This window comes from Mobula birostris, chromosome 18 (genome assembly GCF_030028105.1).
Source record: "Mobula birostris isolate sMobBir1 chromosome 18, sMobBir1.hap1, whole genome shotgun sequence".
Taxonomy (NCBI): domain Eukaryota; kingdom Metazoa; phylum Chordata; class Chondrichthyes; order Myliobatiformes; family Myliobatidae; genus Mobula; species Mobula birostris.
The window spans coordinates 38,273,144-38,345,139 of NC_092387.1; the positions used below are offsets into that span (position 1 = coordinate 38,273,144).

Consider the following 71,996-nt stretch of genomic DNA (forward strand, 5'->3'; position numbering starts at 1 on the left):
TTACCTCTGTACTCGACAAAGTCCTGAGCAAGGTGGTTGTCGAACTCTTCCATTCTCATTGACATTGCATTGAATCTTTCCAGCAGGCCTGTGTTAACAGCTAGCATTTTATTATGAGTACCCACCAGACTTCTTTCAAGTCCTCAGATCAGTCCTCGGCAGCAGACAGAGACTGTGTATGATATGATCCTCTGGAAAGCTGCCAACTGTGCATGTCTTACCCAGTGTCTCATTGCATGCAGGTCTCACATGGTGAGAAAAGTGTTTTCACTCACAGCCTGACCAGCTTTGATTTCTTGGCAATCTGAAAGATTAAAAGAAGAAGATAGGATTTTAATGAAGGAATGACTGGAACTGCAAGTTCACACCACCTGCAGCTTGTAATTTAGAGACATTGGAGGGTGGAGGGGGGTGGAGAACCGAGATGTGGGAAGAATTATTACGAGCATGTCAACAGTTTTGATAGACTGGTGTCTATCTCCGGCTGCAGACTCTCATGGCAATATTAGTTGTGCCAAGCACTCTCTGCATCATGGCTTAAAACAGCCTCATTTCTCCAGCCGGTTTGTTACTGCTTTTTCTGTTGCTGAACCTCCTGCTTCTCCAAGAGAAAGGGAATGGTGTTGGAGTGTTGCACAATATGTCTGGGTGTTGTCTCTCTCATGGTTGACCAACTAGCTTACCTTATTTATACAGGGATTTAGGGATACCACAACTGGAATAATGTGTGCAGTTTTGGTCAGCTCACCCAAACGTGAATATATGTACTCCGGAGTGAAGTTTCATCGCCAGGACAGGAGGAGTAACAGTTGATCAAGTTAGACCAGTGTCCTCTGAGCAGCAATGGCTCATCTTTTTGAAAACATGTACCCAAATTGGTGATAATCTTCTAAAGATTTCTCCCCTGTACCGTGATCATTTTGAACAGTAATTATCATTGCCTAGTGAATTAGTAACAATAATTATGGAAATTTTAAGGAAAAAGGATGTCCTGTTGCTTTTTTATATGACTTCCTTGTTTTACGATTAATGTGTAACAGATGGATTTTAATAAATAAAGCAGTTTAGAAGACCTCTTTAAAAAGTATTAATATCAATCTTATAAAAAGACAACTGATAAATAACATCATTTTCTAAATAGTATTGTGATTGTGACTGTGGACTATACAAATACTAACATGTACACAACAGCTCTGCAAGGATTTCAAAGCATATCATCCAATATCACATGTTCTCACAACTGACTAGTTAGCACCAAGCCAGTGCGAAAAGCTTCCTGTGAAAACATCTGACTACTCTTGGGTTGTAAAAATTGATTTGCTACTTCATTCAGCAGTAAAGGTAATAATTCTGAGTCTTTTTATAATGGATAGGGTTTAAGCAATCAAGGGCTGTCACTGCATGCCACACGGCAACAAAATGTTTGAGCATTACATCTGTGGCACACGTGCAAGACGTTCGCCACCCCTGCTCTAGGGTCTGCAGAATGAAAGATGGGATTCTTGAAATGTATGAAGTGAACCTTTGGTATTTTCTGCCATGCGGAGCTGTGGATGTTCAGTCATTAACTTCATTCAAAACTGAGACCAATAGATTTTTGGATATCAACAGAATCAAGAAATATTAGAAATTAACAGGAAAAGAGTGTTTATGTAGATCAGGTATGATATTCATATTAAGCCGTACAACACAGAAACAGACATTTGGCCCACCATGTCTAATGCTGAACGTTTTACACATCTACACTAATCCCATTGCTCACTTTAGTACTGTGTACTTCTGATGCCTTGCCTAAATTAATGTCTTTCTCAATGCCACTGAAACAGAGTAATTGTATTTGATTCCACTCTTCCTCTGGCAGGGCATTCCAATATCAACTATTCTCGGTGTAATAAGCCTACCCCTCAGATCTGTTTTAAAACTAATCTTCCACCTTAAAACTATCCCCACTTGGGTTTGATATTCCTACCATGGGAGAAAAGTTTTGATTATCTATCTTATCTGTGCATGTCACAATCTGAGATACTTCTATCATCCCTCAACCTCCTTTGCACCAGGGCGAACAAGTGTAACTGATCCAATCTCTCTCCATAACCAAAGCCCTCCAATCCAGGCAGCATCTCCTCTGCACTCTCTCCAGTACATTATTGAACAGTGGAGTAGGCTTCAGCCGCCTATTGGCCTACTCCTCTTATTTCTCATTTCCAAGTATGCACCAGCCATGAGATGTAGCAATTAGGTCTGGTATAGTGGAAGTCCCGATTGATCAAGATTGTTTGACAGGTGAGTAACGGAGCAATGTCTGACACAATTGGTGTCAGGGTTGGTGGAATATGCCTACAAGACCATAAAACATAGGAGCAGAACTAGGCTATTCGGCCCATTGAGACCGTGCAGCCACTCAGTTATGTCTGATATATTTTCCCTCTCAACCTCATTCTCTTGTCTTCTCCCTGTAAGCTTTGACACCCTTATAAAGAAGAACCTATCAGCTCCACTTTAAATGTACCCAATGATTTGATCTCCGCAGCCATCTGTGACAATGAATTCCACAGATTCACCGCCCACTGGCTAAAGGAATTCCTTCTGTTCTAAAGGGGCATCTTTCTAGTCTGAGGCTGTGCCCTTTAGTCCTAGACTCTCTCACAATAGGACACATCTTCTACACATCCACTCTAACCAAGCTTTTCAATATTAGGTAGGTCTCAAAGAGATTCCCCTTCATTCTTCAAAACTTCAGGTCCAGAGCCACCAAATGCTCCTCATAAGTTAACCCTTTTGTTCCCAGGATCATTCTTGTAAACCTCCTCTAGACCCCCTCCAGTGCCAGCACAATCCTTTCTTAGATATTGGGCCCAAAACTGCTGACGGTACTCTACATCTGATCTGACTAAGTCTCAGCACTATGTGCTTGCTTTTATATTCTAGTTTTCTCAAAATACATGCTAATTTGCATTTGCCTTCTTACCACTGATCAACCAGCAAGTTAATGGCATTGGGCAGTTAGTTTTTGTTGTGCTAAGACCATGGTCTTTCTTTGGAAGCTTTGCTGTTGCTTGCATGGTGGGTGGTGGGAATGCTGATGCTTTATGCTAGAATAAAGCACTAGTGAGGCCTCACTTGGAGTATTGTGAGCAGTTTTAGGCTCCTTATCTTAGAAATGATGTGCTGAAACTAGAAAAAGTTCAAAGGAGGTTCACAAGAATCATTCCAGGATTGAATTGGCTTGTCACATGAAGAGCTTTTGATGGTTCTGAGCCTGCATTTACTGGAATTCAGAAGAATGAGGGGTGACCTCATTGAAACCGAGCAAATGGTGAAAGGCCTTGATAGAGTTGATGTGGAGAGGATGTTTCCTATGGTGGAACAGTCCAAGACTCGAGGTCAGAGCTTCAGAAAAGAGGGACGTCCTTTTAGAACAGAGATGAGGAGGAATTTCTTTCACCAGAGAGTGGTGAATCTGTGGAGTTCTTTGCCACAGGCAGCTGTGGAGGCCAAATTTTTATGTATATTTAAGGCAGAGGTTGATAGATTCTTTACTGGCCAGGGCATGAAGGGATACAGAGAGAAAGCAGGAGATTGGGGCCGAGAGGAAAATTGGAGTAGGCACGGTGGAATGGCAGAGCAGACTCAATGAGCCAAATGGCCTAATCCTGCTCCTATATCTTATGCCCTTAAAAAGTGGAGGGGATGGGGGTGGGGGGGGAAGGTTGATGCTGCTTGCTGTTGTTTTTGTGTGAGGGGAGTGGGTAGGGGACTCTGGAGTTCTTACATTTTTTTCTGTCATTCATTCTTGGGGTTTTTCTTCTGTTTCAAGGATGCCTGTGGAGAGTGAGAATTCCAGGTTGTACATTGTATGCATTCTTTGATTTCTTTTTATTAATTTTTTTATGTGTTTCTACAATAGAACTACAGAAAAAAACCATCAACAAAATGGAGATTTATACAGTGCAAAACAAACAAGTCCAATGTATAATTTATAACAATAAAAAAAGCACCCAAAATAAAATCATGTAAGATTAGTAACCACCCCAACCTCCCACTGATAAAAAAAACCCAGGCCAACCATTTCTGTGGGTAAGAGAAAAAAATATTAATCGGAGCATTCAACCCCACAGAGCTGTAAATATATACTTTACTTTATACTTCATTGTCGCCAAACAATTGGTACTAGAACGTGCAATCATCACAGCAATATTTGATTCTACGCTTCCCACTCCCTGGATTACAAATATTAAATACTAAAAATAAAATAGTTAAAATTAGTAAATATTGAAAATTTAAATTATAAATCATAAATAGAAAATAGAAAAATGGGAAGTAAGGTAGTGCAAAAAAAAAAAAACCGAGAGGCAGGTCCGGATATTTGGAGGGTACGGCCCAGATCCGGGTCAGGAACCGTTCAGCAGCCTTATCACAGTTGGAAAGAAGCTGTTCCCAAATCTGGCCGTACGAGTCTTCAAGCTCCTGAGCCTTCTTCCGGAGGGAAGAGGGACGAAAAGTGTGTTGGCTGGGTGAGTCATGTCCTTGATTATCCTGGCAGCACTGCTCCGACAGCGTGCGGTGTAAAGTGAGTCCACAGATGGAAGATTGGTTTGTGTGATGTGCTGCGCCGTGTTCACGACGTATATATTAGATTAGACTAAATTAGGTTAGATTATAAGGACACTCAGTCCTCGTTTATTGTCATTTAGAAATGCATGCATTAAAAAATGATACAACGTTCCTCCAGAATGATATCACAAGAAACATAGGACAAATCAAGACTAAAACTGACAAAACCACATAATTATAACATATAGTTACACCAGTGGAAAACAATACCGTAATTTGATAAAGAGCAGACCATGGGCACGGTAAAAAAAAAGTCTCAAAGTCCCGATAGCCTCATCATCTCACGCAGGCGGCAGAAGGGAGAAACTCTCCCTGCCATGAACCTCCAAGTGCCACAAACTTATCGATGCAGCACCACTGGAAGCACCCGACCGCAGCGGACTCTGAGTCAGTCCGAAAACTTCGAGCCTCCGACACAGCCTCTCCGAGCACCATCCTCTGCGAGCACTTCGACCCCGCCCCAGCCACCGAGCGACAAGCAAAGCTAAGATCGCGTCGCCATCTTCTCCTCCCTCCCTTTATAAGAAAAAAGTATAATGCCGACTACCAAAACAATAATGTAATTCACAACAAAAAACCGTAATACAGAAAAAAAGCTGAAAGTAAGGGATTGTAGCATACAAAAAAAGGAAAAACTTAAACAGAAGTTATGAAAATATTCAAGAAAAGGTCCCCACACCTTATGAAACTTTATGTCCGAGATAAGAAGTGAATAACGAATCTTTTCAAGGTCTAGCCAGGACATAATATCTCTAAGCCATTGAGCGTGAGTGGGTGGGGCAGCATCTATCCACCTAAGAAGAACTAACTGTCTAGCCAAGAGAGAGGCAAAAGATAATGTTCGACATTTAGTCGAACTCAAGTGCATATCTACTTCACCCAAGGTGCCAAAAAATGCAACCAAAGGGTTAGGTTCTAAATGGCAATTAAGAATATGAGATAGGGTTGAAAAAACTTCTCTCCAGAATTTCTCTAGACTAGGGCAGGCCCAGTACATATGAATAAGGGAAGCCTCAGCCCCTTTACACTTATCACAGACAGGACTAATGTCAGGGTAAAATCGTGATAATTTAGTTTTAAACATATAAGCCCTGTGTACAACCTTGAACTGCAAAAGGCAGTGGCGAGCACATAAAGAGGTTGAGTTACCTGAGTTAAGAATTGAGTCCCAAACCGCATCAGATAAGGAGATATCTAGGCCATGTTCCCAGGCAGTTCTAATTTTATCGAAGTGGGCACGCCTCGATATCACTAACTTACCCTGAATAGCAGATATTAAACCTTTACCCAATGGATTGATACAAAGAAACAGATCCAGAACATTTTTCTCAGGCATCTCAGGAAAGTTTGATATTAAAGGGTTAATGAAAAGTCTAATTTGAAGATATCTGAAGAAATGAGTATTAGGTAGGTTAAACTTTACAGACAGTTGTTGAAAAGTTGCAAAATGATTACCTATGAAAAGAAAAGAACTCTTTCCAATTAATAGAGAAGCACAGGCTTTAGTATTCCATGACCTTCCTTTTAAAGTTGTTAACAATCAATTCACGTACCTTGGTATTACAGTAACAAGGAACTTTAAGAATCTTTTTCAAGAAAATTTTACCAGTCTTCTAAACTCTACAAAACAGAGTTTGACACAGTGGTCACCCTTGTCTATGTCTCTTGTAGGTCGAATTAATGTTATTAAAATGTATATCCTTCCTAATTTTTTGTATCTATTTCAGTCTTTACCAATTTTTATATCTAAAGCTTTTTTTCATGCATTAGATTCTATTATTTTGTCCTATCTATGGTAGACTACGCTCTAGACTTAATAAAGCTCACCTTCAAAAACCTAAAAAGGAAGGTGATATGGCCTTGCCTAATTTTCGTTTATATTATTGGGCAGCCAATACTCGTTGTCTTATTTTTTGGTCTTGTTTCCATATTCAGTCTGACTGCCCAAAATGGGTGGCAATGGAGTTGAACTCTACTAAGGATCTTTCCATTTCCGCACTTCTCGGATCCACACTTCCTTGTCATTTGCCTAGACTAATTGTTAATCCTCTTATTAGACATACTCTGAGAATATGGGCTCAGTTCAGAAAATGTAATGGTCTTCATGGTTTTTCTCTCTCTAGCCCTATTTTACACAATCACCTTTTCCTACCTTCCATGCGGGTTTCAACATTTTACGATTGGCATAGAAAGGGTATTAGGCACTTTGAAGATCTTTTCATAGATAATCGTTTTGCAACTTTTCAACAACTGTCTGATATTAAATGGAACAATTAAACCATTGAAGTAATTGCATTTTTGCAGAACTTCATCAGTACTGATTTGAAGATACATCTGTGCTTACATGTTCAAGCAGCAGGGAAGAGGCCATCCTCTCATTTTGCATCTTATGGATGGACCAATGTACTATCTGGCATTTCCAGACATTATCAAATTTCTTTTAAATCTACAGGAAGTCATTTGACCAGAGAGAAGCACTGCATACCTTCATCTCAATCTTCGCACAAAATTCCACTGCACCCAGACAGTCTGCTTTAGTTATCATTCCCCTTGTAATATATTCTGAGAGAATGGAGAGTGAGTACACATTGTGAAAATCTGTGAAGTAGCGGTAAGAATAAGTAAAGACCCCTTTGGCAAGAGATCAAAGCCAGGGAAAGAGAAATTGCCCTATGTATCTCAATGAGAACGAATGCATTGGGTGATCATCACTCAATAAAGGGATCCTAGAATAAACATAGCTTGTATGACAGCTGCTTAACAGGGTCAAAACCAGGATATCAGGATTATTATGATCACAGATGCTATCAGTTTTGCACTCCTGGCCCATTTTTAGGCTGGCAAAGAAGTGAAGCAAAATATTCCTGTTTCTAGTTGTAGAACAAAGAACAGGATAGCATAGTATGAGCCATTTGGCCCATGATACGCTGAACTCTACAAACCTACCCCATGATCAATCTAGTGCCTCACTCCTATACAGCCCATAAATCTCCATTTCTCTAACATCTATTTGCTTATCTAAGAGACTCTTTAATGTCCCTATTAGGTCAGCATCTACCACCACCCCTGGTAGTGCAGTCCAGATACCTATCACTCTGTGTAGAAAGAAAACTACTTCTGATATCTCCTCGAACCTTCCCTCCACTCACCTTAAAACATGTCTTCTGGTATTGGCCATTACTTCCCTGAGAAAAAGAGAGCTGGCTGCCGATTCTACCCATGATGCCTCTCATAATCTTATACATCTCTATCAAGTCTCCTCTCATCCTCCTTTGGTCCAAAGAGTAAAGTCCTGGCTCACTCAACTTCTTCTCATAAGACATTTTCTCTAATCCAAGATCAATATTAAATCCTGTTAAATCTCCTCTGCACACTCTCTAAAGCTTCCACAACTTTCCTATAAAGAGGCAACCAGTTCCAATTGTGGACTAATCCGTACTTTATAGAGTTGCAATGTTACCTCATAGCTCTTGAACTCAATCTTCCAACTAATGAAGGCCAACACACCATATGCCTTCTTAACCACCCTATTAACTTGAGTGGCAACTTTGAGGGATCTATGGATTTCAAACCCCAAGATCCTTCTGTTCCTCCATGCTGCTAAGAATTCTGCCATTAGCTTTGCACTCCACCTTCAAGTTCAATCTTCCAAAGTGGATCACTTCACACTCTCTCTCTCTCTCTCTCTCAATATTGCGAAAACAAAGGAACTGGTTGTGGGTTACAGGAGGAATGGAGACGGGCTAACCCCTATTGACATCAATGGATCTGAGGTTGAGAGGGTAAACAGTTTCAAGTTCCTCAGCATCCACATCACCGAGGACCTCACGTGGTCTGTACATACCAGCAGTGTGGTGGAAAAGGCACAATAGCACCTCTTTCACCTCGGGCGTTCGGTATGGGGCCCCCACATCCTAAGAACCTTCTACAGGGCCATCATTGAGAGCATCCCGACTGGCTGTATCACTGTCTAGTATGGGAATTGTACCTCCCTTAATCGCAGGACTCTGCAGAGAGTGGTGCGGACAGCCCAGCTAATCTGTAGTTGTGAACTTCCCATGATTCAGGACATTTACAAGGACAGGTGAGTAAAAAGGGCCCGTTGTATCATTGGTGACCCAAGCCATCCCAAATCCAATCTATTCCAGCTGTTACCATCCGGGAAGCAATACCGCAGCATAAAAGCGAGGACCAACAGGCTCCGGGACATGTTCTTCCACCAGGCTATCAGGCTGATGAATTCACGCTGATTTGAATGTACTCTATATTACACTGACTGTTCTATTTATTATAAATTACTATGATTGCACATTGCACATTTAGATGGAGATGTAACATAAAGAATTTTTCTCATGTATGTGAAGGACGTAAGAAATAAAGTCAGTTCAATTCAATTCCATCTGCCATTTTTTCAAAAAGCTCTGCATCCGGTCTATATCCCTTTTTAACCTAAAACACATTTCAACACTATCCACAGCACCAACCATCATGTCATCTGCAAACGCAAGAACCCACCCTTCCACTTCCTTATCCAAGTCATTTACAAAAAAAGTCACAAAGAGTTGAGATCTCAGAATAGATCCTTGAAATGATCCTAACACAATGAGTCACTCTCCTCCAGGCAAAATGTGCTCTATCGACTAGCACCCTCTGCTACTGTGGGCAAGCCAATTCTGAATCCGCACAGCCAAGTTTTCATAGCTCCCATTCCTCATGACTTTTTGGAACAGAACCTCGGCAAATGTCCATGCACACCACATGTACCAGTCCACCTTCATCAATTTGTTTTGTACTATACACAAGCTCTCTTACCAGTTTCAATAAAATAACTCCTAGTACGAAGGATTGTCCTGTGAACAGAGGTTGAATAAGAATGGCCTTCACTCATCCAATTTAGAATAAGAAAGGAGAGTTGTTGCTTTGCTGCTGCTTGTGGGGGGGGGGGTGAGGAGACTGGGGGCCTTTCGGTTTCTAATGTTTTAACTGTCACATACTTTGGGGCATTCTTCTGTTTTCATGGATCTCTGTGAAGAAAAAGAATTTCAGGATATATATTGTATACATTTCTCTGATATTAAGTGGAATGATTGAACTATTGAAATTTACAGGGTGTCTGCTACTTTTTCCTGAATGCAGAGGCTGGAACTGGATGTAATTGTCTCATGATAAGAGGGCTTTCCATTTTAAATGTAAATGAGGTGAAAAACCTTCATGCAGGAGTTTTTGGAGTTTTCCACTTCAGTGCTTTGAGTAGATTTCTGTCTGAGATGATAGGCTTTGCAAAGAATCCAAATATGAGGAAACAACAAGGGAGGAATGAGAAACAAGTTATTTTGCAGTTCAGAGCAACACACAGAAAATGTTTGCAATTTTCTACAGATGTACCATGGAAAGCATTTGGACTGGATGTATCACTGCTTGGTATGGAAGCTCCAATACAGAGGATCAAAAAAAGCTGCAGAGAATTGTTGACTCATTCGACTCCGTAAAGGGCACTAGACACCCTACCTACAAAAGGTACATCAAGAAAGTGGAATCCATCATGAAGAACTCTCACCATCCAGGTTGCACCCTCTTCTTATTACTACCATCATGAAAGAGGGACAGGAGCCTGAAGATGTACACTCAACATCTTAGGAATAACTCCTTTCCCTCTGCTATCAGATTTCTGAATGGCTGATGAACACTACCTCACTAAAAGACTCGTTCGTGCCAAAGTGAAAACATCTCTCTACAAAGTGATCTAAATTAATTACAAATATAAAACACAAAATAATTGATTTCATAAGTATTCACCCCCTTTAAGTCAGTATTTAGTAGATGCATCTTCGGCAGCAATTACAGCCTTGTGTGGGTAGGTCTCTATCAGCTTTGCGCATCTGGACACTGCAATTTTTCACTACTCTTCTTTACAAAACTACTCAAGCCCTGTCAGATTATGTGGGGATTGTGAAAGAACAGCTATTTTCAAGTCCAGCCACAAATTCTCAATTGAATTGAGGTCTGGACTCTGACTTGGCCACTCCAGGACATTAACTTCGTTGTTTTTAAGCCATTCCTGTGTAGCATTGGCTTTATGTCTGGGGTCATTGTCTTGCTGGAAAACAAATCTTCTCCCAAGTCGCAATTCTCTTGCAGACTATATCAGGTTTTTCCTCCAGGATTCACCTGTATTTTGCTGCACTCATTTCACCCTTCCAGCGCCTGCTGCAGTGAAGCATTCCCACAGCATAATGCAGCCACCACCATGCTTCACGGTAGGAAGGTATGGTTTTGATGATGTGCGGTGTTTGGGTTATGCCAAACAATGTTCAGTCAGATGGCCAAAACGCTCAATTTTGGTTTCACCAGACCTCAGAACCTTTTTCCAGCTGACTTCAGAGTCTCCCACATGCCTTCTGACAAACTCCAGCCAAGATTTCATGTGAGTTTTTTTTTCCAAACAGAGACTTTCTCTTTGCCACTCTTTCATAAAGCTGCAACTGGTGAAGCACCCAGGCAATAGTTCTCTCCCATCTCAACCAATGAAGCTTGTAACTCCTCCAGAGTTGTCAAAGGTCTCTAGGTGGCCTCCCTCACTAGTCCCTTCCTTGCACAGTGACTCAGCTTTTGAGGGCAGTCTGCTCTCAGCAGATTTACATCTGTGCCATATTCCTTCCATTTCTTGATGATGACTTAACCATACCCCAAGGGACATTTAGTGACTGGAAATTTTCTTGCATCCATATCCCGACTTCTGTTTTTCAATGACCTTTTTACAGAGCTGCTTGGAGAGTTCTTCTTTCTTCATGGTGTGGCATTTGCCAAGATATTAACCTACCAGCATTGGGACCATCCTGATTCAGGTGTATTTTCACTACAATCAATTGAAACACCTTGACTGCACACAGGTGATCTCCATTTAACTAATTATGTGATTTCTAAAATTAATTGGCTGCACCAGTGAGATTTGGTGTGTCATATTAAAGGGACTGATTACTTATGCAATCAATTATTTTGTGTTTTAGATTTGTAATTAATTTAGATCACTTTTTAGAGATCTGTTTTCATTTAGACACAAAAGAGTCCTTTTCTGTTGATCAGTGTCAAAGAAGCCAATTAAATCCATAGTGATTCAGTGTTGTAAAACAATAAAACATGAAAACTTCCAAGGGGTGGGGGGTGGGTGAATAATTTTAATAGGCACTGTACATGGATGAGAGCACCAAGATCACGATTCCTTACTGGTTGAGTTCTTCTAGACTTGAATACAGAATTAAGGCAAGCATATTACAGTAACACTACAGTAGCATTGAATCATTGTGCGTAGTGCTAAGGAATGGTAAGTGTAAAAAGACCCTGATGGGAGTTGTATCCAGACGCCTAAATAGTAGTAAGAATGTGGCCTATAAATTGCAATGGGTAATAGAAACTGCATGCCAAAAGGACAGTGTTACAATCGTCATGGGGACTTCAATATGCAAGTAGATTGGGAAATCAGATTGCTGCTGGATTCCTAGAGGGGAGTTTCTAGAGTGCCTATGAGATGGCTTTTTAGAGCAGCTCATTGGTGAGCCCACTAGGAGATCAGCTATTCTGGATTGGGTGTTCTGCAATGAACCAGAATTGATTAGAGAGCTTAAGGTAAAAGAACCCACAGGAGCAAGTGATCATATGATTGAATTCACCCTAAAATTTGAGAAGGAGAAGGTAAAGTCAGATATATCAATATTACAGTGGAATAAAGGGAATTACAGGGGCATGAGGGAGGAGTTGGCCAGAATTGATTGAAAAACAACATTGGCAGGGATGATGGCAGAGCAGCAATGGCTGGAATTTCTGGATTAGTAACGATCTCTCAAGAATCACCAGGCTCTAGAATGGTTCAGAAAGACTGGAAAATTGCAAATGGCACTCCACTCTTCAAAAAGGGAGAGAGGCAGAAGAAAGGAAACTATAGGCCAGTATAGTCTGACCTCAGTGGTTGGGAAGATGTTGGAGTCAATTATTAAGGATTGAGGTCTCAGTGAAATTGGAAGCACATGATTAAATAGGCCGTAGTCAGCATGGTTTCCTCAAGGGAAAATCTTGCCTGACAAATCTGTTGGAATTCTTTGAATTAATAACAAGCAGGATAGAAAAAGAAATTGATTGATATTGTGTACTTTGATTTACAAAAGGCCTTTGACAAGAGTTGCACATGAGTTGCTTAACAAGCTGCAAGCCCCTGGAATTACAGGAAAGATTCTAGCATGGATAAAGCAGTGGCTAATTTGCAGAAGGCAAAGAGTGGGAATAAATAGAGCCATTTCTGATTTGCTGCCAGTGACTAGTGGTGTTCCTCAGAAATCCGTGTTGGAACCGATTCATTTTACGTTATATGTCAATGATTTGGATGATGGGATTGACGGCTTTGTTGCAAAGTTTTCAGACAATATGAAGATAGGTGGAGGGGTAGGTAGTTTTGAGGAAGTATAGAGGCTACAGAAGGACTTAGACAGATTAGGAGAATGGGCAAAGAAATGGCAAATGGAATACAGTGTTGGGAAGCGTATGGTCATACACTTTGATGGAAGAAATGAAAGGGTTGACTATTTTCTAAATGGAGAGAAAATTTTAAAAAACTGAGGCGCAAAGGGACTTAGGAGATCTTGTGCAGGATTCCCTAAAGGTTAAGTTGCAGGTTGAGTCTGTGGTGAGGAAGGCAAATGCAATGATAACAGTCATTTCAAGAGGACTAGAATATAAAAGCAAGGATATACTGTTGAGACTTTATAAGCACTGGTGAGGGCTCATTTGGAGTATAGTGAGAAGCTTATCTTAGAAAGGATATGCTGAAACTGGAGAGCGTTCAAAGGAGGTACATGAAAATGATTCCAGGATTGAATGGCTTGTCATATGAAGAGCGTTTGATGGTTCTGGACCTGTATTCACTGGAATTCAGAAGAATGAGGGGTAACCTCATTGAAAACTATTGAGTGGTGAAAGACCTTGATAGAGTTGATGTGGAAAGGATGTTTCCTATGGTGGGAGAGTCTAAGATCAGAGGACACAGCCTCAGAATAGAGGGATGTCCTTTTAGTTGAAATGAGGAGGAATTTCTTTAGCTAGAGAGTGGTGAATCTGTGGAATTATTTTCCATAGGCAGCTGTGGAGGCCAAATCTTTTGTATATTCAAGGCAGAGGATGATAGATTTTTGATTGATCAGGGCATGAAGGGATACAGAAAGAAGGGAGGAGACTGGGGCTGAGCAGAAATTGGATCAGCCACAATGAAATGATGGAGTAGGCTCAATGGGCCATATGGCCTAATTCTGCTCCTATATCTTATGGTCTTAATACAGGACCTTAGAAAGTTTGTATTACGTATCATTCCAAATACAACTCGTGTTCCACTTGTCATACAGGGAGTGCAGCAAACGCTCACTAGACTCATTTCCAGCATTATCAGGTTTGCTTTAGGAATGAATAGGTAGGCCTGAATTCTCTAATTTAGAAGACTGAATGAGCGAAAGGTCAGATTTAAACTTCCATTTTCTGAGATAAATAAAGGGGCTACCCAGAGCAGAAAGGGTGGTAACCCTGGATTAGTCTAGAAGCAAAGATAATATCTCAAAATACAAGGTAGACCATTTAGGACTGAGATGGGGAATTTTCTTTATGCAGGACCATCATATCTCAACCCTCTACAGCTAATGAAGCTTATTCATTAGCTACATTATTTCTGATAGATTTCTGGATATTAACGTATGTGAGGAAGCATGCAGGAAAGTGCTGTTGAGGGAGATCATAAGTGATCTGATGAATGGCAGAGCAGGCTCCAAGGATCAAGTAGCTCACTTTTGCTCCCATTGATTATTTACAAATCTTATCATTCCTTTCCCAAAATCATTTGGGTCACAAAATAGACCCGATTTTCATACCATTTCCAGGCAATGATCCCTCTAGTGTGTGCGTGTGCACACAAAAGGTCATCACCCTTTACCTCATTAGCATGTTATGTATATTTCACAATTGTACACAATCACACTTCCTTTTTCGGTTTCTGATGCAGACAGTATTGGTAACCTGGAATTGGCGGTGATTTGTCTGCAGATTTTGTAACTGGCTTATATATTTTTATTGAAGAAATTATTGATTCACCCTGTTGAATTCCAAAGAAACAAAGGGCGTGAAATGCAAAGAACTGCTAGTTAATTTAAAGTGGAATGGTTTAGTGGCCATTTCAAAGAATTTTGATAACGTGTAAAGACTGATATTATTACATACTGTCGCACAGTGTATGAGAAATAAGACTTACTGATGTCTATTATTTTAATTTTTAAACAATTAACAACAAACTGGACTTGGTGGTTTATTATCCTTAGAATAGCCTTGGATTTACTTCCACTAAAAAATTCAGTGCACACACATTGTCACTAGGCAAAAAATTGCACAGCACAAGATTTTTGTGCACACTGATCATTACAAATTAAAGGGAATATTGTTCCCAGGTTTCTAGGAATTTTTGAGAATCAAAATTAGATTTATTATCGCCAGCATAAGTCATGAAATTTGTTGTTATGCAGCAGCATTACCTTGCAACACATAATAAACTCTGAATTACAGCAAGTATATCTATATTAAAAAGTTAAACAAGTAGTGCAAAAAAAAGTGAGGTAGTTTTCATGGGTTCAATGTCCATTCAGAGATCAGATTAATCATTAAGTGTGTGCCTTCAGGCTCCTGTACCTCCTCCTTGATGGTCGCAATGAGAACAAGGCACGTCCTGAGTGATGGGATGGATGAAGGATGCCACCTTTTTGGGGTTTCACTCTTTGAAGATGTCCTGCTTGCAGGGGAGGCCAGTGACCATGATGGAGCTGATTGCCTTTACAACTTTCTGCAACTGATTTTGATCCTGTGTAGCGTCCTCCTCCATATCAGATGGCGATGCAGGCAGTTAGAATGCTCTCCACAATCATATGTAGAAATTTGCCAGTGGCTTTAGTGACAAACCAACTCTCCTCAAACTCCTAATGAAATATAGCCACCACCCTGCCTCCCTTGTAACTGCATCAATATCCTCAGATTTTAACATCCAGGAACTTAAAATTGCCCATTCTTCTCACTTCTGATCCATGTGCCCTCGCCTTACCCTTTCTGAAGTCCACAATTATTTGGTCTTACTGACATTGAGTGCAAGGTTGTTGCTGTGACATCACTCAACTAATTGGTCTCACTCCTGTACACCATGTCACTACCTGAAATTTTACCAATAGTTGTGTCATCAGCAAATCTATATATAGCATTTAAGCTGTGCCTAGCCACACACTCATGAGTGTAGTGAGAAAGTAGAGCAGTGCACTAAACACACATCCTAGAGGTGCACCAGTGTTAATTATCAGCGAGGGCGAGACGTTATTTCCATTCAGCAGAGACTGTGGTCTTTTGGTGAGGAAGTCAACGATCTAATTGTGCTCCATTATCATTCTTGTAGACAAGAGGTGAGCTTGGCAACTGCCCAGTGTCCCACACTGCATTTCAGCTTCAGACCTTGGTTCCCCAATTCTCTCAGCCACACTTTGCCAGACACTTGGGCTAATCAGCCAGTTACACTTTGTCCACATCCAAGAGGCACAGCAAATGGAAGACAAAAAAAAACTCCCAACACATACCAATCCTCTATAACAGAGACAAGAGACATCAAAGGTAAAAATAAGAGTTTGATTGCAACACACTGTCAGTGAAAGCCACAGACAGAAAAGTAACATGAAACAAAGAACAAGACTTCAGAGCAGAATATTTTTTTATTTTTCTTCGATAGCAGCAGGGATTGATTCATAGATGCACAAAAATATTTCCTGCCAATATGCAATATGAGCAAGTCATACTAACCCTCTGGGAGAAAAGCAACCTTCAAAACTATCCAATTGGGACTTTTACAAAATAGTTATCACAAAATCTTTAGTGTTACTTTTTTCTGCATTACTATCAATTAAGCACACTACTCAATGTCAAATTGTTCCAGCAGGACCATGTGCATTGTAGCAGTGATTCAACTGACAATGTACACAAACCACTTCTATAATAAATACTATGTTTTAAATATCAATCTATTTTGTCCTAGAAAGCATTTATGGAATGAGAAAAGGGAGTAAATTTAAACTCACTCAGGCAAGAAAAAGATGTTTTAAGTTAAAATCTTACTTACTACTACAGTTGAGAATTAAACCAGATGGGGATGCAAAACCAAATGGCTTCTGATGAAGTTGATTATTAGGTTCAAACTGGTTTCCAGCTACAAAAAGCTGGGGTGGGGGAAAAACCAGTTCCACTAAATGGGACTCCTCTATACTTTTAGGATAAATGGTTGCTTCCCATGTACATTCTCCTTTGGCTGGGTATTTTGCATATTAGAAAACTGGCAGGCTCAATTGTTATTCTATCTCCATGAGTAGCTTGAAGTTTAGCAAGGCTACGCCCACACTGCTATCATTTCTGTACTGACCATGTCTTCTGCATTTTGCTCAACATAACATTAACACAGATGACTGAAGCTATTTAATTGTAAATGCATTAATATTAATTATATTCTTAAATCAGTGATGTGGACAAGGGTGGTGCACCAGAGAATACATCAAGCCAAGGTTATCTCATGATTCATTCCACACAATTCCAGTTAATATGGGCAGTAGTATTTGTAATAAAAATCAAATTTCATTTGGAATATATCACTTCATAATTTAAAATTTGCTATCTGAAAAGCATGGTTACAAGGTATGCTCTGTAAAGTTAATGCTGGTTGTGGGAAGAACAAATTATTTAAAACAAAATTACATCAAAATAGATTAGTGGGGATAGAAACACATTACAAAACTTTGAATGATTTTTAAATATGTGCTTCAAGATTTTACAAGTACATGTAAGCCCAGCTCAGTATTGTAATTGAGAGCCTGGTGTTATTTACTGGAAATATCTAATGTTAAATTTATACAAAGCATAATTATTGCTCAAGCTACAGTGAAATAAATAAGTATTCAGCCCCCACAACTATTTTCACATTTTACTGTCTCAATTTCTAACATTTGAAGTAGGTTTTTTGTGAGCCAACTCTACAAAATTTTGTGCATGTCAAAAATTCCAAAATCTGTCCACAATTTACTAAAAACCAAAGTAATCATCCCATTTGTAATTATTACACTAACTTTCCTCAGGTGCAATACTGTATATTACCTTACAACTCACCCAATTGATGTAGAAAATTGGAGGATCCCCTGAATAAATACCACCCCCCCTCTGTAAGGTCCAACAGTATGGTAGATTTCAACAGACCAAACCAAATGAAGACAAAAGAGCATTCAAGTCAGGGAAATGATAATAGAAAATGACAAATTTGGGGAAAGATACAGAACCATTTCAAAGACACTGAATATACCTGAGTTCAGTGCAGTCTTTCGTGAAAAACTTGAAACAATATGAAACCACAGCCACACTGCCTAGGTCAGGCCTCCCCTCTAAACTTAGTCACAAAGAATAGCTCTTACAAGAGAGGCTACCGTGATGCCAGCAGCCACTCTGAGTGAGTTGCACAAGTCTGTGGCTGCAAATGGCGATGAAGTTCATGGCTCCATAATCTCTAAAGCCTTGCACAAGAGTATTTATGGAAGAGTGAGAAGAAATGAGCCCTGGATTTAAAAAAAATATCCTTGCCCATAAAGACTGCCAAGTGTCACTCAGAAGATACTCTCAAGATGTGGAAGAAGGTCTTGTGGCCGAATGAGAATAAGTGGAACTTTCTGACCTCAACACTAACCGGTACATGTAGCTTAAATCTAACACTGAGCATCATCCCTAGGGTAAAGTATGGTGGAGGTAGCATCAGGCCATGGGGACACTTTTCAGCAGCAGGGACTGAAAATCTGCTCAGGATTGATGGGAAAATGAATGCTGCTAAATACAAAGAGACCCTGGACAAAAACTTGCTCGCATCTTCCATAAAGCTTAAACTGGGGAGGAAGTTCATCTTTCAGCTGGACAATGACCCAAAGCACACAGCCAGAGGAACTGTGGAGTGGCTTCAAATGTAGAAAATGTGTCCTTGCGTGGTCTAGTAAGAGTCCCAATCTCAACTTGATCAAACATCTCTAGCAAGATCTCAAGATTGCCGTCCACCACCACCCCCAAATGAACCTGGCACAACTTGAGCTATTTTTCCAAGGAAGTACAGGCAAATCATGCTCCATTATGTAGTGCAAAGCTCGTAGAGGCTTTGTAGTTGGTCGTAACTATGGGAGATGATTCAACTAAGTACTGAGCAAAGGGGATAAATATTTTGGAACTGCTGGCATTTTCAGTTTTTGAAATTTAAGTTTTTCAAGCTTTTCAATTTTACTGTTTTTTGGGCTCTACTTTGTACAAAAAAAAAAGCAACATGCAATTCATGAATAAAAATTCTCAGTTAAATTGATCAAAATCCCTGGTTGTAATATTCCATTTATGTGAATGAAGAGTTGGGGGCTGAATGCCTTTAGAATACACTGTATATAGAAAGCATGACAACTACAACACGTGATAGTCAAAACATTTGTGGTCCATTTTCTGAGAACAGGGAAGCTTCAGTCATCTCCACCACAGATCTTCACTAGAGTATCTTTATAATCTCCACTTGTATCTCCCTGTGGAAGCAATAATAACCGATTTTAGCAATTTCACTTTGCTTTTCTCCTCCATATACTTTACTTCTTCATCTAAATGTAGTGCACACAATGGATGACTTCATATCTGTGCTTTTGTTCATCTTCACATTCACTAGTGACACTGAAATTCAATGCCGCATTTTCTATCTGCACATTTCCAGCAGTCAGCTCTTTAACGTGTGCACAAATGTACTGCTAAATAAGTTCTGAACAGAAGCTGGTAGTCATGCACAAATATGAAGTATGAAAGATTTTAAACTTTTGCTGGTACTAATGACAGAGTACAGGCAGATATCAAGATACCTTAGAAAAATCAATTATTGAAGCCAACCTTAAAATCCCAGGCCAAAGTTGGAATATAAAATAAAAAATGCCCAAAATTTTCTTCTACCGTCAGGACTTGCCCTTTGTGTAAAAAAACCATACTGAAATCTGTATCTTTGCACATGCCCTCTCTCCTGCCAATATGAACAGCTGCACACATCCATGAAATTGTCTAATGAATCTTTAACACCTAATAATGACATTGGACTATCAACTTAGTTAAACACATTCATCTAATTGTACTCCCTTTAGGATTTAAGGAGGTTCAAGGTAAATTATCAAAGTACATATGTCCCTATATACTTTCACTACCTTGAGTGTAACTTTCTTACAGGCATTCACAGTAGAACAAAAATCCAATAGATCAATGAAAAACTACTCAAAAAAATAGAAGTTGCTTAAAAATGAGCTATCCAGAGGTTTTAAGCCTGAACAGGTTATACTAAATCAATGCATATATTCAAGAAGAATATTTGATTTCAAATATAAGACCACCAAAGGGCAGACCAATCCAAAATTGATCAGAAAGTAAACATTTCATTAAATAAATTCTCAGTCTGCCCTCAAAAAGAAAGTATCAACATACCACAATTGTAGAGTGGAGAGTCTCCTCATACTTGGCTTTGTAAGCAGCCTTGATATCCGCAAGATCAATTTCAGAGCGAGACACCATAATTCTCATCAAAGTACTGTCATCTGTGCCAGCACCCTAATAAGAAATAAAGAAAGCACATCCTTCAAGGTTAATATTCTGAATTATTTGCTTAATCCAATCATTAGTCTTCATTCAGCAAGAATGAAGTATAGAGCAAATGAGACTAGGACACATCACCCAAACCCCTCCAAAGTAGCACCTTGAGTAAGTTTTTTTTTAAAAAAAGGCAAAGGCAGTGAAGACAGTGCCAATTCTGTGCACGAAAGCAGAAAGGGTGTCATCACAGCAGGATCAACAACTTAAGGAACAGTGGCTACTTTAGTCAGAACTCCTTGTAGGTTCAAGGAATCTGGTCAAAGCCCCCTTTAAGCAGAATGGGTATATATCTGCTCCCAACCTATACCAGGGACCTTTTCCAGTCAGAAAAACTATCTACCAAATGCTCTCCCATCTATATAGTATCTGACCAGTACAAGCTCAACGAGGATTGCCTGTATTGTTGACAACTGGTAATTAAGATCCAAGCTTCCACATCTTTGCACTGCTGTCAAATGATTGGGATTTCTGGCTCTGTTCTGACCATAACCTTAAAACTAATACCAAAGATGACTTCAGTTAATTTTTCTGAAGACTGCTCAAATTATAAAGCACAATAAGGAAATCAGAGGAAGGAAACTGCACATGGAGCTTAGTAAAATAGAGGGCAAGAGGTAAGCCTAGTAATTTCTAAGGTAGGGACATGTTCGGCACAATTCTGTGGGCCGAAGAGCCTGTATTGTGCTGTAGGTTTTCTATGTTTCTATGCAAGAAGTACATTGTATATTGTACATTTGGAACTGTAATTTATCAGCTTTTGAGTTTAAGCAGAAGGGAAATTGGAGTATTAGAATTGAGAGTCATGAGCGCTGAAGGCTGGCAAGGAACAAATATTAAACCAACAGCCAATATAGTTCAAGAGCTGGTGAAAGATGAAAGCTGGGATATTTTACACAGTGGGACTTCAGCGACCAAGTGTGCTGAAATTTGGTGATGTTGCACCAATTGATCAGACACGGACCCAAATTTCTAGAATGCGTTGAATTTCCTTAAGCAGCTAGGGTGAGCATGTGAGAAAGCCAAGAGTGAAAGTTGCAAAAAGAAAGAGTTAAGAGGATCGGCAAACAGGAAGGCAAACTCTAGAGCAGGCTGCAACTCAGCAAAGGGATGGATAGACCAAATAAACCATACCTTCATAGCATTGTAAAGTTTCTCTGCAAAATAGGCTGGTGTGTTCTTCACGCATTTGACTGAGGAAAAAGTCATTTATGAAATAAAACCTCTTTTGGAAAGTGACAGTAATACAAAATAATTTAAGTATCAAAACATCAGTATTATTGCAGAATCTGTGGAATAGAAGTAGAAAACACTACAAAAGGAATGAAATTACACCCATGCATTCCCAACCTCGGCCAGAGTATCATGCAATCAATTTGTTAGCCTCTGCTGTGGGAATTGGGTGCAGTGGAGAAACCGCTTTCAATTGGTGGACAAGGGTTTGCAAATAGCAATGAAGTATCAAGCCTAGTCAAACACCAATGTAGCAATGGTTCTATGAAACTAGTTCCCAATGTTCAGCGAACTCTTGACCCATACTTATACATGATAGTGGAAGCAATCATGTGCTCTGGACAAATGCCATCATGTTCAACCTCACTGGACTGCCATTCTAGAATGTACTGAGCAATGCCAGTTGTCCTAGCTTCTCAGAAGCCATGGACTTGCCAACCTTCATTTAAGTTCAGGTCAATTTATACATTTTGTCTTAAAAATGTATTAAACAGATATCACTCTAAGATACTGTATAGCACATCCTGCAGTTTCCAGAAGCAGAGCTGGTGCGGTTTAAGCATTAACTGGCATAATGATCAGGAGTTACAAAATCCTCTAAAATGACAAGCACTGGGGTTTTGGAAGGTGGAGAAGGGAATTCCCTGGTCAGAATAATGTCACATGAAATCATAAATTGTAACAGTGTGCCTTTCCAAATCAGTAATGCCATCAATCTATTCGTGAAAAGCCTACATTGCAAAAAGCTTAATGACTTGGCATTTGTATAATTGCTTACTAATTTTAGATTTTAGAAAACCTTTAACCAAGTACTTCCTGAGCAGGCATGTCAAACTTTTGCCAAGATATTCCTCAACGTGCTTGCAATAAGGAAAATCACTGGCTATTGTAGTTGCTTGAGGGGTGGTGGTGGAGGAGGGATTGAAACAGGTAGAATTAAGCTCTTTAAATGGCAGTGCTTCAGTAGTCGAAGAGCAATGATGAATACCTTGCTCAAGTCAGGTCAGGAACCCAGTGCCTGGCCTGTGATCTACTCAGGAAGCTTCTTCCAAGTCTCAGAGGCAGACATTACAAGTGCAGCAGAAGCACACTTGCAGCAATATTATGGAAAATACAGACAGCACAGCACGATTTGAGATTTTATTCTTCTCCGCAACCATGTAGTTCACAACTGCCTTGAGCCTGATGTCCAGGAAAATAGAAATAATAAGCTATTTTTAAAAACTAATTACCTTCACCGAGATCTTAATCATGAGCATGTCACCAGTAATTATCAATTGCACTTTCCTCAACAAATACTACTCAATCGCCTTAATGACAATGAGACGATTCCATGGATTCCTAAAACTAACTGCTGATGAAAAGACACTGGTAAAATGACAGCCCTGTTGCAGATCATTAGATTCTCATGGGAGCTCTCTTGGTCAGTTGTAGAAAACTACAGTACTGTGCTAAAGTCTTAGCTAGGGTGCCTCAGACTTTTCCACAGTACTGTCGTAATTTTATGTATTGCATTGTACTGCTATCCCTGCAAAATATAAAATTCATGACATGAGTGATTATAAAAGTGATTCTAATATGAGCCTCTAGTGTAGACAGAGTGGGAAAGGGGAAGGGAGAGGGGAAATCATGGTTGGAAAAGGGGGAGAGAGGAGGGAGCGGGAAGCACTGGAGGGACATTCTGTAATGATTAATAAACCAGTTGTCTGGAATCAAATGACCTTGCCTGGTGTCTCAGGGCTGGGTGTGGCTGCACTCACACACCTGGCACTACTTCTGACACCTGTCCCACACCCCTCCTGTAGTGGTCCACCCTTACCCTTCCCAACATCCTTTGCTTTTGCCGGATTTACAAACTTGCTCTTCACTCCACATTGACAAATACTAATGTCTTACGCACCCTAGCTATATATGTGCCCAAGACTTTTGCACAGCACTGTAGGTTAGCACAAGAACAATTGCTTCATTGCTAATGGCAGTTCTTAGACCAAAACTAAACCGGTACACTGTTCCCCTTCCTTTTCTCCCTCACTACACCCTTCAAAAAGAAACATCAGGAGCCTTACCAATGGCCAACATAACACGCTGGAGATTTCCTGAACATTCGCTTGCAATGCTGTCCTCGAGATCAATGTCATTTATCTTCTGGTACTCTTTGAACACTGTATGGAAGGAATGATATTAAAAGGACAGAGTGTGAGTGTAGGCCACGTTTCACCACACTGGAGAAGATTGTGCAACATTTGAAGAATGCTGATCATTTTAACTGTCAGTTGTAAATTTCATCGAAATCAATGAAAAGGTATTTTGTGATGTGTTACTCAAGTTGCAACTGCATTTGCTAATAGTGGGTCAAGTGACAGGATGACAACCAGCTGTCCTGCACTCTGAAATACCAAATTTGCAAGAGGGAACTAACTCAATTTTTGCAAGAAACACTGGTTGCTGTTACCTGCCAACAAATGAGGGGTGCTCCTGGAGCAGAGAACGGCAATGAATCGTTCTTCATCTGTACCCCAGGCATTTTCACCAGCTTCATAAAGAGCCTTAAAAAGAACAGTTTCATTTCAAGTAACAAATCACTCAGCAAGTTCATTAATGCTTTTACATGAGTGAGAAGCTGCGCAAAACACTTGTATTTTAGTGACTTCAACAATTTTACTACTGACATGTTCAGAGCATTCCTCTCATTTACTGGTCAATTCAATTGAAAGGATTAAAATGTCACCAGTGTGACTGAGTTAACCATTTCAAAATTTATGAAATATACATGAAAAATATTAGGGTAGGTAAATATACAGATATTATACTTTAAAATCTGTGCCAGGTTCTCTCAACATTTGAGAAAAAATGTTAAAGAAATGTTCTGCTCTCAGTAGCTACAAAGATCAAAGTAAACTTATCAAAGCACGTGTCACTCTGAGATTCACTTTCTTGAAGGCATTCACAGTAAATACAAAGAAACATAGCAGAGTCAAAGAAAAACTGCTCATAATAAAGATTGACAAATGTACAGAAGTCCAAACTATGCAAATACAAACAAAAAAAAAAAGCAATAATAAATATCAAGATGAGTTGCAGAGTCTTTGAAAGTGAGTCCATAGGTTGTGGAATCAGTTCCATGATTGAGTGACTGAAGCTGAGAGGTTATCCCCCAGTTCAAGAGCCTGATGGTTGAGGGGTAATAACTGTTCCTGCACCTGGCAGTCGGACCTGAGGCTCTTGTACCTCCTTCCTGATGGCAGCAGCAAGTAGAGAGCATGGCCTGGATGGTGAAGGTGCCCGATTATGGATGCTGTTTTCCTGCAACAGCACTCCTTGTAGGTGTGCTCAATGGTGGGAAGAGTTTTATCTGTGATGGACTGGGCCATATCCACTACTTTTTGTAAGATTTTCCATTCAAGGGTATTTGTGTTTCCACATCAGGCAGTGATGTAACCAATCAATATACTCTCCGTGCATCTATTCAAATCTGTCACAGTTTTAGATGTCATGTTGAACCTTTGCAAGCTTTTAAGAAAATAGAGGCACTGGTATGCCTTCCTTGTAATGGCATTTACGTGCTGGACCCAGGACAGACCCTCTGAATAACACCAGCTGCTGAACCTCTCCATCTCTGACCTCCAATCTCATAATGAGGACTGGTTCATGGACCTCTAGTTCTTTCCTCTTGTCATCAATCAGCTTTCGTTTTAGCTGGCATTGAGTGAAAGTTTGGTGCTGTGGGACCACTGAACCAGATTTTCAGTCTCCCTCCTGTATACTGATTTGTCACCACCTTTGATTTGGGCAACAACAGTGGTGTTGCCAGCCATCTTAAATATGGCACTGGAGTTGTACTTAGCCTCACAGTCATAAATGTAAAGTAGGCCGAGCAGGGGGCTAAGCACACAGCCTTGTGAAGCACTTGCACTGGTGATGATTGTGGAGGAGATGTTGTCAATCTGAACTGACTGGGGTCTGCAAGGGCAGAACTAGATGATCCAGTTCCACAGGATCTGAGGGATGAAAGTGTTGAAAGAGCTGTAGTCAATGAAGAGCATCTTGATATATGCATCATCACCATTCAGTGGTTCCACGGTCAAGTGAAGAGCCAATGAAATGGCACCTGCTTGACCTGTTGTGACAGTCGGCATATTGGAGCAGATCCAAGTCACTCCTCAGATAGGAGTTGATGTTTTATTAGCAACCTCTCAAAAACACTTCACAGTGGACTTAAGGGATACTAGATGATAGCATAGTTTGAAAGTGACTTATTGTCCTATATGAAAGTAAGAACTTGTCCCAAGTCGGGGTCAGTGTCGGGCGGACACAGACATACAGCCAACCAACAGCATGTGCAGCTCGAAACCATCTAGGACAAGGCAGCCTATTTAGCTGGCACTCCATCAACCACCTTACACATTTATTGTCCACACCACTGCTACGCAATGAATAGAGTACATGCATCTACAAAACGTGTTGCAGTTACTCAACTGAGTGAGTCTGATAGTACCTCCCAAACAAATGACTTCTTCAACCAAACAGAGCGAGACGAATGGGGATGACACCACCTGCAAGTTTTTCCCCCAAGTCATGCAGTTTGGGATTAACAAATCTTCACATCTCGTGAGAACTGCCCTTTTCAATACACCACACAAGTGCTGGCAGTGTCAGCAATGCCCAGAACTCAAAGTAATTAAACATAAATTTAGCAGATTTGAGCAGGTAGAAAGAATTCAATTTTAATGAAGATTATTTCCTCAACTCCACAAAATCATTAAGTTGCTTGGAGCATCACCAAGAAATCCTGTCAAACAAACAAAAAAAAAAAAAATACAGACCAACTGACATCTTGAAGCAATGTTCCTTTTGAGGTGTTTGCCGCGCACACATCTTTTGCTATTAGCACATGAAGGACTACACAAAGAATTTGCGTCATGAGGATGGACTTTAGGACCCGAGGAGCTCAGGAACTGCCGCACATGGCTGCTACTGAATCCACAGTATTTTTGTTCCATTGACAGATGCCGTTAATGCATTAAAATTAATAATCGACCATTCTTAAATCGTGTTTGTTTTACTTTCCGCAAATTTATATTTACACCGACTTACTCCCGACTCAGCAGCCGCCATAGGCTGAGCTTCCTGGCTCCTAAAGTCCATCACAACGCAGATTCTTTGTGCAATTCCTTTGTGCACTAGCAGCAAAGGTCGTGTGTGTGCACACACTTAGAACTTAGAGGGAACATTGTTTTGAAGTATCATTGTCTAACTGATCACAATTTAACAAATACTCATGCCTCATGCGTACTGCCCACATTAAAAAATAGTTACTGCTGTGTCCCTTCAAGGACCATAACTTCTCTATGTTCCTGCCCAGACCTACTGGGATTAAGCAAGAGATCTTGTGCTATATTGTTAAGGACAGGTGATAAGAGGCAAGTTGGATTGCATTAATCGTCACTCCTCACCTTTGCATCCTCTTCTGCTTGAGAAAGATCGGCTCCAGCAACATCTCTGTTACCCTGAATTAAAAACAAGCATACATTTAACCCTCTTGCTTTGCTTAGTTAAAATAGCTGCAACATTAATGACAACTAGAAACTAAAGGGCAGAAAATCAATTTAGCCCATGACCCATTGATTATAGGATTTCTGGCCAAACAGACCAAGATACAAAAGCAAGTAACTTTTTCTTGGAGTCCAGTGTAACACTTGTAAAAGCTGCCATTCCAAAGGCAAGATTGACGCTTCATGGTAAAGATCTCTGTAAATTGTATGTGATCTTTAGTGATTAAAGACTTACATATCTTCACGATGCAAAAATAAAAAAGCTGTTTGATAGCTTTCCACGCTTGCTGACTAAAAGGATATGATTATTGCAGTGGAAGGGAAAACCAGGATGCAGGTCATGCCAACTCTTAGGCTGTTTCTTCTCCACCTGAACGAACGACTCATATGATACCAAATATTCCAAACTCGACCTCAAAACCACCAAGTGTTCGGGGGGGGGGTGCAGGGGTTCGTAGGAGAGAAGGACTGTATAGCTCAAACAGATATCACCAAGCAACGCACACAAAATGCTAGTGGAACTCGGCAGGTCAGGCAGCATCTATAAAAACAAGTAAACAGTTGATGTTTCAAGCTGAGACCTTTCATCAGGTCAACTGCTTACTCTTTCCCATTGATACTGTCTGAACTGCCGAGTTCCTCCAGTATCTTCTGTACACTACTTTGGATTTACAGCATCTGCAGATTTTCTTCTGTTTGAGATATTACCAGACACCTACCAGACACCTACTTTTGCAAATAAAAATACTAACTCTACACAGATAATTCTAAAGGGAGATAATCCAATGAGCACTTACGAATTATTATTATTTTTTTTAAAAAAACTAACCCGAACTGATTAAACTGATTTTTTTTTTTTGCAGCAAGGGTCAGACTTTCAACCCAAATCAATCCTGCAGCATCATGAGCAATGTTTAGTTTAGGTGGTAGATCCATGTAGTTGGACTCAAATGTTCTTCACTGAGCCCTACCCCAGCCCACTTCATCAGACCCATGCTCTGTTAGTACAGCTAGGATATGAACCTGCATTTGTACTTAGACTCAGAGGGAAAAAAAACACACACAAACAGATAGGCTTACAGGTCCAGGGAATGATGAATACAAATCCAACCAAACTATGACCCTCAGGGATGGTTATGCACCACAATGGTAGTTCACCACACCAGCACAAATATAGAGCTCCTGACTTAGACTGAATAGGATCCGCATAAACAGGAGAATACAGATGCTGAGATCTCAGCATAAACTGGCTTTCTGTAGAAGGAAAGCAGAGGACTTAAAGCATCCTTCGATCGTCACAAACAATATGAAAAAAAATTTAAGTTTTACTCACTTCAAAAAAAAAAATTCCAGCTTAAGAATATACATCTCAATTGAAGTTATTCTTTATAAATACTCGGAGGGTTTAAAGTTCAAGATGCTCAAAAGGCAACTCCTAAAAAAAAAACATTCATTGAATGCTAAGTAAATATTCTGACGATGCTCTATATACTCAGGTCAATAACTCCTCCACAGATGTTTATATTTCACATCAAAGGTCCTTTGTTGGGAACCTTTATCATGGACCTGAACAAGTTAATCGTTTCTTTACAGATGCTGCCTGACCTGATGAACATTTACAACTCTTAAGAAAAAGAATGGATATTTGAGATGAAGGCCAAAATTTACTTGATTGAATTAGATACATTTTCTTAAAATATTTAAATTTATGCTGCTAACTGCAGTAAATACAGCAACTTCAAAAACAGTGGAAATATCATTCAGAGATTCAACCCAAATTAAAAATAAAAATTTATACCTGAACCAGGGAAACCAGAACTCGTTGAAAGTAGCTTGATGTGTCTGAGGCGAGATCCTCCTCCAAATTAGATTCAAAGTCTAGAAAGAAACATTTATTTATATTCTCAAAAGTTACTGGACTGACAAGTAGTATCTCAAATGTGAATTTTTGTGTCTGTTAATCAACCTCAGCACCCCGTTTTTTTCCCCATGTGCAAGGGATTTGCTGACATGGATTCTCAGCAGGTAGTTGGCTTAAATAGAAGAAATTGGATTTTCCTCCAGAAAATGACTGAAATTGCAACTTACTACAAGCAGATTCAGACTGTTAAAAAGTTAGTTGAAGTTGTCAGTGGATAGAAATTCACAAGTCGGGGGGGGGGGAAAAAAGAGAGTGGGGAAATGTGGTCAAATCAAAATCTGGTGAAAGGCAGCTTGAACAATAAACAGTGGCATAGGTCAAGAAAAACTGGCCTCTTTCGCACCAAGGCGCTCTGATGGGACAATAGGATCCTGAAAGTTGTAGAATAAATATTGAAATGACTCAAATAGAAAGAGGGAAATGAATAACAGTTAAATGGACAAGATTTGCATTAACCAGGAAGCATTGCTGCTTCAAATGGGCAAGGGTAAGGTGGAGTCAGAAAGCTATAAAGAGACAGCTTGAATCCGATAACCACTTTTTTGGGAAACTTGCAACCTTTATTCCAATACAACTTCACGTTACAAAGCTTCCACAACACAATCAGCTCAAGTATTCAAGAACATGTTACTCAGTCACCTCCAGGGCAACAAAAACAAGGTAATTATTCTTCAGAACCTAGAATAGTTATTCTTGTGTCTAATAAAGACTTCTGTACCTTGTCATTTTACATTATGGTTTATGACACTGCTAATACAGTACTGTGCAAATGTCTTAGGCAACCTAGATCTTTTATATAAGTTTTGTTTTAGGAGCTTAGATGTCAGTAGATTTACAAACATTTTCCAAAAAATTAGCTGTTAAGAGAATTTTTTTTAAAAAATCACTAAAGTAGCATTAAGTAATAGACATTTCAAATAAAAATTTGATGACTTTCTTAGTGTATAGCTCAGTGCACGATTAAAAAAAATAACAGGATGCTAATGATCTATGACATAATGAGTTGAATAAACTAAACTAATTAACTGAAACAAATGGGTGTAGAAGGAATCAGACTGGGCAAAGAACAACCAAACTAAAAGGTGAGGGTATGGCAAATGTGACAATTTAACCTTCAAATCATTAATTCTTACACCATAGGAAGAGTGAGAGTAGCAACAATACACAAGGTGGTTATGCTGCATCAGCAAGGTCTCTCCCAAGCAGACAAGAGTTTCACGATGTGTTGTCCAAGCTCTTCTGAAGAAGCACAAAGACAGAGGCAAGGTTGAGGATCAGAAATGCAGTGGTTAGCCATGGAAGTGAGAAGTGATATCCCTCCTAAATCGGAAGTCGTCCAGCACTGCTGTCTGCTCTGAACTCACAAAAACCACTGGAACCCAAATACACCCCTCTAAAATGTGAGGAAGTCTTGTCAAGGGTGGCTGTCATGGAAAAGTTGCTGTCAAAAAGCTGTTCCTCCAAAGCCAAGAATCACCTGTGCAGAAAAAGAGAACTAGGGCATGGAACCAATGGCAACAAGTGCTCTGGACTGATTAAATTTGAAATTCTTGGCTCAAACAGGAGGCAGATTTTCTGTAGAAGAGCTGGACAGCGCCACATGGATGAGTGTGTGCAGCCAACATTGAAGCATGATGGAAGTTCTCTGCAGGTTTGGGATTGCATTTTGGCAAATGGAGTTGGTGATGTGGTCAGAATTAATGGAATCCTCAATGCTGAGAAGCAGCAGCAGATTCTCATTCATCATGCAATTCCATCTGGGAGGCATCTGATTGGTTCCAACTTCATTCTGCAACAGGATAATGATCCCAAACATATGGCTACGGTCAGAAAGAACTATCTTGTGCAAAAAGATCAAAGAGTTCTGCAACAGATGGTATGGCCTCCTCAGAGCCCTGATCTCCAAGTCATTGAGGCTGTCTCGGATTACCTGGAGAGACAGAAGCAAGCGAGGCAGATAAATTCTACAGAAGAATGTGCCAAGTTCTCCAAGAAGTTTGGAACAACCTACCAGCTGTTTCTTATAAAAGTGCATAACAGTGTACCCACGAGAAATGATGCAGTTTTAAAGGGTGATCACACCAAATATTGAATTTAGTTTTTTTTCCAATAACCATTATGTTTTGTTATTAAATATTAGCATACCTTCTTTATAAGCTGCCACAATCTGGTGGATTTGTTCATCACTGCGCGATGCTAAGATTTCAATCAAAACGTCCTCAGATGTCCCAGCACCCTGTTGAGGAAAGCAAAAAAAGTCAAATAAGAAATTATACCCTCATCTCAAGCCAAAGTATAGCAATCATGTACTCGCCCAACATAAAAGTGCATACTTTACACTGGAAAGACAAATAGAAACAGTGCTCCCAAATAACCATTTTCCTAATTCTAAGCATTAATACACAACTGAGAATGGATTTCAGACCAAGGTTAAAAGGCATAAACCTCATTGTGATGCTGCTTGGTATCAGTTACCTGTAGTCACTATCTGCCTTAACAGACAAGGCCTCAAACCTCAACTCTTGATTTACCTGATTTTTAAAAATCCATTTATTGCCAATAATCTGCTCTCTTACATTGTTGGGGTGGAAAATGGGTTAATCTTTTGACAAGAGGTCCTTGATTAATCCCAATCTGGAAGGGGTACAAAGAATGCTGACCAGGACTTTGCCTGGCAAGAGACTATCCAAAACTAAGGGGACTAGGTAGGCTGGATTGTGAAAAAATTCCCTCCCCCCTCAACAACACATAAAGGTTGTGACAGAAGTAAGGACTTTCACCCCACTCTTAAACACAATAAATTTGCGATCTGGAACACACTGCCTGAGGCAGTCAAGAGAGGTACCATCACATTTTTAGCATCTAGACAAGTACTTGGATCACCAAGGTCTGGAAGATTACAAGGGCTGGTAAATGGGATTACTGCAAATGGTACAGTGGGTTAATAGGCATGCTTCTGTTCTGTGTGACATACCATAACCATTAACACTTCATATTTCCTCACCCAGCTTTCAAAAACAGTAATGATGTTAAAGCAGAAACCTCTCTTCAGTGACTCATCCTTTGCTTCAAAACTGTGCCTCACAGTCCGAGACTGAACCTAAAGAAAACACACTCCCTGTATCTAGTCCATCAAGTCCTTCACCTATATCGTATCCATAAAACCTTCTCTTCCAACCTAGAGGTTGAAGAAAGGCCACTGAAGCAGATGAAAGTTAAAGTTCAAAGTAAATTTTATTATCAAAGTATATATATATCACCACAAACCCTGAGATTCATTTTCTTGTGGGCATACTCAATAAATCTATAGAATAATAACCATAATAGAATCAATGAAAGACCGTCCAACTAGGGTGTTCGACCAGAGTGCACAAGACAACAAACTGTGCAAATACAAAAAGAAATAGTAATAAATAAATAATAATTAGCAAGGACACGAGATGAAGAATCTTTGAAAATGAGTCCATTGGTTGTGGGAACATTTCATTGATGGAGCAAGTGAAATTGAAAGAAGTTATCCTCTTTGGTTCAAGAGCCTGATGCAATGCTCCAAGGCGTAGTAACTGTTCCTGAACATGGTGGCAAGTCCCAAGGCTCCTGTACCTTCTTTCTGATGGCAGCAGTGAGAAGACATGACCTGGGTGGTGGGGGTTCTTAATGATGGATACTATTTTCCTGTGACAGTATTTCATGTTGATGAGTTCAGTGGTTGGGATGGCTTTACCCATGATGGACTGGGCTGTATCCACTACTTTTTATAGGATTTTCTGTTCAAAGGCATTGCTGTTTCCATGCCAGGCTGTTTGCAGCCAGTCAATATACTCTCCACTACACATCTATAGAAGTTTATAGACATTTGTACCTGGAGCATTGCACCAGGAAAATCTTAAAATGATGCCTTGGGATTGGGTTGATTGAAACCCAACAACAGCATTTATAAGGCAGGGCTACACATAGGAAATGTTTGTTTCTGGATGCCCACAAACTTCAGATTCACCAGGGTTCCTCAATGCCACACTTGGTCAAGCACAGGCTTGATGCTGAGGGCAGAGATTCTCTCCTCACCAATTTTTAGCTTTCATTGCTGCGGTTGTGTGTTGTGGAGAATTAACTTGGCAAAACCCCAAACTGTTTTTCTGAACAAGTGCACTTGACAGTAAATTCAACAACACCTTCCATCACTTGTTGATTGAGAACAGACCAATTAGAAGATTGAAAACAAGTAAAATTCGGATTACCTTCAAGGCATCGCGCAGCTCCTTGGCATCATAGTGATCAGGGGGAAGCATGAGAGCAACAATTAGTGACTCAAACTTTCCTGACAGCTCAGACTTCAGATCATCAATCAGGTCCTATAGAGCAAATGGAACAGATTAGTGTTGTGGCATGTCAGATGGAATACCTCAGACATAATGACATAAAAAACAAGTGATTCCACTCAGATTTTTCAGTCCAATTATATTCTATTTTACATTCAAAAAGGATGTGCAAATGCAGTGTTTTTTGGTACTCTTCTACTGAACTACAAAAGCATCAAATTTCCCCCTTCCTCAATCCCCCCTCTCTCCATCTTTCTCTTAGGGAAGTATGATTACCACCATTTCCAAGAAATTCTTGTCACTGAAATATTTGCAAGGATTTCAGCAAGCAATATGTGCTTGGTGTAATTTGTGACAGAGGTGGGGATGAAATTATTCTATATGCAATACCCCCATTTGAGAACTGAAGGGTACCTTGGAGCACAACAGTGCTAAAATCCTCACAGATCCCCCACCCCACCATGTCCAGTCTTCCACCCCCCCCCCCCCCACCTTTAACCTACAAATATTGTGTCTTATGCTGTATCTAGCTGCAAAGTCTTGAAAGCAATTAAATTCATTACAAAACTATTGGGGGTAGTGGGAAAGAATATCCTTTAAAGCAAGATGTTTGCTCATTTCAGAACTAGCTTCATGTGGAATTTTTGTTTCATTCTTTCGGATGAAGTGCTAGGCTGCAGCTGTTCTTTACTGAAATCCTAATTGCCTCTTCAACAAAGACAGGCCAGTCCTTCACCAACAAGCCTCCAACTACAAGTATTGATCAAGTCCACAAAACAACATCTATAGTGCATTACCTCAACTATTTAGCGATGGCACATATTCTCACCACTGAAATAAGTTTCTTCAGAACTCCCTTTGGATTAACAATGCCTGGTTCTGCTATTCAGAGACATTTGAAATTGAAGTGTCAATTTTTTTTTTAAAAAATCACCTCTAGTTCCTAGACCCAGTCTATTCAGCTGTTCCAACAACTGTACACATGCACAAACTCCTTAGAAAATGACAAGGCAAAGTGCAGATAGTACAGTGGTTTAATTGTCCTTCTGCAAGTCCTTACCTTCCACCCCAACATTTAAATGGATACCGTTTCACAATGTCTGCAGGTTCCAACAAGATTCCATCAGCGGATGTTTATTCCCCTTCGGTACTTGGAGAATTGCTCTCATCACGACTCCCTGGTCTACTCTCCTGGCCCACATATCACACCATCCTATAGCACTTTCCCCATATAACATCCATGTAACTTCCCTTCCTTTTCCACCATCCAGGATGAAATTAGACCTACCAGGTACAGGAGTAATTCACTTTTCCTCCAAATTTAATGTACTGAATTTGGTGGTGACAATGTGTTTATTCACAATGGAGAAACCAAATGCAGATTCTGTGATTGTTTAGCTGAGCACCCATGTTTAGAATTGTAGGAGAGGCACACAGATTTCCAGTTGCCTGCTCCTTCAACTCCACATCTCACTGACCTCTTGCACCTTTACAAAGCCCAATGCAAAGATCTCATCTATCAAGGCACATTACACCATTCAGGATTCAACAAGATTCTGTAACTGCAGGCAACTCCCTGCGTCAGAACCAGCTCTTTTGTGCGCTTTTCTAATGGTACAGCACAGCAACCTGCTCATGTTCCAGAGCTTTACCATTAACAAATCACAGCTGAAGCAGCACAACTACTATGCCAGTTGCCCCAATATGTCACCTCACTGCCACTGTTCCACCTATCCTTCCCCATTTTCTCTGCCACTGAAAGTGTTTGTACTCTTTCCGAGTTCTGAAAAGGCATCTCAAACCAGAAATGGTTTCTGTGCACAAGTGCTGCCTGAGCAGCTGAGAATGTCTAACTTTGTACTTCAAGACCAGTCAGCATCTGCAGTTTGATTTTCATTCTGATCATGGTTATCTTGGGCTTAATTCATTTCCTTGAAAAATACACATTTTTGAATACAATATGCTGACTAGATTTTTTTGCCCATTTGCATTCCTTCTGTATCTCTAAGATCACATTCCAGAGGCAAATTATTTTGCCAAATTCGGATTTGAGAAGGTCAATGCATTTCATGCTTACTAGTTAGACTTTAATAACTACAGTACCTAATTAAAAGTCTGTCATAGGCCATCGAAATAGTAAATGTATACATATAATCATTGCATTAAACCATAAGACATGAGTAGAATTAGGCCACTCGGCCCATCAAGTCTGCTCTGCCATTCCATCATAGATTTATTATCCTTTGCAACCCCATTCTCCTGCCTTCTTCCTGTAACCTTTGATACCCTGACTAACCAAAAACCAATCAACCACTGCTTTAAATATATCCAATGATTTTGCCTCCACAACAGTCAGTGGCAATGAATTCCACAGGTTCACTACCCTCTGGCTAAAGAAATTCCTCATCTATTACAAGTGAATGTCCCTCTATTCGGAGGCTGTGCCTTCTGGTCCTAAATTCACCCCTGTTGGAAACATCCTCTTCGCATCCACACTATCTAGGCCTTTCAATATTCGATAGGTTTCAATGAGATCCACCCAGCAAATACAGGCTCAGAACTAAACGCTCTACATATGTTAACCCTTTCATTCCTGGAACCATTTTCGTGAACCACCTCAATGCCAGCATATCTTTTCATAGATAAGAGGCCCAAAACTACTTACAATACTCCGAGTCTAGTCTGCCAGTGCCTTATAAAGACTCAGCATCACATCCTTGTTCTTGTATTCCAGTCCTCGCGAAATGAATGCTAACATTGCATTTGCCTTCCTTACCACAAACTCAACCTGCAAGTAAACCTTCAGGAGGTGCTATGCAGGATTTCCTGATTTTCTCCCCATTTAGAAAATAGTCTATGAATTTATTCCTTCTACCAAAGTACATGACTGTACACTTCACTACATTATATTCCATCTGCCACTTCTTTGCCTATTTTCTCCAAATCTATCCAAGTCCTTCTGCAGATTCCCTGCTTCCTCAACACTACCTGCCCCTCCACCCATCTTCGTATGATCTGTAAACTTAGCCACAAAGCCACCAGTTCCATCATCCAAATCATTGACATATAATGTAAAGGGATGCATCTCAATACCGACCCCTCCAGAACACCACTTGTCACCAGCATCCAACCTGAATAGAACCTTTATTCTGACTTTCTGCCTCCTGCCAGTCAGCCAATTCTATCCAAGCTAATATCCTTCCTGTAATACCACAGGCTCTTATCTGGTTAAGCAGACTCATGTGCAGCACCTTGTCAAAGGCTTTCTGAAAATCCAAAATAACCAAAGCATTTGTATCCGTTGTAACATTCACCTTCATGGAATTTGCTTTACACCAAGGATTACAAGTCAGTTTCCGAGTATACAAACAACAGGAATTCTGCAGATGCTGGAAATTCAAGCAACACACATCAAAGTTGCTGGTGAACGCAGCAGGCCAGGCAGCATCTCTAGGAAGAGGTACGGGCGACGTTTCAGGCCGAGACCCTTCATCAGCACTACCTGCCCCTCCACCCATCTTCATATGATCTGTAAACTTAGCCAAAAAGCCACCAATTCCATCATTCAAATCATTGACATATAACTTTAAAAGATGCGTTCCAATACCGACCCCTCCAGAACACCACTTGTCACCAGCGTCCAACCTGAATAGAACCTTTATTCTGACTTTTTGCCTCCTGCCAGTCATCTCTAGGACTTCGTTAGTCCTGACGAGGGGTCTCGGCCTGAAACATCAACTGTACCTCTTCCTAGAGATGCTGCCTGGCCTGCTGCATTCACCAGCAACTTTGACGTGTGTCGTTCGGAGTATACAGATAGCTGTGAATCCGTAGTTGGTTTTACTTTACCTTTCCAATCACAGTTTTATAGGCACAAATAATTTCCTGCCGCTGGGCATTACTTCTCTGTGTCAGTAGGTCCAATATGATATCTTCATCAGTTCCTGCCAACAATTATAACATTTTAAAATACATTTGCAAATAATTCATACCAAACAATCACTGAAAAGTCAAGATCAAAAAATGTATATGCATTTACATATCAGTACCTTTTGAACCACTCAAGAATTACTGTTATAAAGAGAATATGGAGATGTTTTTCCAGAGAGGAGCAAAGGAGCTTTAACTACTACCTGGCTTGGTTACAGTACGCCCATTCTTGACTTGCCAGAGGCTGCTTGCTTCATATTCCAATATTTACTCTCACTTGAAAGAGTGCAAATACTTTAAACTATCTTAAAGTCAACAAGTTTCCCCTGAGGCATCTGAACACCTGCTTCTAATGTGGTGAATAAGTCTCTCCCTGCAGAAATTGTTAAAAATATTTAAAACTTCCATGTTTTATTCTTGGATATAATATTTATTGGGTAATTTCCACTTGGACTCCATTTTTGGAAGTGCCTACCCAGTGACAGTTTAATGGGACATTAAGCCAGACAAGAAGGATGTAGGTTTAATCTCTAATCCTGAACAGATTAGCAGAGGGTCTAATTGGTTTTAAACATTCTAACAAAGCAAGTGGTTCAATACATTCTACAATTTTAACTGGTCTAACTTCCTCAAAAAAAAACAACAAACTTCAGATCAAGTTCCTACATTTTGATCCATAGTTTTGAACAACATAAATTAAGGAATTCAGGAGGGGAATTATTACCTAGAGATCAACAAGTTCCTTAAATTTCATTATGTTCCCATTAATAGAAAAGATGCACTGATGGGAAATCATCCATGCGGGAAAACAGACTCTAATCAACAGAGCAAGATGCAGAGCATGGAACATAAATAAACTGAGTCAAACAACAACTCCTGACATAGTTCACTGTGCACAAATAAAACATTGAAAAAAATCTCTTTACCAAATCCCTTCATGGCCTTGTGAAGCGTCTCAGCATCTTGCTTGGCATCAAAACCAGGAAAGTCATAGATTGTGCCTCTGGTCTTACCCTAAGAACAGACCAACCATTAAAATGCTGCATCTCAAAGTACAATTGTGAAAAGAACGCCGTTTCCAAAACCATTTGTCACAAAAAAAAACTGTGGGTCAATTGTTTAAGAAAAATAACAAGCAGTTATAAGCCTCAGGTTACCGAGGCTTTGGGGTTAGTTTTCTTTTGTGTTTAGTCTGAGGGTGGCTATTCCCCCCCCCCAGTTTTTGTCTTGTTTTGAGGTAAATAAAAGCACCTCAATCTAGTTTTGCGACTCAAGCCATCTTGTTATTTTTCTTAAACAATTGACCCACAGTTTTTTTTTTGGTGATATATGGTGGCAGCGGTGAGATGGCCAGTCGCAAAACTAAGCATGCTTTTAAAAAAACGAACTGGGCTACAGTCTCAAAACTAGCAACTTCAGATGAAGAAAACTAACCCCAAAGCCTTGGTAACCTGAGGCTTATAACTGCTAAGCCCCTCCCCCTAGTCTAACCAAAAGCTAATTAACTCAATTATCCAATCAAAGATAGTATTCTCCACCATCAGCACACCTGTGCAGGTAGCTGCTGCCTCTATATGAGACAGCTCCATGCAGCAGCTCTGTTTCAGACCCAGTCACTATTACTGCTGGGGATGAGTGTTTTACTGAGTGCACCATGTGCCATCCATAGTCAGTGACGGGCCTTTGTCACACCATTACAGTATATTATCCATTGGGCAACTAAAGCGTAATTACTGCGCAAGCTTCCAGATTTAAATTCATGACACACAAGACATTTTCTGCTCTCCAAAGGTGATGCAGGGCAAGTATTACATTGATGGTCACAAAATAAACAAACAACTTCTTGATCCACTACCCTATATTGGATAATGAAAGAGCTGGTCCTACTTCTTTGAACCAATATCAAAACAGCCTGTCTCATATGTTGTGAATTCACCTAAATAATAGACATCTGTGCAAGACTACAAAATTTTTTTTGTTTTAAATCTTACTCCAGCTATAAACTACAGACCTAACATTTGTAAATTCAAGGACATTACAAAAATACAAAACCTGGAACTAGTCATGTTAATCTGCATTTGTGGGAAGAGAAACAGAATCAATATCTCAGGTCAAGAACATTTGTTAGAACTCATTTTATTTTTTATGTCAAGAACATACATGGCAAAAGCTGCAGAGGGAGGCAGATAGACAATTCTGGGATTCATGTAGACAATACGTGTTCAGAACTTCCTAACTAACAGACCTCAGATAGTCAGGATGCACAACTACTTCTCGTTCCCAATTATCCTCAACATGGGTGTTCCCCAGGGCTGTGTGCTGAGCCCACTGCTGTACGTTCTGCTCACACGACTGCACAGCCAAACACCCGATTAATCACATTGTCAAGTTCGCTAATGACACATCAGTAGTGGGATTCATCACCAACAATGAGATGGCTACAGGAAGGAGGTGGAAGAGCCAGGCAAATAACCTCTTCTCCAATGTTAACAAAATAAAGGAGATTGTTATCGACTTCAGAAGAACTTACAACACTCTCTACATTGGGGGCACAGGAGTGGAAACTGCAAACTGTTTCAAACTCCTAGACTGCACATCTTGCATAACCTCCCATGGTCCTAAAACACATCCTACATAATCAGGAAAGCTCACCAACACCTCTACTTTCTGAGGAAGCTGAAGAGAGTTGGACCACGCACATCATTCTACAGATGCGCAGTACAGAGCTAACAAGCTGCATCACTGCATGGTATGGAAATTTCACCACAGCAGACAAGGCGGCTCTACGAGTAGCGAAAACTACCCAAAGTATTACCAACACCAGCCTACCCACCTGCAAGGACATATACACAGAAAGATGCTGGAAAGGGGCCAGTAACATTATGAAGGATCCCACCCACCCTGCTCACAAACTGTTTATCCCACTCCCATCAGGGAGGGTGCTACGTGGCATCCACACCAGGACCACCAAACTTGAAAACAGTTACTTTGCTCAAGTAGTAGGACTAATCAACACCTTAACCTACTAACCCACCCCTCCACACCCCCAACCACCACTACTTTATCATTTCCTGCCAGTCACCTTATGTACAGATACTCCTGTGCCTGCATCACCTTATGTACATACAATTAATTTATGTATGGTACTTTATGTATTTGTATTTGTTGTGGTTTTTTAATTATTGTGTTCTTTATCTTAAGTTTTTTTTTTTCTGTGCTCCATCAGATCCAGGGCAGCAATCATTCCATTTTCCTTTACACTTGCGTACTGGAAATAACATCAAACAATCATTTATCTTGAACTAGTCCACACCCAGAGTTAGATTTCAAAGTGGTAATAAAGCAAACAGGTCTTTAAAATATTTCAACGTAACATTGAAAATTATGTCACAAATGGGAAGTGATTGTACCACATTGTAGAATTGGAGGATCAAGGTTCCCAGCCTTAAGGGGAGTGTAGTGTAAAATCCACGTTCAAATACCACCACTGTGTGGAAGAACTATTGTGCTGCTTAGGAAGGGAGGCATCCTTAAAATGGCATCCAAAAAAAAAAAAAAAATCATGAACGAGAGAAAATCTGCAGATGCTGGAAATCCAAGCAACACACTCAAAATGCTGGAGGAACTCAGCAGGCCAGGCAGCGCCTATGGGAAAAAGTCATGAGTCCTATTTCAGACTACTGGCTCAGCCAAGCAAGAATCAAACTTAGCAACCAAAACTACTGGAAGAATTCAGTTATCAAGCAATGTCTGTGGAAAGAGAAACCAACTAACATTTCAGGTCAATTCAAGAATTCCAATTGACCCAAAATGTTTGCAGGTATCACAGATGCCCCATTTATTTCTAATAAGCAAATAGCCCCAATTCTGTATTTTGGAGTGCATGAAACACTTGCTGGTTGGTAAAATTGTGTCAAGTCATTCAAATGCCTATTGTGGAAATTGTGAAATAACTTGTTCTCATGAGTGGGTGAAGTTTTCTAATACTCCTACAGCACTTCATCTGGCAACATGCAGACCTATAAATGCTCAGCAGGTTTAACAAAACATTCCATCCTCTCCATTTTGGGTGTCACAATGTTAACTGGCAACTAAGTTAACAAACTGTCAAAAAGTCCCATTCAGTTTGGGAAGCCGATTGAGCTGAAACGTGTGTATGTTGACTAGAATAAGAGTTATTGCCGCTGATATACGTCATTAAATTTGTTTACTAGCAGTACAGTGCAAGACAAAATATGACTTACGATAAGAAAACAGTAAATCGTAAAAAGAAGGAATAGCGAGGTTGTATTCATTGACGTTCAAAAATCTGATTGCGGGGGAAAACGCTGAAACCTAGTAAGTGAATGCAAGAGTGGTGGGTTAATGGAATGAGGTGGTCAGTATAAATTCTGCGCAACGTTAAGACGGCATTTAAACTGGTCAATGACTAACAACGGTTTAGAGAGGGATATGGACCAAATGCAGACATAGGACTCGGTCACGTAGGCACCTTAGTCGGCACGGACGAATTGGGTCGAAGGGCCCACTAACTCCGAAATCCAGTACTGGAGCTGGGATCCGCGTCCCGAGCGGCCGGAGTACAGACTCATCAGGAATGCCGCGCGAATTGTTCTAACGAGCTTTAGCAAGGAGTGCAGAACCCGGTGCCACGGCACTGCAGGGTCGCAGGGGAGGCGGGGATGGTCAGGGCGCAGCCGACGGGACCACGCCTGGCCACTGCAGACAAGGCGGCTTGCCCTGGGAAACGGGCTGCGTCACAAACGGTACGCCACCCAGAAACCGGCAATAATGCCCCGAACTGAAGCACACGGTGCAGGGAACCGGGATAACAACCCCTTCTACGCAACGGACCGGCGAGAGTCGCAGTGGGATCACTTCCGCCACACCCAAGCAGAGACTGACAGCGGGCACTATTTGTGTGCATATGATTCAGTCCTCCATTTATCAGCAGCAGGTCAAGCTTCGTACCCATTTACTATAGTCGAACACTACCCCGGTTAAACATCGTACTTTTAAAACTTTACTCCAATTGCTGCACCGTACAAATCAGTTTAAAAATGTTGCACGCACATCCGTTTGGGCTCTGAAGTGAGGCCCATCGGAGGTTGCACACCGAGGAGCAGGTTGGGTTCAAATGTGGACGCCAGGGCCGCTGCTGCCCAGTGCAGAGCCCCTGAAGACTGGGCCTCTGGTCATTTATGGCAAGTTCCAGCACGAGTGCTCGGAAAAAAGCAACAGAGGGTTGTAGACTCAGTCAATTTAATCAGAGACACTAGACATCTTCCAACAAATTGTGTCTCAAAAAAGCATCTATACTTAAGGACACTCTTGTCATTACTACCACCAGAGAGGTACAGGAGCCCGAAAACTGGCACTCAATGTTTCAACTACAGCTTCTTAGACTAGGAACACAATTAGTTTTGTTCTCTTCTTTCACTACTTAATTTATACATTTTTTATTGTAAATTATTTAATGTTTTGTGGCAGTATAGTGCAATACATTTCACTACATATGATAGTCATAATCTGATTCATTAGCTGTGGAAAAAAAAAGCAATTTGAGACAGCAAACAGCACTTAAAAATTAAGCCAACTTTTCATAATACCTTAAAGTTACTGCTCCAACAAGCAAACAACTATTTTCAGTAAAGACCACAAACATCACTTTGGCTACAAACTGTTCTCTGGCCATCACTTCCATCCCTGATCATATAAGATCAACTGTTCAAACATGATACCTTCTCAATCCAGATGAACTCAAGATTCCATGAAACACATATAAAATGCTAGAGGAACACAGCAAGTCAGGCAGCATCCATGGAAAAGAGTACAGTCGATGGTTTTGTGCCAAAACCCTTCGGCAGGTCTGGAGAAAAAAAGCTTGAGTAAATTTAAAGGGGGGGGGGGGAGGAGAGAGGAGTACAAGGTGCTAGGTGAAACCTGACAGGGGGAGCGATTTTCTCGTTTCAGATTCTACAAGATTATTCAACAGGGTAGCACACGGAACAAAAACATACAATGCGCCTAGAGTGAAAACAAATCAAACTGTTGGAAGAGCTCAATGGGCTGAGCAGCATTTGCTGAGGCAAAGGAATGTTTGACCTTTCAGGTCAAGATCCTGCAACAGATCAATGTGAGGGAAGATAATCAGTACAGAAGTGAAAGGGAGGAGTGAGGCTAGTTGGTAGTCAGTGGGTGAGCTTGAGAATGAGGAGTAGAATGGAGACAGGTTTTGCAGCAGTTTACTTTTGTTTCTGATTGCAGAATTTATAACCACTTGTTTTCCATATTTTGTTCCTACGTTGGCTCACTCATAGATTGGTCCACTGTAGATTAGAGCATGCCTTCAAAACAAAACATAGTCATCTCATGCTTGCCCATTACAAGAGTTCATACCACCTCATTCATTCAACCTTGTCCCTTTACTCTAGAAAAATCAAGTGGTCACATCTGAGCTAAGGTGACCAAATCCTTGCTCAGCCATGCAGCCCTCATAGTTCAAGTTGAACTTTTGGTCACTAAACAAGACTGAGCACCTCTCTCCTCAGTAAACAAATCATCCTGGAGCCACCCACAGTCTAGGGACAAATCAAAATCACCAGCTTGCCTTCTCTTGTTATTCTCAGCTACAAGGTCCCATGGGACAAGTAGTGCTGATGGACTATAATTCAACAATTTAAATATGACTGGAACTTCACCAGAAGTCACTACCCCTCAAAGATAAAATTATTTGAGGCAATCAGCCTTTACACAATACAATTGTGTTATATTTCCAGTTTGACAGATGTTGCAATATCAGTGTATCATTCCTAGGTTTACCTTATGACAGAGTTATCCTATTCCTGTTCCCTTGATCTTTCTTGTAGCTTGAGAAACTTACTTGTATGCATTCAACTTCTTTTTCAAAGTTTTACTGAATCTGCCTAATGTTAACAGTCTAGATCACAACTACTTGATTTTTTTTTAAAAAAGTGTCTACATCACCCCCAGTTACCAGTACATTCATGGAACAAAACAAAGTTGATTACTATCTTTCAGCAGCAGACATTATAATCTTGATGTTTAATCAATCTAGTCTTTCTTCCCAAGCACAATTCCCGATCCAAGATATTTTGTTAAATGGCAGACTCCCGAAAAGTCACACAAGTTCAGATTTGCCCTTTATATTCTTTTTATATTTGTTGGTTAAATCTATTAATTCCAATTCCCCTAACTGGAAGTATAGTTGGTTCTCCATAAACATTTGTCCAAAGTTTCAAAAAAAAAAAAACAGCTCCATGATCAGGCTTTATCCACACTTTATAGAACAAAACTGAAGATTTTTACCAGCTTGTAATCAAAAGATTCAATCCACATTTAGGTTTAAAGAAATCAGGCAGTTTTGTTTTTTTTAAAAGTGAAAAAAATCCACAACTATCTGCAAACTGCCTAGAAAGAGTGCAAGGCAAGTAGTATTTGGGGAAACAGTAACTGTGACTTCAGTCATTTGCTGAATGAGTAACTCTATGTTTCGTGACACATTGAGCATTTCATACTTCAGACCTTTGAAGTTTTGATTAAACTAGATTTAGTTGCTACATAAACATCTGAAGCGAAGAAAATCCATGATGGGGGTAATGACAAGAGGCAGGAATTCATTCTTGATTCTTATCCTAATTCTGCTCACAATTCATCTGACTGCATTGTGTACTGCCCTCATACTGAAAGGCAAAAGCAAAAACAGTTATTTATATCTTATTAATGACAGTACTGTTAAAAACTTAAAGAATAGGTTATTAACCTCCCCCCTAAAAAAAAGATACCCAGACTGAGTTATTTTCAAAGTCATGAGCTGTTTCTCTCCAATGTTGGGAATTGGCAATCAGGAAATTGTCTTTAGGTATTTGATTGTGGAGTATTTAGGGTGTGGCCCAAGCACCGGTTTCCCACCACGTTTTCCAAGCATTCCAATTGTTAAAGTCTTCTCTATACATAGCCCTGTTAATATTTACCGCCCACTTCATCAGCAAACATACAACTCAGTGTTTCACTGCTAGGGTAGAGTGTAGGGAAACTGAACAGGTTTAGCAGCAACAGTGCGGCTGAAGTGAGAGATTTGCTACTGAGTGTGCGTCACCTAGTTTCTACGAGATTTAGTAAGAACAAAATCAGAAACAGACAGCCTAACTATACGCAAGCAGACGATCAAGGGTATACTCACTATGATTTAATAGTGCTAGCATAATTATTACCATTGAAAGGAAAATAAACAGATAATTGTTAACACTGCACCTTAGCATCACACAAGTACTTTTCTGTAACAGTTTCAAGAGAACCCTGCTTTTAAGTTAATTTATTGGTATTAAAGTAATGATGAGTGTCACCTCCATTATCACTATCCATTCAAATTAAAGTTCTCCAGCATTTTGAATGTGTTGCAAAAAGTTTTCAATTAAGGAGTGTTAATAGTGGCTGCTTTGCCTGTAATAATTGCAGCATTTTTTTTACTGAAAATGAGGTGGAGTAGTTAAAGATTGTAAAAGAGCGAGGTGTAGAAATACTACGCCTACCAATATCTGATGAATCACTGCAGAGTAGCAGTGTACAAACTGCTATTTCTGACAACTGAATTCTGGTACCACTTACCACGCCTTTGGCTGCCATAGCTCAGTAAAATATTCTGTTTTAAAACAAAAAAAAGATAATTTACTGTAGCGTCTCCACATTTCTTAAAATACTTCAATAACACATTAACATGACAAAACAAAATAGATATTAAATTTAAACCTACTATAAAAATATTTCCCGTGCGGTATACAGCTCTGAGAAACTCGGGAAAGAACCTCTGCCTTTTCTCCGAGGAAAGACTCCGAACTCTGCGTATGGATTGGAGGAGAAACTGGAAACATATTTGAATAATTTAGTCATAGAAACGAGTTAGCCTATGAGAAGCTACCAATGCAAAACCCCCCTGGTTGCAGATAAAACCAGCACCGAATCACACTATTATTGTAAAATGATTCGGGGTGCTAAAAGGTGCAACACATTTCTGATAAAGACTAAATGATAGTATGCTATAGTTGAAAAGTTTGCACCTTTACAAAAGGGAGAAGAAAATGGAAATATGATCCTTATTTTGATTGATCTCACAAATCCCACAAAATGTTATCACCCTCTGAAATAAGTCAATGGCTCAAATCATCATATGACTTTTTATTTAATATTCTTCATTTAACAATGAAACATTTGTCTTTGAATGCTATTTTATAGAGAGAGAAAAAAAGAGAGAAGTCACGCCGTCGCAGAATCAAATGAATCCCCCTAAAGGATCCATACCGGTGTTTAGATTATGCACAAAATCCATCATATTTTCCTATACTTTCCACTTCGTAATGTATCTTTGCCTTGCTTAACTGTTGCTCATTTCTCAGATTGGGAACAAAAATAGAGTAGCAATGTTATAAGATTAGACATCCAAACTCTCTATACTGACAGTCTGAGTACAAATATCACGAAAGCAGCTATGGAGTTTTAGTCAGCTGTCTGCACTATCAAACTGGGATGAGTAACGAAAAACCCATCTTGTTCAAGTCTTAAAGGAAGAAAATATGCTATCATTGTGTCCAAACTGGTTTATATGGAGCATAAGACCCACAACAGAGTGGTTAATTCTTAACTACCCTTTAAAACGGCCTAGCAAGCAATTAGTTGTACTAAGTTACTTACCATGAAATATAGAATAAAATTGGTTGGAATAAACCCAGCATCAACTCAAGCAATGATAAGGTAAGGTAAATCTTACCCAGTTTTCCAGGATGGTTTTCTGGGTCTGGGAAAGAGGACTCACAGACTAGTCAGATAACAACTAGATTTCTATTGTATGTCCATCTCCTAGACTCAGAGGAGGGCTGAGGTTAACTGTGTTGTAACAGCCATACAGAGGGAGACTAATGGTTTCAGAGGGGTCTAAAAGCAGGTTCAAGAACAGTTACTACCCTCAGCCATTAGGCTTTTAACAAAAGGGGATACTACATTCAACTTCACATGCCCTGTCATTGAAATGTTCCCAGAACCAATGACTCTTTATCTCATTATCTCAGGTTCTCATTATTTATTGCTATTTATTTTTATTTGCATTTGCACAGTTTGTTGTCTTCATTGATCCTGTTATAGTTACTATTCTGTAGACTTGCTGAGTATGCTCACAAGAAAATGAATGTTGGGGTTGTTTATGGTGACATATATGTACTTTGGTACTAAAATTTACTTTGAACTTTGGAGGATCCTAACTGGAGACATGGATGTGGCTGTGTAGATTGGTAGCTGCAATGTGTCAGAATAAAAGGAAAGCTAAAGACAATGTAGTTTGGTTGGTGAAGGTCATTGAAGAAGTCATTTTCTAAGAATGCACCTCCAAGGAAGATACAGAAATAGCCTTATCTGTGATGGAGACCATGGACATAATGAGATCATATGAGATAAAAGCACAATGAATAAGAGCATAAGTAGGTCACCCAGCCCCTCAAGTCTGCTCTGCATTTCAATAAGATCATAGCTTCAATCGTCATTGGCATCAATTCCACCCTGCTGCCTGACCTACCTAATCCTTGACCACTCGCGGCATCGAAATGTTTTTAAAAATGCAGGTGCTGGGAATCTAAAATAAAAAACTGAAAATCCTGGTAATACTTCATAGGTTAGGCCAGACCTATGGGAAGAGAAATAGAGTTAATGTTTCCAGTCAAAAATCTGTCATCAAAAACAGGAAGGAGGGAAAAGAAGCTGGTCCAGTGTTGATGAGGTGGTGAATATAGATTGTTGAACTGAAACCAATGGAGAAATTATCAGAGGGTAGAAGAATATTGAAGTATGAGGAGATGGTGCATTGAGTCACGGATGTTGAAATTGAAGCTGAGAAGCCACTTGCAGTAGAAACTGAGGAAATGACAGTATCTCGTTCAGAAAATGTTTACTGTACTTTGGTAGATGATAAACTTGGGGGAGGGTGGGTGGAACAAGCTGAAATGCTCAAAGGAAGAGAAGGGGTCTAAACAGGAAGGGACAGACCAAGTATGAACAGCACCACAAGTGGAATGGTTTGAATGGGGCTACACTATAGGTGTGTCATTCCATTAGCAAGATGGTGAAGGCACGGTAACACAGTGGTCAGCTTTACAGTCCTTACAGACCACTGTCTGTAAGAAGTTTGTACGTTCTCCCTGTGACCATGTGGGTTTCCTCCAGGTGCTCTGGTTTCCTCCCACAGTCCAAAGATGTACTGGTTGGTAGGTTAATTGGTCACTGTAAATTGTCCAGTGATTAGGCTAGGATTAAACTGGTGGGTTGCCGGGCAGCATAGCTGAAAGAGCCTATTCCGCACTATATCTCAACAAATAATTAAATAACTAGATGGAAAGCGGAAGAGTGCTGCTCAAGCAAACTGGATTTCTATTTGATACATAGGAATGCAGAGCTCCCACATGGATTCCTCAGCATAGCAAAGCCCCAAAAGACTATTGCTCAGGTCAATACTCTACCAGCAGATGTGAGGATATCAAATCAGAAACAATGGCTGGGCAGCTTTTTCCTTCCAGTTTAAAAAAAAGGAGTTGGATAAATCTCTGAATGAAACTGCTAAATGCTTTTACAGAAGCCTCAGTAGTCTTCTGTAAAATGTAAGTGAATTACATGCTGCGAGATGAATACATCCCCTGATTTATGCTAACTAACGCTCAGTCAGCCGAGCTACGGAAAAATGGAGTGCTTTTCTAGGGATGGAGGAGAAATCATCACTTTGTCATCCATAATCTTCTGAACCTAGTGACCCCATGGAAAGTTCATGTGCAGAAAATATCTGACATCAAAGAGATCATGATCCAGCATCATGTTTGTTTGAATTATTGGAGAAGATCCTGATTCTGGGATAAACCCTCGAAAGTGGCTGAACAATGTACAATGTTTGTGTTTTCCTACATTTAGATCTAATAAAAGTGTGAGAACTGTAAATAAATAATGTGATATCTTGTTCAAAGCTGGTTCTTCAAGTTATGTAAATCAGTAGCACCAAGGACCTTTTTAAACAGGTGTACCCCAGTTTGATGACAAAATATCCCTGGAGCAGTGAACCAGGTAGGCAACAAAATACTGCCAACTAAATAGTTCATAAAAAAACATAATTACAGTGTCAACGCACACATGTTAAATGTCCTGAGGCTCCACTCCAGTGTAGTTTGGTTACATTTCAGCATGAGATCTCCTTCAGTAACAGTAGTTTGCCAGACAAATTTATAAATTAATACAACAGCAAGTTACCTTGCTGCCTAATTTTGCATGACGTCTTTGATTATACCAACACAATCCAGAATCTCAGTAACTGCAAAACTATATGCTTCACTACAAACTCGTTTTTATTTACCCTCCAGTGATTGTTCAAATGGAGCAATGATGCATTAATTAAATGCACTTTGTATTTGCAAGATGAGGAAAGGTGGAGTAAAGCTTACAAACTGACTATAGTGCATTTAGAATGTTAAGGAATGACAAGCTAATATTCTTGTAAAATGACTTGTAATGTAATTCAGAAGATCCAATGATAGATCAAGAAGTCCAGTGTACTGAAGATAAAATACAGTCCAGGTTTTACTTTTCACAGAAGACTGATATAATGTTTGATTTTCTGCCAAACTGCAGCAAGTATCTGCCCTTTCATTCCAGAATCTAGCAGGGCTTCTCCCATTCCACTTCACTTACTTCAGCAAAAGGTCGGAAGAAACTGTTTCTTCATGAATACACACATTTCTTGTCGGAGTGCCGAAGCAGGAAATTCCTCAGGTAATTCATAATCTTTAGCCAAGTATAAACAATGGAAGAATGATTTGTGGTCTTAATTTAGTTTTAGTGTTTTCTGTGGCATGTGTTTTCTGTGTAAGTATGGCACTTAACGGCAATAAAAACAATCTGAACTTACATTTTCTTTTGAATGTAGTAGTTTTTCCAAAGACACTTCACAAATGCAGTATCAAACAAATAGTAATACCAGGTCACACAGGAAAACACAGGGGAGGATAATCAACACCCTACTGGGTGACAGGTCTGTATATTGTAGCTGTTGATGTCGTGAAAATCAGGAGACCATAAACATAACAGTATAACCTTCTCAAGGCCTCAAAAGATGTGAAGACAGTGAAAATTTTAACAAATGACGATTACTTCCCTGCATTTTAAATGTCTAAAATCTCATCTTTATTTGAAAGGTCCCCAATTCTTTCAAAACCTTCTCCATATTTAAGCTTTCTCCAACTTTATAATCCATTTTGTCTCTCATGAACAGTTTACCGTATATTTTCCACATCTATCCAATACTTCTTGGATGCTTCATATGGACATGAAAGCAGCATTGATTTGACTCTTCCAGAATAATAAATACTTCAAAAATATTTTCCAGGGTGTCAGTTTGTTTTTAAAGAACAGCCCCTTTATATTTAAGTCAATCAGTATGGGCAATTACAGAGAGCATTATTCAATAAACCAAGTTTTGGGTTTTGTAGCGTTACTCTTCAAAGCAGAGTAAAGTTAGATGTTCCTTTCTGTGCCTTGTGGTGCATCAGGCGGCAAGCTCAATGCTCAACCTAACGTGGATACAAAGCACATGAGGAGCTGGCTGGATTTGAACCTGGGCCCACTCACCTCAAAATCCAGTGCAGGTGCCACTACACCACCAGCTGGCTTTACACCAGAATTAGCAGAAAGCTCTTTCAAAAATGTACAGCTGGAAAAATCAACTTCCTATTTGTTCTTAAAAATTTGCCACTGTGTATTAAGAAATACTGTATGCCATTCCTAGTAAAGAAATATTGAGTAAGATTAAGATCGAAATACAGTCAGCCAAGTCTGACTGGTTGGTGGTATTTAGGACCAAAATCTAATCCTGTTGAAGATGAACTCTCAGATGTTACAGTGTGTTAAAATCCAAGTTAAAGTAGAGTTTATGGTCATATGCACAAACATGTAAGCATTGGAAAGCCGCATCAAAGGCACATGCAGCTTTCACAAGAAAAAAAACATAAACATAAATTATTTTCTAATTTTACAAGAAAGAAACAAAAAAAAGTCCACTTAAGTGCAAAGTGATCAGAATGCTCATGGCGTTGCTAAGTTGTAGTGGTGATTAGGGTTCTGCCATTCGGTGCAAGAATACCATTGGTATCTTTCGGTAAGATGTGTGATCGCAGTAGCCTCTCTGAACCCAACAAATGGTACCATTTTTTTTTGTGATCACAAGACCCTGCTGGACATTGGCAATATAAAATTCTCCAAGTCTAGTTCATCAGTTTGTTGGTGCTACCGGTGGCAGGGGAGCTGCGTGGCCTCAGTTGTTGCATGGGCCAGGCCCTCTTGCTGCAGTGTTGCCTGTTACAGTCACCCAGGAAAAGAGACGCTGGACGTGGTGTGAGAGAGAACAGAGGCATGGACGGTACGCTGGAATCCATGCCGGGTTGGGGCTGGCACCTCCCATCAGTGCTGCCCTCCAGTGTTCACTCCCTGGAAGACAAGCTGGGTTGCCTTTGTCAACTGAAGCAGCGCAAAATAAGGAACTGATGCATACTTGTTCTTACAGAAAAGTGGCTCGAAGACAACACTGCATGTATTACCAATCCTCAGGCCAAACCACTCAGGGACTTGTACTAAGATTATTGTTTGTGACTGTGCGCACTATTGTAACCACATGTGCTGTGTGTGATACTATATACTATATTTTACACATTGGCACAGAGGAATGTTGTTTTGTTTAGCTGTATTAATGTGTATGGCTGAATGACAATTAAACTTGAACTTGAACTTAAAGAAATATCAAAAGAGAAGTTAATGCACAGTTAAATTCCAAGGACCAACATCCCAGAAATTTGAAGGAGGTGGTGGGGGCAGTGGTTGCTTTGTTCATCAATTTCCAAACTGCAAGAGATTTGGGGAAGCAGAAAGAGAGAGAGCAGGTAGGTACTAAAAACATAGAAAACCTACAGCACAATACAGGCCCTTTGGCCCACAAAGTTGTGCCAAACATGTTGCTATCTTAGAAATTACTAGGCTTACCCATAGCCCTGTATTTTCTAAGCTCCATGTACCTATCCAAAAGTCTCTTAAAAGACCCTATCATATCCGCCTCCACCACTGTTGCCGGCAGCCCATCCACGCACTCACCACTCTCTGTGTAAAAAACTTATCCCTGACATCTCCTCTGTACCTACACCCAAGCACCTTAAACTTGTGCCCTCTTGTGGCAGCTATTTTAGCCCTTGGAAAAAGCCTCTGACTATCCACATGATCAATGCCTCTCATCATCTTATACACCTCTATCAGGTCACCTCTCATCCTCCATCGCTCCAAGGAGAAAAGGACAAGTTCACTCAACATGTTTTCATAAAGCATACTCCCCAATCCAGGCAACGTCCTTGTAAATCTCCTCTGTACCCTTTCTATGGTTTCCACATCCTTCCTGTAGTGAGGCGACCAGAACTGAGCACAGTACTCCAAGTGGGGTCTGACCAGGGTCCTACATAGCTGCAACATTACCTCTCAGCTGCTAAATTCACTTCCATGATTGATGAAGGCCAATACACCGTATGCCTTCTTAACCACAGAGTCAACCTGCGCAGCTGCTTTGAGCATCCTATGGACTTGGACCCCAAGATCCCTTTGATCCCCCACACTGTCAAGAGTCTTACCATTAATACTATATTCTGCCATCATATTTGACCTACCAAAATGAACCACTTCACACTTATCTAGGTTGAACTCCATCTGCCACTTCTCAGCCCAGTTTTTCATCGTATCAATGTCCCGCTGTAACCTCTGACAGCCCTCCACACTATCCACAACACCCCCAACCTTTGTGTCATCAGCAAACTTGCTAACCCATTCCTCCACTTCCTCATCCAGGTCATTTATAAAAATCACGAAGAGTAATGGTCCCAGAACAGATCCCTGAGGCACACTACTGGTCACCGACCTCCATGCAGAATATGACCCATCTACAACCACTCTTTGCCTTCTGTGGGCAAGCCATTTCTGGATCCACAAAGTAATGTTCCCTTGGATCTCATGCCTCCTTATTTTCTCAATAAGCCTTGCATGGGGTACCTTATCAAGTGCCTTGCTGAAATCCATATCCACTACATCAACTGCTCTTCCTTCGTCAATGTCAAAAAATTGTCACATCCTCAAAAAATTCAATCACGACCTGCCCTTTACAAAACCATGCTGACTATTCCTAATCATATTATACCTCTCCAAATATTCATAAATACTGCCTCTCAGGATCTTCTCCATCAACTTACCAACCACTGAAGTAAGACTCACTGGTCTATAATTTCCTGGGCTATGTCTACTCCCTTTCTTGAATAAAGGAACAACATCCGCAACCCTCCAATCCTCCAGAACCTCTCCAGTCCCCATTGATGATGCAAAGATCATCGCCAGAGGCTCAGCAATCTCCTCTCTCACTTCCCACAGTAGCCTGGGGTACATCTCATCCAGTCCTAGCAACTTATCCAACTTTCCAAAAGCTCCAGCACATCCTCTTTCTTAATATCTACATGCTCAAGCTTTTCGACTCGGCTCGTGGCGTAGTGGGATCAGCGTCTGACTTCCGGATGAAAGGTCTCGAGTTCGAATCCAGCCGGCTCCCCTGTACGCTTTCCAGCCGTGCTGGGTTAAGAACTGGTGATTTCTTTGGAAACTCACCCGGCAGAAGGCAGTGGCAAACCCCTGCTGTAACTTGCCTCGTACGCGGTTCCCCACTACGTCAGAGAGGCGTGGAGGGAAATCGACCACTAACCAGAGAAACTCCAGATGCAACGTACCTTTCCTTTCCTTCAAGCTTTTCAGTCCGCTGCAAGTCATCACTACAATTACCAAGATCCTTTTCAATAGTGACTACTGAAGTAAAGTATTCATTAAGTACCTCTGCTATTTCCTCCGGTTCCATACACACTTTCCCACTGTCACACTTGATAGGTCCTATTCTTTCCTCTTGCTCTTCACTTACTTGTAGAAAGCCTTGGGGTTTTCCTTAGTCCTGGCCACCAAGGCGTTCTTATGGCCCCTTCTGGCTCTCCTAATTTCCTTCTTAAGCTCCTTCCTGTTATCCTTATACTGACCTGCGATTGAATCAATAGTAGTTTTTCATTCTAATAAAGGACTTAAAAATAATATGATTTAGAAGAATCAGTGTGGATATTTGAAAGGGGAATCATATTTGACTAACTCTTGGAGAATTTAACTAGTGGATTAAATGACAGGGAAGTAATGGATATGGTGTATTTGGATTTTCAGAAGGTTTTCATATAAGAGACTGCTGATAAAGTTACTCTACGTGGAATTGGGTAATATACTAGTGTTGATTGAGAGTTGGTTAACAAATAAAAAGCATTGGATAATGAATAAATGGGTCAATCGCAGGTTAGCAGTCTCTGACCAGTGGTGCTCAGCAGAGATTGCTTCTCAGGCCTCAACTTTGCATAATCACCATCAATGGTTTGGTGAGAAGACTAAATGTAACATTCTGCTATTTACCGCTGACATGAAATTAACTGAGAATGTGAGTAGAGATGGGGAGGCGAATAGGCTTCAAGAGGGCAACAGCTTGGCTAGAGTGGGGGTCAAGGAGTAAAGATGGGAGGTTATTCACTACACAAAAAAATTAGAAATGCTGATTATTTTATAAGTAATGAGATGGGGAACTGTTGAAGTTCGAAAAGACCTAGGTATCCTTGTACACAAGTCACTCAAAAGCTAAAGAGCAAGCAATTAGGAAGATAAATGGTATACTGGCTTTAGTTACCAGAGGTTTTGAGCGCAAGAGTAACAAAGTATTATTACAATATCTTTAGTCCTACTCGGTATTTTTCTGGAACAATCAATTCAAGTTTGACCTCTTTACTTAAAAAATAATAGCTATATGTAAGGGATTTCTTCTTTTATGTTACTGTGTAGGCTAATTAAAATGGCTTCCTTGTTATGTTATAATTAAAATGGCTTCTTTGTTATGTTAAATGCTGGGAAAGTTCTCTTGCTAGCAGGTTGTTTGGGTTATATTATTGATAAAAGAACGAACAAACCAATTGGGATAGATGTTATTCTTTCTTGTGTGTCTGTAAGCTATTGTGATACGGGGGTTTTTGAACAGAAGACAGAGGATGGAGACAGAGAGAGCAGATGGGATGGTGTGAGTGGGCCAACGGGGCGGACCCGAGCTGGAGTCTGAGGTCCAGGGTCTATAGTGAGGAGAGGAGACGAAGACAGACTCGTGTGGAGCGTCTGGTCGACCACCGTGGTTGATCCCAGGCAGCGGGTCGAGGGGGTCGGAGGGGATCGAATGGTGGAAAGAAGACCCCATTACCAGAGCTCCAACTGTTGTGCATGAAGAGGTTGAACTTTGATAGGTTTGGCGCCTTTTACTTTCCTTTTATATTTTATCACTATTAATTACATAGTTCCAGTAATATCTATAAATTGTAATTTATTTAATCATATATGGTGTATTATCTGTTATTTGGCGGGGTGGGGTACATCACACAGCATCCACACAAACTTAATTACCCAGTTTGGCGGGGCCGAGAGTTATTTCCCCTAGATAACAGTGAGTTAAGCGACCCTGCGGCTTACTGGGGGGCTACATATAAAAGAAGTGCAACAAAGATACACCCGCTGTAGGTCTGTCATAGGACGACAGATTGAGTGGGACTAAAGTTTAAAAGAACAAGAAGTGAACCCATTGAAATAAATAAGATTGCATGGGGGGGGGTCACTATCTCAGAAATGGTAGGCCATAAAGAACTGAGGAGAAGCTCCCTTATTCAGAGAGTAGTGAACCTTTGGCATTCTCTACCACAGAGGCTGCTGAGGCTCAGTCACTGTGTTTATTCAAATCAGTTAAGTAAATTTTGGTAATCTATACATATTTTGATAATAAATTTACTAAGAAGTTTGTGTGTCTCACAGGACGATCCGGGTATTCCCTAACCGGAAACCTTGGATGAATTATAAGGTCAAGTCCCTTTTAAAGGCTAGAGCTGCGGCTTTTAGGTCCAGGGATACCAGTCGCTACACGGAATCCAGGCGTGAACTCCGGAAAGCCATTAAGGGCACCAAGAGGCAATATCGAGCCAAGTTGGAAGCCCAGGCTAACCAAAGAGATGCCAGTAGACAATGGCAGGGTCTAAATGAGATCAATGGGTGCAAAGAAAAGGCTGGGAATATCAATAACTGTGGCGCTTCTCTTCCTGACGAACTTAACGTATTCTATGCAAGATTCAAACAGAAGAGGAGCGTCCCACTCCCTCCGGATGAACCGGACCTGGTGGCATCAAGATTCATCGTCACCGAGGAGGACATTAGAAGGGCCTTCCTGAAGATAAATCCAAAGAAGGCGATGGGCCCAGATGGCGTCCCAGGATGGGTTCTCCGGGCCTGTGCAAGCGAGCTAGCTGGAGTGTTTACTAACATCTTCAACTGCTCCTTGCTTCAGTCTAAGATCCCCTCATGTTTTAAGAAGGCAACAATAATCCTAGTGCTGAAAAAGAGCAAGGTGGCATGCCTGAATGACTATTGACCTGCGGCTCTGACATCAATTGCTATGAAGTGCTTTGAGAGATTGGTTATGGCACACATCAACCATAGCCTACCGGTCAACCTCGACGCTTTGCAACTTGCCTACCGGAGCAACAGGTCAATGGCAGATGCCATCTCTCTGGCCCTACATTCCTCTTTAGAACACCTGGAGAATAAAGACACATACGTAAGGCTCCTTTTCATTGACTACAGCTCTGCCTTTAATACCATCATTCCAAATAAACTGATTCCTAAGCTCCAGAACCTGGGCCTTAGCACTCAGATCTGCAGGTGGATCTTCAACTTCCTCACAGACAGGACCTAGGCTGTAAAAATAGGAGACAAGCTCTCCTCTACAATCACTCTGAGCACCAGTGCCCCACAAGGCTGTGTACTCAGCCCCCTGCTGTACTCACTGTACACCCATGATTGTGTAGCCAAGTTTCCATCAAACTCAATATATGTTTGCTAATGACACAACAGTTGTAGGCCGTATCTTGGGTAATGATGAGTTTGAGTACAGAGAGGAAATTAAGAACTGGTGGCATGGTGCGAAGACAATAACCTATCCCTCAACGTCAGCAAGACGAATGAATTGGTTGTTGACTTCAGAAGGAGTAGTGGACTGCACGACCCAATTTACATCGGTGGTGCGCAAGTGGAACAGGTCAAAAGCTTTAAGTTCCTCAGGGTCAATATCACAAATGACCTGATTTGGTCCAACCAAGCAGAGTTCACTGCCAAGAAGGCCCACCAGCACCTTTACTTCCTGAGAAAACTAAAGAAATTTGGCCTGTCCCCTCAAACCCTCACTAATTTTTATAGATGCACCGTAGAAAGCATTCTTCTAGGGTGCATCACAACCTGGTATGGAAGTTGTCCTGTCCAAGACTGAGAGAAACTGCAGAAGATCGTGAACATGGTGCAGCACATCACACAAACCAATCTTCTGTTCTTGGACCCCCCTTACAGCGCACGCTGTCGGAGCAGTGCTGCCAGGATAATCAAGGACATGACCCACCCAGCCAACACACTTTTCGTCCCTCTTCCCTCCGGGGGAAGGTTCAGGAGCTTGAAGACTCACACGGCCAGATTTGGGAACAGCTTCTTTCCAACTGTGATAAGACTGCTGAACAGATCCTGACCCGGATCTGAGCCGCACCCTCCAAATATCCGGACCTGCCTCTCGGTTTTATTTGCACTACCTTACTTCCCATTTTTCTATTTTCTATTTATGATTTATAATTTAAATGTTTAATATTTACTAATTTTAACTATTTTTAATATTTTTAATATTTAATATTTGTAATCCAGGGAGTGTGAAGCACAGAATCAAATATTGCTGTGATGATTGTACGTTCTAGTACCAATTGTTTGGCGACAATAAAGTATAAAGTAAAGTAAAGTAAAGTATGGATGGGGGATTTTTTTCACCAAACATCCTTTCTTTCCACCTATTGCTCCTTTTCTGCATCACTTTTTAAAAATTAATTTTACTTTTGAGAAAGGAGAACAGGAGTTTCAGGAATCCAAGGAAGTTATATCGGAAAAGAAAGAGCTTGGACAACTTCCCTGGAGAAGAGGTACCGATTTACATACAATCTTATGCCATCTTTGGTATGTGGTATCTCCTCCACAACCCAACATCCTTCATCGTCCTCCTGGGAATAGGAGATCAAATACCCCCACAGCAGTTTGAGAATTAAACTTGGCAAAGGCATTGAAAATTTGAAGAAATCACATTTTGTTTGAATAATCTCATTTATTTTTCCCTAATAAAGGTAAAGGTCAAATCAGCATCACCAAATCTGACCCCGAACACAATGAGAGGACAATCAAGTCTATCACTCCCACCAGCAAGTTAAAAATAATCGATTCAGAACAAAGGATGTGTTTGTTGGTGATTAGCAATCACAATTCTCAACGGTTGCTTCCAGAGTCCTTCAGGACATTTCACGTTCAGCTGCATCTGCAATATATTTTACTCCGTGTTATGTTCAGTAAAGCTTGACTGTTAACATTTGTCCATTTTTAAAAATGTGTTCATTTTTTGAAGTGCATGCATGGGTAAGTATTTATTGCCCATCCCTAATTGCCCTGATAAGCGGTGATGAACAGTGCATTTGAATTTCTACAGTGCTTCCGATGAAGATGATCCCAGGGTACAGATTTCCAGGACTTTCACCCAGCAATGATGAGAGCACAGAATAAACAAACATAGAACAATACAATACAGTACAGGCCTTTCAGCCCACGATGTTGTGCTGACCTTTTAACCTACCCCAAGATTAATCTAACCCAGCCCTCCATTTTTCTTTCATCCATGTTTCCATCTAAGAGTCTCTTAAATGTCCCGAAAACATCTGCTTTTACAACCACTCCTGGCAGAGCATCCCATGGTCCCACTACCTCTTACAATCCCCTACATTGTTCCTCCAATCACCTTAACCAGATGTCCACTGGTATAGGCCATTGTTGCCCTAGGGAAAGGATAATGATTGGACTTTATCTGGCCATTACCAGAAGTTTGAGAAACCGATGTTCATGCCATCAGATTGGAGGCTACCCAGAAGGAATATAAGATGTTGCACCTCCAACCTGAGTGTGGCCTCATTGCGACAGTAGAGGAGGCTACGGATTGACATGTCAGAATGGGAATAGGAATGGGAAGTGGAATTATAATGGGTGGCCACTGGGAGATCCCATTTTTTCCAGCAGACGGACTGTCGGTGCCTGGCAAAGCGATCTCCCAATCTACGCCGGCTCTCACCAATGTACAGGATTGTATTGTAGGATATATACAGTCCATGAGAAAATAGATGAATCTTGATAGTAATAATGCCTCTATGTTGTGTGGCACCATGAACTGGCTAACTGTCATTGATTCAGAACAGTACTCTGTAATAAGGTGGTTGGTTTTGTCAACTTACCCATGCTTGCACTTCAAAAAATGAACAAATGTTAATCAGCTCAGTCCCAAGGCATCATCATAGGGATTCCTCAGGACAACTTAAGGCTCAATAGCCTTCAGCTGCTTTATCATGAACCTGTTGAATGCTAGGTTCCATTGCAACCTTCAGATAAGACAGCAGTCTGTGATCTCTTTCAACAAGACCAGCGTAATGCTTTGATTTGGGGTGGAAAGACAATATAACAATGATTCACATAATGTATGTGGGGTAATGAAAACCTCCAATATTATCTTCTACCAGTCTCCCGACGTTCAATGGCATTACCATTGTGGTATTCCTCTCTATCAACGTCAGAAGAATTCACCAACTGAAGAAGCCTCAAGAATACCTTGGCTAGAAGAGGTCAGAGATAGCCTGCCCTGTAATTTGCCTCCTACTGTAAATCTCCAGGTTCACTAGTCTCAAGGTACAAGGCAGGAGTTAGATGGAAATTCCCCTTCACTTGATGGATGCAGCCAACTCCAGCAATGCACAAGCACCTCAGCGCCTCAGGCTGAAATATTTACTCCCCTCACCTTTACCTCACCATGGTTACAGTGAAAACTGTACAGTGAGCACAGTAGCAGTTCACTGATCTTCCCACAGCTGCATCCTCTGCTATCCAGAAGCGCAAGAACAGGAGATCACACGGCGTATAACATCGGTTCAGCAAGTAGCCCTCGAGGAAACACACCATCTTGATCTGGAAAGAAAGTCAAAGAGCACTACAGCACAGAAAAAGGCCCTTCAGGCCATCTAATCCATGCTGAACTGCAGTCCCATCAACCCTCAACTGGACCATAGTCATCCATACCCCTCCTATCCATATATCTATCCAAACTTCTCTGAAATGTTGCAATGAAACCCATATCCACCACTTTCAATGGCAGCTCGTACCACACTTGCACCACACTCTGAGTGCTTCTCTCAGGTTCTCCTTTCACATTTAACCTATGACCCCTGTTTCTAGTCTCACCCAACCTCACTGGAAAAAGCCTGCTTGCCCTTACCCTATTTGCAGTATACCCCTCATAATTTTGTATATCTCTATCAACTCTCCTGTGCACCAGGGAATAAAGTTCTAACTATTTAATCTTTCCCTACAACTTACGCCCTTAAGTTCCAGCTGCATCCTTGTAAATTTTCTAAATTTCTTTCAATTTCATTGATATTTTTTCCTGTAGGTAAGTGACCAGAACTGCACACAATACTCCAAATTAACCTCACCTACATCTTATCCAACTTCAGCATAACACCCAATACTCCGATTTATGAAGGCCAATATGCCAAAAGTTCTCTTTACAACCCCATCTACCTTTGACGCCACTTTCAAGGAATTATCTATCTGTATTCCCAGATCCCTTTGTTCTTCTGCTCTCCTCAGTGTCCTGCCAGTCACTGTGTACATCCTACCCTGGTTAATAAGACCATAAGACCGTAAGATATAGGAGCAGAAGTAGGCCAGTTGGCTCATTGAGCCGGCTCCGCCATTCAGTCATGGGGTGATCCAATTCTTCCAGTCATCCCCACTCCCCTGCCTTCTCCCCATACTCTTTGTTGCCCTGGCTAATCAAGAATGTATCTGTCTCTGCCTTAAATGCACCCAATGACTTGGCCTCCACGGCCACTCGTGGTAACAAATTCCACAGATTTACCACCCTCTGACGAAAAATAATTTACCTGCATCTCTGTTCTAAATGGACGTCCTTCAATCCTGAAGTTGTACCCTCTTGACCTAGGCTTCCCTACCATGAGAAATAAATTTGCCATATCTAATCCGAACAGGCTTTTTAACATCCGGAATGTTTTTATGAGATCCCCCCTCATTCTCCTGAACTCCAGGGAATACAGCCCAAGAACTGCCAGACATTCCTCATATGGTAACCCTTTCATTCCTGGAATCATTCTCATGAATCTTCCCTGAACTTTCTCCAATGTCAGTATATCCTTTCTAAAATAAGGAGTCCAAAACTGCACACAATACTCCAAGTGTGGTCTCACGAATGCCTTATAGAGCCTCAACATCACATCCCTATTCTTATATTTTATTCCTCTAGAAATGAATGCCAACACTGCATTCGCCTTCTGCACCACCAAGTCAACCTGGAGGTTAACCTTTAGGGTATCCTGCACAAGGACTCTCAAGTCCCTTCGCATCTTTCCATTTTGAATTTTCTCCCCATCTAAATAATAGTCTGCCTGTTTATTTCTTCCACGAAAGTGCATGACCATACACTTTCCAACATTGTATTTCATTTGCTACTTCTTTGCCTATTCCTCTAAACTATCTAAGGTCTCTTTGCAGGGTCTCTATTTCCTCAATACTACCTGCTTCTCCACCTATCTTTGCATCATCATCAAATTTAGCCACGTCCATTAATCCCATAATGGAGGAAGGGGAGGGGAAGAAAAATCGATATTCATGCAATTAGGTTGGAGAGTACCTGGACAGAATATAAGGTGTTGCTCCTCCACCCTAAGGATGGTCTCATTTTGGCAAAAGAGGAGGCTATGGATTGACATGTCAGAACGGGAATAGGAATGGGAATTAAAATGTTTGGCTACTGGGAATTCCTGCTTGTGGCGGATGATGTGGAAGTGCTCAATGAAGTGCTCTCCCAATTTGATGGTCCACTGCCTTGACTTCATCAACTTTCCTGGAAACCTCCTCAAAAAACTCTTTTAGATTTGTAGACACAAACTACCACACACAAAGCCATGCTGACTGTCTCCATTACTATATTGTTGCTGGGTAACAATCTTAGAAATCCTAAGCCAATGAGTAACTTCACTGACTGTGAAGAACCCTCGACACACTGTAGCATTTCTCAACTGCTACTGAATAGGAAGGAGAACTAAAGATGACTAGTAATGTAATGACTCGCCCTTCCTCTTTGTGGGAAGAAAGGAAGTAAAGGAGGAGCTTACATTTTGTCCTTGTGATACAGTTGGGATCAAGAATTCCAAGTTAACATTACACTGAATCCAAATATTGGAACCCTTCCTGCGATTATGTTTTAAAGATGTGGTTTATAACTTACTCTTTCCTTTCATACAAATAGTAATATTTATCAAAGCTACTCATAGACTTCTCCGTGAAAATGAAGAAGCCTGCCTGGTCAAGTCAATGTCTAGACTGGCTGAGGAAACATTGGAATCATAATGCTGCTGCAATAGTGTTCATTCTCAGATGTGCAGACATTCTCTTGCGTCCATTCCATTGTGTTATTGGTTGAGTAATTAGTATCAGTAATTAAGTAGGGTTTAGAGTCATCTGACTCATTTACTGCCCCTCCCTACTGACAACCTGGAAAAGGCACTGGAAGAGGTGGAGAAGATAAAAAAAAATGTGGAGAAACTTTTCGAATTGAAAGGATGATTTATTTCTTTTATTTATTGAGATATAGCGCAGAGTAAGCTGTTCTGGTCCTTAGACCTGCGCCGGCCAGCAAACTCCAATTTAACCCCCGCCTAATCATGGGACAATTTACAATAACCAATTAACCTACCAACCAGTGTGTCTTTGGACTGTGGGAGGAAACCAGAGCACCTGGGGAAACCCATACAGTCATAGGGAGAACATATAAACTCCTTACAGACAGCGGCGGGAATTGACCCCAGGTCGATAACATTGTAAAGTGTTGTGCTAACCACTACGCTACTGAAGATCCGTGAATCCTTGCATCCTGAGATTCATAGACCCATAAAGTCAACACTGAATTTGTTGTTTCAGCTTCTACCACCCAGCAAAAAGGACCAACAGGCTGTGTGACAGCTTCTTTCCATAGGCCATCAGACTTCTCAATACATTGATCTGATTGCATATCTGACTGTACATCGATCTGATTGTGCATTTGCTGTACATAAAAGTATACAAAACAATTTTGTATGTAATCTTAGTATTTGGACAATATCCTCCCACCACAGTCTGTGCAGATTGCTGATAACATATCCTCCTCGTTGGTGATCAACACTGGCGCACCTCAGGGGTGTGTCCTTAGCCCACTGCTCTACTCTCTGTATATATGTGACTGTGTGGCTAGGCATAGCTCAAATACCATCTACAAATTTGCTGATGATACAACCATTGTTGGTAGAATCTCAGGTGGTAACAAGAGTGCGTAACAAGAGTGGAATGGTGCCACGGCAACAACCTGGCACTCAATGTCAGTAAGATGAAAGAGCTGATTGTGGACTTCAGGAAGGGTAAGACAAAGGAACACATACCAATCCTCATAGAGGGATCAGAAGTGGAGAGAGTGAGCAGCTTCAAGTTCTTGGGTGTCAAGATCTCTGAGGATCTAACCTGGTCCCAACATATCGATGCAGTCATAAAGAAGACAAGACAGCAGCTATACTTTATTAGGAATTTGAAGAGATTTGGCGTGTCAACAAATACACTCAAAAACTTCTATAGTTGTACTGTGGAGAGCATTCTGACAGGCTGCATCACTGTCTGGTATGGAGGGCTACTGCACAGGACCAAAAGAAGCTGCAGAAGGTTGTAAATCTAGTCAGCTCCATCTTGGGCACTAGCCTACAAAGTACCCAGGACATCTTCAGGAAGTGGTGTCTCAGAAAGGCAATGTCCATTTTTAAGGACCTCCAGCACCCAGGGCATGCACTCTTCTCACTGTTACCATCAGGTAGGAGATACAGAAGCCTGAAGACACACAGTCAGCAATTCAGGAACAGCTTCTTCCCCTCTGCCATCCAATTCCTAAATGGACATTGAAACTTTTGACTCTACCTCTTTTATTTTAATATACAGTATTTCTGCTTTTGCACATTAAAAAAAATCTATCCGCAATATACGTAATTGATTTACTTGATTATTCATTATTATGTTTTATTTTATTTATTATTTTCTCTCTCTCTCTCTGCTAAATTATGTATTGCATTGAACTGCTGCTAAGTTAACAAATTTCACATCACATGCTGGTGATAATAAACCTGATTCTGATTCTTTGTTGCTTGTACATTGTGACGGGGACGCAACATAAAGATACTCCCTTGGATGTAAGAAATAAAATACAATACGATACATATGCACAATTGCAAGTATGCACAGGTGCAATTAAAAACTTACTTGCAGTAGCATCATAGTCCATAAGATACAGGAGCAGAATTAGGCCATTTGGCCCATTGAGTCTGTTCTGCCATTTCATCATGGCTGATCCAATTTTCCTCTCAGCTCCAATCTCCCGTCTCCTCCCCAAATCCCTTCATGCCCTGACCATCAAGAATCTGTCAGTCTCTGCCTTAAATATACATAAAGGCTTAGCCTCCACAGCTGCCTGTGACAAAGAATTCCACAGACTCACCACTCTCTGGCAAAAGAAATTCCTCCTCATTGTTACATACCTCAAGGGTATCTTGTGACTGTCTTATGACCATGATGTAATTGAGTATCTGATGAGCATGATGTAATGGTCTTGTGGAGGTCACATGATGTAATTTTCCTGCCGATGTGAGGTCACGTGATGACATGTTCTCACCAGGTATATAAGGGGAGACCCCTGGTGTGACGCAGTTAGTTTTTCCAGTTGAGTTTTAAGTTTAGCTCATTATTTAATTCATCAGATACTCCGTTATGCTGCATATTCATCTTATGATGCAGTTTCATTTTAAAGTGGAGTTCTATTTTCTATTGTAAGTAGTATTGGAGAGTGAAGACCTTACCAAAGTACAGGAATTCACCGAGTCGAATAAAGCTGATATTGTTCGGCGGTTTTGGAGAGGAACGACCTTTACTGAATCTTCGTTTAAGAAGTTGTGACCTGCATTTTGAGAGATCCTCTGCTAAAGCAGGAAGGATTGTGCAATGTCTATTCTCCAGAGGATAAGGTCAGTTCCTTTAAACGGTTTTATTTCCGTCGTCGTGAATCCTGCGGACAAGGCAGATTCCGACTGGGATCAGTAGTAACGTCGCGTCTTCGAGGGATCCTTTACTTCAGGAAAGTCTCTCCAAATTGACTGTATAAATCTCTTGGACTTTCGAATTTACCATTCTAAGAACTGTGTTCGAATTTACCACTTTAAGAACTGTTTTCGCATTTACCCTTTTAAGAACTGTTCCAAAGTTGCCATATAGCAGTTAACTTCCGGTTAAGTTAGTTGTTTAAATACATTTCGCTATTTTTGAACAGAGCTTAATGTTTGTTTGTTTTTATAAAACCTGACTCAATTCTATATTCATTGTTGCCGGTCACATGACATCATCAACATTCTAAAAGGTTGCCCCTCTATTCTGAAGATATGCCCTCTGGTCTTTGACTGTCCCATCATAGGAAACTTCCTCACCACGTCCACTCCATGAAGGCCTTTCACCAGTCAATGTTTCAATGACGTCACTCCACATTCTTCTGAATTCTAGTGAATACAGGCCTAGAGCTATCAAATGTTCTTCATATGACAAGCCATTCAATCCTGGGATGTGATGAGAATGAGAATGGCGTGGACCCAGATGCTGGAGTATCCGAGGCTAGGACTGAGACACGGTTTCAAACTGGGTCGAGAATCTGAGCTCAAAACAAACACTAGACAAAATCATGAGTAGGTTCATGATTGAGTACTGAACCTCAGTTCAACACTCCTTAAACTCCCAGTCCTTGGCACCCAAAACATGATGGTCATTTAGCGGGACTGTCCTGAATTTTTAAAGGGACCATGCTAGCTATCCATACTCCGAGAAGTTACCATGTTTAAACCTCAGAAGCTGGCACAGATGGGTGCATGTTGTCACTGGATCCTCTCCCCTACGGCTGATTCCTGACAGCTCAGACTGCCCAGGGAGACAACGATTGTAGTCATGGGTGAGAGCCGGATCCAAGATGTCTCTTTCAGGCACCCAACACTTCCCCTGTGGTCCAAATCCTTCCCAGTCCACAAGGTATTGCCGAACAACTCAAACAGTACACGAGTCCAAAATTCTTCTCACGGCGAAAACCTGTTTTCCATCAACAAAGCTGGGCGGCGGAGGGGCTGATGGTGGTGGGGTTAATGAGCTGGTGTTCACAGGCTTTAACTTGAAAACATGCAAAATGTGGTTGATCTTGAGGTTCTCGGGAGCTGCAAGGTGTAGTCCACCAGGTTTACTTTCCTGAGAATCCTGAAGGGTCCAATGAACTTGGGTGCTAATTTCCTGGACTCCGCTCGGAGTGGAAAATCCTGAGTCGACAGCCAGACCTGTTGCCCAGGCTGCAAAACTGGTCCCTCTCTTCTCTTGTGGTTAGCCTTCCAGGTAGAAGCTAACAAAACCTCCCTTACCTTTGTCCATCTCTCCTTGCAGTGTCAGACAATATCTTCAGCCACAGGATCCCCAATTCTGCTTCCTGCTCAGGGAAAAGTGGTGGAGAATACCCAGATTGGCATTCGAAAGGAGACAACCCATGTGATGAATGCTGTAAAGTGTAGAGGGCATTCTCTGCCCACATTAAGTGGTTGCTCCACTTGCTTGGTTCTTCAGGGCAAGGCACCTTAGGGTACATTCCATATCTTGATTCACCGGTTCCATCTGGCTGTTGGACTGCAGATGAAACCCAGAGGAAAAAAATCGCTGTTAACCCAATCACTTTGCAAAATGGCCTCCGGAAACATGATGTGAATTGCAGACTGCGATCCAACACAATGTCCAATGGAAAACCACGGATCCTGAAGACCTGCTGCAGGACAATCTCATCCATCTCCATCACAGATGGAAGTCTGCCCAAGGCGATGAATTTGCAGGCCTTCGGAAAGCAATACATAATTACCATGATAATGGTCTTCCCTTTGGAAGGAGGAAGACCCGTGACAAAGTCCATGGAGACGTGAGCCCGTGGTCTTTCTGGAACAGGCAGAGGGTGAAGAGCCCTTGAGGTTGGGTGCAGGGCTCCTTGTTCCAGGCGCACACCTCGCATGCCAGAATGTATTGACAGACTTCCCTCGCCATAGCAGGCCACCAATATCTTCCCTTAATGATCTCAATTGTCCTGGCAATCCCTGGGTGAGATGTCAATCTTGATGCATGTCCCCATTGAAGAACCCGAGACCGGATGTGACAAGGAACGAACAGCCAACCCAGGGGGTCATTCTGAGGAATCTCCCTTGCACCTGGGAATGTGTCAATCCCCCAATGAATTGGTGCTATCACCTTGGCTGGAGGCATAATGCTAGTAGGCTTCTTTTCTCATTTGGATTCATTGAACTGACGGGACAAGCATCTGGCTTCTGGTTCTTAGATCCTGGTCGATAGATCAGGATGAAATTAAAAGGGTTAATGAAAGAAGAACACCTGGCCTGCCTGGAATTCACTCTCTTGGCCTCCTGAATATAAGCCAGGTTCTCGTGGGCCATCCATACAATAAAAATGTTCTTGGCTTCTCAAGCCAGTGTTGCCATTCCTCCAGAGCCAAAGTAGCCATGATCAGCTCTCTATTCCCAATTTCATAATACGTACAGCTCTGCCAGGGATAGTTGCCTGGAAAAGAATGCACACAGGCGAAGTTTATTGTCCAAAGGTGTCCATTGAGACAACGCTGCACCTACTCCAACATCTGAGGCATCCACTTCCAGGATGAAGTTAAGGTCCAGGTTAGGTGTGACCAAAATGGGAGCTGTGGTGAACCACTGTTTGAGCTCTGCGAAAGCAGTCTCCGCCTCAGTATTCCAAACAGAATGGCCCATGCCGACCTATTGTCTCAGCTTGCTCCTGCCCCACCGAACTCATTTCTGCATACCTCGACACTGTTTTATCACCCCTTGTTCAATCCCTTCCGACCTATGTTCGTGACACTTCTCACGCTCTTAAACTTTTCGATGATTTTAAGTTCCCTGGCCCTCACCGCTTTATTTTCACCATGGATGTCCAGTCTTTATATACTTCCAGCCCCCATCAGGAAGGTCTCAAAGCTCTACGCTTCTTTTTGGATTCCAGACCTAATCAGTTCCCCTCTACCACCACTCTGCTCCGTCTAGCGGAATTAGTCCTTACTCTTAATAATTTCTCCTTTGGCTCCTCCCGCTTCCTCCAAACTAAAGGTGTAGCTATGGGCACCCGTATGGGTCCTAGTTATGCCTGCCTTTTTGTTGACTTTGTGGAACAATCTATGTTCCGTGCCTATTCTGGTATCTGTTCCCCACTTTTCCTTCGCTACATCGACGACTGTATTGGCGCTGCTTCCTGCACGCATGCAGAGCTCGTTGACTTTATTAACTTTGCCTCCAACTTTCACCCTGCCCTCAAGTTTACCTGGTCCATTTCCGACACCTCCCTCCCCTTTCTAGATCTTTCTGTCTCTGTCTCTGGAGACAGCTTATCCACTGATGTCTACTATAAGCCTACTGACTCTCACAGCTATCTGGACTATTCCTCTTCTCACCCTGTCTCTTGCAAAAATGCCATCCCCTTCTCGCAATTCCTCCGTCTCCGCCGCATCTGCTCTCAGGATGAGGCTTTTCATTCTAGGACGAGGGAGATGTCTTCATTTTTTAAAGAAAGGGGCTTCCCTTCCTCCACTATCAACTCTGCTCTTAAACGCATCTCCCCCATTTCATGTACATCTGCTCTCACTCCATCCTTCCGCCACCCCACTAGGAATAGGGTTCCCCTGGTCCTCACCTACCACCCCACCAGCCTCCGGGTCCAACATATTATTCTCCGTAACTTCCGCCACCTCCAATGGGATCCCACCACTAAGCACATCTTTCCCTCCCCCCCTCTCTCTGCATTCCGCAGGGATCGCTCCCTACACAACTCCCTTGTCCATTCGTCCCCCCCATCCCTCCCCACTGATCTCCCTCCTGGCACTTATCCGTGTAAGCGGAACAAGTGTTACACATGCCCTTACACTTCCTCCCTTACCACCATTCAGGGCCCCAAACGGTCCTTCCAGTTGAGGCAACACTTCACCTGTGAGTCGACTGGGGTGATATACTGCGTCCGGTGCTCCCGATGTGGCCTTTTATATATTGGCGAGACCCGACGCAGACTGGGAGACCGCTTTGCTGAACATCTACGCTCTGTCCGCCAGAGAAAGCAGGATCTCCCAGTGGCCACACATTTTAATTCTACATCCCATTCCCATTCTGACATGTCTATCCACGGCCTCCTCTACTGTAAAGATGAAGCCACACTCAGGTTGGAGGAACAACACCTTATATTCCGTCTGGGTAGCCTCCAACCTGATGGCATGAACATCGACTTCTCTAACTTCCGCTAGGCCCCACCTCCCCCTCGTACCCCATCTGTTACTTATTTTTATACACACATTCTTTCTCTCACTCTCCTTTTTCTCCCTCTGTCCCTCTGAATATACCTCTTGCCCATCCTCTGGGCCCCCCCCCTTGTCTTTCTTCCCAGACCTCCTGTCCCATGATCCTCTCGTATCCCCTTTTGCCAATCACCTGTCCAGCTCTTGGCTCCATCCTCCCCCTCCTGTCTTCTCCTATCATTTTGGATCTCCCCCTCCCCCTCCAACTTTCAAATCCCTTGCTCACTCTTCCTTCAGTTAGTCCTGACGAAGGGTCTCGGCCTGAAATGTCGACTGTACCTCTTCCTACAGATGCTGCCTGGCCTGCTGCGTTCACCAGCAACTTTGATGTGTGTTGCTGGGCCCATGCATCTCTTGGTTACCGCTGTCAGTGGAGCCACCACCAAGCTGAAGCTTCTGATAAACTTTCAATAGAAGTTGGATGGTGGTGGCTAACCTCCGACCGGCTGCATCTTACCAGGGTCCATCTTGATGAAGCCCAGAAAAGAAATAGTGGTTATGTGAAATTCAGACTTCTCCAGCTTGATGTAAAGTCCAAGAAGCCCCTTTAGGATATCTCTGACGTGAGCTACATGCTTCTCCATGGACTTTGAGAAAATTAGGATGCTATCCATGTAGATGAAGGTGTACTTATGGAGAGCATCCAGAGCATGTCATTTGTAAAAGCCCGGAGAACTGCTGGCACATTCACAAAGCCGAAGGGCTTGACCAGTTACTCATTGTGTCCTGTCAGTGTGTTGAATGCCATCTTCCTCTCGACACCTCCTTTATGCGAACCAGGTTATATGCACTCTGCAAGTCCAGCTATGAGAGTACTCTTGCCCCTTGAAGAATCTCAAAAGTGGTGTTCATGAGTGAAAGAAATAATGATTCTTGACTGTTAAGCGATTCAGCCCTCTATAATCAATGCAAGGCCATAGACTCCTATCCTTCTGTATGATGAAGAAGCCAGCACCGGCTGGAGAGTTGGAGGCATCAATGAATCCCTGAAGAAGAGCCTCCTTAATATACACCTCCATAGTGCTTCTCTCCAGGCCTGAGAGTGCATATAATCAACCCTGTAGAGGACACATACCTGGCAGTAGATCTATTGTACAGTCGTAGGGTCAGTGCAGTGAAAGAGTCAAGGCCTTACACTTACTGAAGATCTCTTCCAAATCCATATAGATGGAAGGGATTTCTACCAACCTGGGTGCTGCAATTAACCCCGTTCCTTCCTCCAAGGAAGGATCTGTTGGTAGCAGGGGTGCTTTGGCATATCCTAGAATCTCCCTAATAAGTCCACAAGAGTCTTCAGTGAAAAAAGAAGCCCAATCATAGTCCAAATCCTCGTCTACCTCCTCAGACATCAGCAGCAAGGTGCGACAAATGGTCACTGAGTTCCTGGGATGAGGCTCCAAGGATCTCTGTCTTAGAGCCTTCCCCTTAGATAGGACCTGGCAACTGGAGTCCTTAGCAGACATCCCACCTCTCCCGGAAGTTCTGGGAGTCACCCGCATATTGCTAGCGGCTCCCTGATGCCCGCAAATTATATACAATATCCCAAAAATCGATTTTTTTGAGAGAGAGCAAGCGAGAGGGGGTGGGGGAGAGAGAGAGTGAGAGAGAGAGAGAGAGAGAGCACGAGTGACAGACGTAGCGAGAAAGTGACAGAGAGAGCATCCTGATTGGTCTCTCTTTGTGCTAAGTAGACCTATCAGTTTTTTCTGTTGGCAGGCTTTACAGTCAACCTCTCTCTCTCTTTCATTGTCTATCAGTTCAGTTTAGTGTCCTGCAGCGCCATGGCAGAGTGTTCCAAAAAAAGAAAATATAAAACGTACTTCACCCCAGACTACACTAAAGTGTACCCCTGCCTACTAGGGGTCAAAAATAATGACAGTGTTGCTCGTTGCACTGTTTGCAAC

General features: G+C 41.3%; 1 protein-coding gene across 2 annotated transcripts; it reads right to left on the minus strand.

Moving 5' to 3' along the window:
- Window positions 1-16,363: 16,363 nt before the first annotated feature.
- Window positions 16,364-46,161, minus strand: LOC140212066 (annexin A5-like). 2 transcript variants are annotated; one of them, XM_072282534.1, is made up of 13 exons: window positions 46,072-46,161; window positions 45,927-45,960; window positions 38,225-38,312; window positions 37,218-37,312; window positions 33,288-33,401; window positions 31,195-31,285; window positions 28,927-29,006; window positions 27,030-27,083; window positions 24,029-24,122; window positions 23,643-23,738; window positions 21,478-21,536; window positions 20,182-20,304; window positions 16,364-19,250 (listed from the first exon to the last, which is right to left on the minus strand). In XM_072282534.1, exons 2-13 carry the CDS (start codon window positions 45,942-45,944, stop codon window positions 19,191-19,193), a joined length of 972 nt encoding a protein of 323 aa, XP_072138635.1. In that variant the 5' UTR covers window positions 45,945-45,960; window positions 46,072-46,161; the 3' UTR covers window positions 16,364-19,190. The 2 variants fall into 2 exon arrangements, with proteins under 2 accessions (XP_072138635.1, XP_072138636.1); XM_072282535.1 differs by lacking the exons at window positions 45,927-45,960; window positions 46,072-46,161 and adding an exon at window positions 41,791-41,988.
- Between the last annotated feature and the right edge of the window lie 25,835 nt (window positions 46,162-71,996).

What these genes read in the sequence shown, in the direction of transcription:
- LOC140212066 (XM_072282534.1), bottom strand. An exon ending in AGCTGCGCGATGCCTTGAAG is followed by an intron (nt 31,286 to 33,287) that starts GTAATCCGAATT and finishes TTTCCTCAACAG; the next exon opens with GGTGCTGGGACATCTGAGGA. An exon ending in TTCTGGTTTCCCTGGTTCAG is followed by an intron (nt 27,084 to 28,926) that starts GTATAAATTTTT and finishes TTTTTAATTCAG; the next exon opens with GGTAACAGAGATGTTGCTGG.